Genomic DNA, 71,161 nt, shown 5'->3' with positions numbered 1-71,161 from the left:
TAGATAGATTGAAATAGGGAGAGAGGGAGGGAGTGAGGAGACAGACAGACAGATAGATATAGGGAGAGGGAGAGAGAGAAAGACAGAAGGACAGATATACATACATACATACGTACATACGTAGGTCTTTGGTTTTTCGGGTTTTCTCCCGTGTAAAATTGGAAGTGTCTTGGTGATGTTTCAACAAAGTCACATTCGTCATCTTCAGGTTGGTGTTTTCGGCTTCGTGCTTCTAGGAGCAATGTGTGATCGTAGAAGCACGAAGCCGAAAACACCAGCCTGAAGATGACGAATGGGACTTCGTCGAAACGTCGCCAAGACAAATTCCAATTTTACGCGGGAGAAAACCCGAATAACCAAAGACCTACATACAAACACCCGCAAAAACCTCAGAAAACATACAGACAGCTAGATTGGCATTTTTGTCTATTTACTGAGTCCTTTCCAAGGACCTAGGATAGGCAGCTGTTATTTTATTGGTATTAAAGGTTTCTGTGAGGTTCTTGGTGCTATCCGAGCTTGGTGGTTTTGTTGCAGACGTTTCATTACCCAAATTGGGTAACATCATCAGTGCATCCTAAGTTGGCCCCCCCTCTTCTTTGTGGCAGCCCCTCAAAAACTGGAATAGTGCTATCATGTCACCCCTAGTCCTTGTTTTCATTAAACTAGATTAAATAAATATAACAAATACTAAATAAAGTATAGGAAACAAGCACACAGATTTTTAAAGATTATATTTTGTGTGTGTGTGTGTGTGTGTGTGTGTGTGAGAGAGAGAGAGAGAGAGAGAGAGAGAGAGAGAGAGAGAGAGAGAGAGAGAGAGAGAGAGGAAGGAAACTGAGTCTATCATTTCTCCATCACACTCTGAATTAAATATACAACAGCAATCACTAGAGGTCAGAATCCTCCTGTTTTTCCTATTGTTGCAAGAGAGCTATGTTAGTGTTTGGGGCAAAAAAAAAGAGAAAAAAAATCAACAGATAGAATCTAGGAGCAACTTTTCCAAATAGTGCGTTTTATTAGAAGGCACCGTTCACTATTTACATAATTTAATTTAATAAAATGTGGTTGGTTGGGACAGATGCTCTCAGATTCCTTCTGATTTTCTGGTCGTTCCCAGGAATTGCTACAACCAGGATTTAAAGTTTTACAGGTAGTCCTCAACTTATAACAATTCATTTCGTGGCCATTCAGAGTTACAACGGCATTGAAAACAGTGACTTAGGACGCCGTTTTTCACACTTACGACCAAAATTCGGGCGCTTGGCAACTGGTTCATGTTTATGACGGTCGCAGCATCCCGAGGTCACGTGACCCCCCCCTTTTGCGACCTTCCGCCAAGCAAAGTCAATGAGGAAGCCAGATTAGTTAACAACCGAGTTCTAACTTAAAAACTGTAGTGATAGAATAATGATAAGACTGGAATAATGATTAGAATAGAATAGAATAGAATAGAATAGAATAGAATAGAATAGAATAGAATAGAATAGAATAGAATAGAACAATGACTTTATTGTCACTTTAAATGTACAGTAATCAGATTTCATTGCATTCAGCTCTCAAAGGGTATCCTCCAATATACACTGCATACACATAACAAAAATAAATAAATAAAATATGCATATACCCACATACACACACACATGTGGCCGTAAAATGAAGCAAAAGTCACTTAGCAACAGAACTTTTGGGCTCAATTGTGGTCATAAGGCAAGGACTACCTGTAATGGGTAGAGTAGAATAGAATAGAATAGAATGGAATAGAATAGAATAGAATAATGACTTTATTGTCACTTTAAATGTACAGTAATCAGCATACATTGAGATTTCATTGCATTTAGCTCTCAAAGGGTATCCTCCAATATACACTGCATAAACATAACAAAAATAAATAAATAAAATATGCATATACCCACATACACACACACATGTGGCCGTAAAATGAAGCAAAAGTCACTTAGCAAAAGAACTTTTGGACTCAATTGTAGCCATAAGGCAAGGACTACCTGTAATGGGTAGAGTAGAGTAGAATAGAATAGAATAGAATAGAATAGAATAGAATAGAATAGAATAGAATAGAATAGAATAGAATAGAATAATGATAGGATAGAATAGAATAATGATAGGATAGAATAGAATAGAATAATGATAGAATAGAATAGAATAGAATAGAATAGAATAGAGTAAAATAGAATAATGATAAAATAGAATAGAGTAGAGTAGAATAGAATAATGATAGAATAGAATAGAACAGAATAAGAACAGAACAGAACAGAGTAGAGTAGAATAATGATAAAATAGAATAGAATAGACCAGAACAATGACTTTATTGTCATTTTAAATGTACACTAATCAACGTACATTAAAATGAGATTTCATTGCATTCAGCTCTCAAAGGGTACCCACCTCCAACATACACAGCATAAATATGACAAAAATAAATAAAATAAAACATGCACATGCACATACACTCACATCTGTGGCCCAGAGAAACAACACTGTCTAGTTTGGATGTATACGTAACCATGGGAAGAAAAAACGAATCTTGCGAACCTTATGCGGCCGTGCAGACTTTGAAACAATAACTTAAGTCTAAGTAGCTATGGCTATTGCTATTCAAAGTTACAACGGCACTGACAAAAAAAGGAGTTAGGGCCATTTTTCACACTTAGGACCACTGCAGCATCCCCAGGGTTGCCTGATCAAGATTCAGATGCTTGGCAACTGACTCACATTTATGACGGATGCAGCGTCCTGGAGTCACGTGATCCGCTTTTGCGACTTTCCGACAAGGAAAGTCAGCTGAGAAACAAAATTCGTTTAACATCCCTGTTACTAGCTTAACAACTGCAGTGATTCACTTAGCCACTGTGGCAAAAAACAGGGGTAAAATGGGGCCAAACTTACTTTCCAAATTTTCATTTAGCAACATAAATTTTGGGCTCCGTTTTGGTCGTACGTTGAGGACTTACTTAGGTACTGAGTAAGTCTCCGGATGTGACAACTGCAGAAAGTCCAAACAGACCAAGGAAAGTTCATTTTAGTCTTTTGATCCCTGGAGCGTTGTTAATGCAAACTCAGCTGGATAGAGGCACATCTGTTCCAGCTTTGGGGGATGTTTGTGAGTTGGCCAAAAACCTGCGGTGTTTTTACACATCCGAAGCCAACAAGTTATCCTTGGTGGATGACGAAAGCTGGAAGAAAACTCAGCTGGCTTGTTTTGAAGATGGGACAGGCTAGCATCGAAGGCGGCGGGTTCAAAAGATATATAACAGAATCATAACTTTAGGGACGCTTTGAATGTACACCGGTCGGCCTGCCTTAAAATGAAATTTCGTTGCAAATAGCTCGCCAAGGGTCACTGCCACCTGCGATATACACTCTATGACAAAAATAAATAAAGAAAGAAATTATGCATATATCCACAAGTATTATATGGCACAGAGAAACAACAGTCTAGCTTGGGTTAGGTATACATGTGCAGGGCGAGAAAAATGAATCTTGCGAGTTTATCAGACGGGTGGCATAGGGCAAGGGGTCCCCAACCTTGGCCACTGTATGACTGGTGGACTTCAACTCCCAGAATTCCTCAGCCAGCCATGGCTGACTGAGGAATTCTGGGAGTTGAAGTCCACCAGTCATACAGTGGCCAAGGTTGGGGACCCCTGGCATAGGAAACAAAGATGTGTGTGTGTGTATACCGTGTTTCCCCGAAAGTAAGGCCTACACCAACAATAAGCCCTAGCTTGATTTTTGAGGGTGGTCCTAATATAAGCCCTACCCCAAAAATAAGCCCTAGTTTGGGGGTGAGGCACACACTTAAAAATCAAGCTAGGGCAAGGGTGGGGTGTGTGTGGATCTGCCCTATGCGCCCCGCACCCGCTTCCCTTGCAGCCAGGCCTCTCCTTGCTGGCCCACTTCTTCTTCTGAGGCGTCTTCTGCAGCCAGGCCTGCATTTCTCAGTCAGACCCGGATTTCTGGAAAGGCCACTGCAGCCGAGAGCTGAGCTATGGATTGAATCCATAGCTCGGTACTCAGCTGCAGTGTCCTTCCGGAAAGGACTGACTGCGAAATGCAGGCCCGAATGCAGATGCAGAACTTCGGCCCCAGAAGAAGTGGACTGGCTGGGTGGTGCTGTCGGTGCCAGAGGTGAGGTAAGGCCTACCCCGAAAATGAGACCTGGTGCCTCTTTTGGAGGCAAAAAAAAAAAAAAAAAAGACCCGGTCTTATTTTCAGGGAAACACGGGTATTTTGTCTGTCTGTCTGTGTGTGTGTGTGTGTGTGTGTGTGTGAAGCCAGCAAGAACTGCTTGACATAGACTTTTGGTTGGGGCTGTGTATTCCTGCATCCCACCCATTTTCCAGCCGATGTTTCCTCCCATCCCACCCCCACTCCGTTCTTTTCCCTTTCTATCTTCCCCATTTATAAAGATGCACACACAAAAAAATAAAATACAAAATAAAAATCCAGAAGGGTCTTTTTGTTTTCAGCTGTCACTGGCCCTAAGATTTGTTCTGTTCCTTGTGGAGGCCTGGAATTTGCAGCAGAGGGAGGAATAGCAAATCGTTTGTATGAGGTCCTCTCTTTCAGCAGAAATAAACGAATAAAAGGGCTCTCTGTTTTGTGTGTTTGTGTGCGTGTGTGTGTTAAGGCATAAGAAGGACAGATGAAGAAAAAAAAGCTCTCTGTATTGGCGAAAGATAGACTCTATTCCAAAAAAGGCAATAATGCACATTTTTATTACAAAGAGCAGCAATCGTGCTTATTCCGATTAACATTTTAGCGATCAGATGGCCTTAAATTAGCTTTCTCCATTCTGCTTAAAACACAGGAAGTCCTCGACTTGCGACTTGTGACCGTTTTTCAGACGTACGACCGTTGCGGCATGCCCCATGATCACACAATCAACATTCAAACGCCTGGCAACTGGTTCATGCTTACGGCTGTTGCAGTATCCCGGGGTCACGTTTATCCCCTTCTGCAAACATCTGGACAAGCAAAGTCAAGCAGGAAGCTAGAATCACTTAACAACCAGGTTGCTAACTTGTCAATTGCAGTGATTCGCTTCACAGCGGTGGCAAGAAAGGTTGTAAAACGGGGCAAAATTCACTTATTTCCCTTGCTTGGCGACACAAATGTTGGGCTCAATTAGAATAGAATAGAACAGTGGTGGCGAACCTATGGCCCGCGTGCCAGAGGTGGCACTTGGAGCCCTCTCTGTGGGCACACGCGCCATGCCCCGGAGACGGCAACCGTCCCTCTTCAACCAGCTGCCCGCTAACTTGCCGAGCTCCCACGTGGCTGGATGGATCCCAGCATGGCAGGTTTCCTTCCTTCCCCCCATCCCATCCCTCCTGGCCTCGCATGCTCTCCTTTTCCCGGGCACGACCCACTGCATCGCCTCCTCCGCTGTCGGCAGGCCATCCAGCTCAGAGGCGGCTTCTCTGAACTGCTGGCGGTGGGCTGCAGAGCGCAAGAGTGGCGCCGGTCGAAGGGCCCGCAGGCTGTGGCTGCTTACGGACACTGTCGCTCCCAATGCGCTCGCTGGTTTCTGTGTGCGGGGGCCATTGGTGTCAGGCACCAGCCGCCCCTTGCCCTGCAACAATGGTACCCCCACCGTGCCCTGCCTTGCCCAGCCTCACCCTGCAGGACGAGCTTCCTGCCCACCGCCCCACCTACCAGAGACCCCCCTGGATCTCCCACAACCTGGCCCGGCCCCCACAGGCATCCCTCCCCATAAGCAACATCAAGGTGACCACGCCCACCTTGGCCACACCCACCCAGTTTGCCATGACCACAACCATCCCCTTCAACCGGCCGCCTGCTAACTTGCTGAGGTCCCACGTGGCCGGATGCATCCCAGCACCCGTGCGCTCGCTGGCCTCTGTGTGCGGGGGCCGATGGTGTCAGACAGCAGCCACTCCGGCCCCTGCCTCGCCTTGCCCTGCGGCAATGGCACCCCCACCCTGCCTCGCCTCACCCCGCAGGACGAGCTTCCTGCCCACCACCCCACCCACCAGAGACGCCCTGGATCTCCCCCAACCCTGCCCAGCCCCCACAGGCGTCCCTCCCCACGAGCAACGTTGAGCTGGCCACGCCCACCCTGGCCACGCCCACCCATCTGCCATGACTACCGTAGCCACACCCAATGGGCCATGCCCACCCAGTGGGCCATGCCCACCCGGCACCCGGTGATACATAAGTGGGTTTTGGGTTGCAGTTTGGGCCCTCGGTCTCTCAAAGGTTCGCCATCACTGGAATAGAATATATATGAAATAGAATAGAAATAGAATAGAATAGAATAGAATAGAATAGAATAGAATAGGAATAGGAATAGGAATAGGAATAGGAATAGGAATAGAATAGAATAGAATAATGATGGAATAGAATAGAATAGAATAGAATAGAATAGAATAGAATAGAATAGGAATAGGAATAGGAATAGAATAGAATAGAATAATGATGGAATAGAATAGAATAGAATAGAATAGAATAGAATAGAATAGAATAGAATAGAATAGGAATAGGAATAGGAATAGGAATAGGAATAGGAATAGAATAGAATAGAATAATGATGGAATAGAATAGAATAGAATAGAATAGAATAGAATAGAATAGAATAGAATAGAATAGAATAGAATAGAATAGAGAATAGGGAAGAATTAGAATAGAATAGAGTAGAGTAGAGTAGAACAGAACAGAACAGAACAGAATAGAAGCTGGAAGGGACCTTGGAGGTCTTCTAGTCCATGTCCCCACTCAAGCAGGAGAACCTGTATCTCTCAGACAGGTGAATGTCCAGTCTCTTCTTTAAAACTTCCAGTGTTGGAGCATTCACCGCTTCTGGAGGCAGGTAGTTCCACTGGTCAATTGTTCTCACTGTCAGGAAGTTTCTCCTTAGTTCTAGGTTGCTTCTCTCCTTGATCAGTTTCCAACCATTGTTTCTCGTCCTGCCCTCTGGTGCTTTAGGGAACAACCTGACCCTTCTTCTTCTTTGTGGCAGCCCCTCAGATACTGGAACATTGATATCACGTCTCCCCTATTTCTTCTTTTCTTTAGAATAGCCAAACTCAAGTCCCGCAGCCGTTCTTCATATGTTTTAGTCTCCAGGCCTCGGATCCTCTTAGTTGCTCTTCTCTGGATTTTTTTCCAAACTCTCAACATCTTTTTCGTAGTACGGTGACCCAAACTGGCTGCAGTATTCCAGATGTGGTCTCACTAGGGTTTTATAAAGCGGTACGAATACTTCGCGTGATCTTGATTCTATGCCTCTGTTTATACAACCCAGGATTGTATTAGCTTTTTTTGGCTGCTCCTGTTATTGAGGACTAGCGGTCGCTGGCAATGCACGACATGACTTTATCCACAGAATTCGCTGGACTTTGAATCCTATCAGGGCCACTTGATTTACGTCTGACCCGCTTTTAGGGATCCTTGGCTAACGGCCAAAATTCGCTTGCATTTTCTGGAACAAATTGTAATTTCACGGCTCCTCCGGCGATGCGGTTTTTGGCATTTCTGGAGTGGGTGCCTTGCCAAGAATGAAACACTTCAGCTTAGGGGGAAAAAAAAAGGGGGGGGGGGAAATCAGATTTAAACAGAGATAGATATCCTGACTGTGGATCGGAAACATTCCCGCTCCGTTCCTACCACATACTTAACTGTGTTGGGAAGAGAGGTGAATGTACCGGGCAAACACTTTAACCTGGTTAAACTAAAACAACTAAGATGATTCAAGCAACACAATCGTTAAGGGATTAAAAGTCACACAAAGAGGATCCCTGCGGCCATCGTAAATATGAGTCAGTCGCCAAGCATCCCAATTTTGGTCATGTCACCCTGGGGATGCTGAAACGGTCGTATGGGTGAAAATCTAGTCACAAGTCCCCTTTTTTCCAGTGTTGTCGTAACTCTGAACCGTCAGTAAACGAACAGTTGTAAATTGAGGACTGCCTGTATTTATTTGCAAAATTTACTGGACTCTGGAAGGAAAGCAGGGCTCCTTCCAATCTCAAACCAGACAAAGACCTGGCAAAGCTTTCTCTTTCTGATGTTCTTCCAAGGGCTGCTACCTCCTTTCCCATCCTCCCCGCTGCTGCAGCGATGGGTGTTGCTGTCCAATACCTCCAGAAGGCAGTGCTTCAGAAAAGCCAGCTCAGACAACCCACGTCTTGATTTCGTGTTCGTAAAGCTGGCGAAAGGACTTCCTTAACTTGACAACGCTTGGCGGGTCACCCAAGGTCACACACACACACACACACACACACACACACACACACACACACGCAGGCACAAAAACATGCCTTCCTCTTTTTTTCACACATCCCAAAGAGGCTGAACCCGCCAACATTTTTGCTTCCTGGCTGAGAGTTTCAACAGCTGGGAGGAAAAACTGGCCAAAGTCACAACAGCTGACTTTAAAAAAAAAACCCAGATTTTTTTTTTTGCCCCCCAGCTAAGCACATTGAAGGAGTCCAAAAGAGTCGCAAAGCCAAGAGGCGTGTTTTTCTTCCTCTTGGTTCATATGCCCCATTTCCAATTCAGGGCAAGTTATGGAGAGGACCCTTGTGCTTTCCTGCATAATTCCTCCCACCCCCCCACCCCCCGTATTTGGCTAGAATCCTCTCCTGGTGATTTTTCTGTTCATTCTAAGAATAATAAATACTTTATTGGTTAGCCATTTGGGGCTATCAGAAGACAAAACATAAAATAGAGAACAATAAGAGAGCTTGGGGCTGTCTGGGGCTGGTTGTTTTCTTTCAGACATCTCATTACCCAACTATGTTATATCATCAGGGCTGCAGTAGCAATAGAGCAGTAATCGATAACATCCTTACAACCGGTGATGTTACCTAGTTGGGTAAAGAAACATCGGCAAGAAAACAGCCAAGCTCAGAGAGCACCAAGGACACCACAGTTGTCCTCCTCCTCCTCTCTACATTCTCCCTTTCCCTTCTAGCACTGATGATGTTACATAATTTGGTAATGAAACATTTGCAAGAAAGCAACCAAGCTCAGAGACCACCAGGGATCCCACAGTCCTTAATCTTCTCCCCTCCTCCTCCTCCTCCTCCTCCTCCTCCTCCTCCTCCTCCTCTCACTCCCCTGCACCCCCTCCTCCTCCCCTTCCACTCTGCAAACCCACCCTCGCTTTAGCACTGATGATATTACCTAACTTGGTATCAAAACATCTACCACAAAACCACCACGCTCAGAGAGCGTCAGAGAACCTTGATTTCAACGGTGAGCTACAAATATTCTCTTCTGTTGGTACCACAAAAGAAGGTCGCAGACGACAGCCACATGACCTTGGGACACTGCAAACCATCATAAACACTATAGGGTTTCCTGCCTGAGCAGGGGGTTGGACTAGATGACCTCCAAGGTCCCTTCCAACTTTATTATTATTATTATTACTACTAGTAGTATTACTACTACTACTACTACTACTACTACTACTACTACTAGGGGTATGATAACAGTCTTCCAATATCTGAGAGAATGCCCTAAAGAAGAGGGAGTCAAGCTATTCTCCAAAGCGCCTGAAGGCAGGAACAGAAGCAATGGATGGAAACTAACCAAGGAGAGAAGCAACCTAGAACTAAGGAGAAACTTCCTGACAGTGAGAACAATTAACCAGTGGACTGGCTTGCCACCAGAAGTTGTGAATGCTCCAAGACTGACGTTTTTAAGGAGAGATTGGACACCCATTTGTCTGAAATGGTGTAGGGTTTCCTGCCTGAGCAGGGGGTTGGACTAGAACACCTCCAAGCTCCCCTCCAACTTTATTATTATTATTATTATTATTATTAGTATTATTATTACTATTATTACTACTACTACTACTACTACTACTACTACTACTACTACTACTACTGGTATGATAACAGTCTTCCAATATCTGAGGGGATGCCCTAAAGAAGAGGGAGTCAAGCTATTCTCCAAAGCGCCTGAAGGCAGGATAAGAAGCAACGGGTGGAAAGAAGAGAAGCAAGGAGAGAAGCAACCTAGAACTAACTAATTAAGGGACTGGAGGCTAAAACCTATAAGGAACGGCGGCTGGAATTGGGGATGTCTAGTTTAATGAAGAGAAGGACGAGGGGGGGGGCATGATAGCAGTCTTCCAGTATCTCAGGGGCTGCCCCAAAGAAGAGGGAGTCAAGCTCTTCTCCAAAGCGCCTGAAGGCAGGACAAGAAGCAACGGATGGAAACTCATCAAGGAGAGAAGCAGCCTAGAACTAAGGAGAAACTTCCTGACAGTGAGAACAATTAACCAGTGGAACAACCTGCCTCCAGAAGCGGTGAATGCTCCAACACTGGAAGTTTTTAAGAAGAGACTGGACAGCCATTTGTCTGAAATGGTGCAGGGTTTCCTGCCTGAGCAGGAGGTTGGACTAGATGACCTCTAAGGTCCCTCCCAACTCTGTTATTCCAATATTCTGTTATCCCAGTTTTCTTGTTAGATTCCTTGGATGTTTTTGGATGACTGTTTTGCTGTTTCAGATGATAGAAAAACGGCCTCATGTTATGTGGAAGAATCCTCAGATCTAAAGCAGACTTTATGATCGCAATCTCCCAATAGCTGAAGGGCTGCCCGCAAAGAAGAGGGGGGGGGTCCACCTATTCTCCAAAGCCCCTGAAGGCAGGACAAGAAGCAAGGGATGGAAATTAATCAAGGAGAAGAAGCAACCTAGAACTAAGGAGAAACTTACTGGCAGATAGAACAATTAACCAGTGGAACTACCTCCCTCCAGAAGCAGTGAATGCTCCAACACTGGAAGTTTTTAAGAAGAGACTGGACAGCCATTTGTCTCAAATGGTATAGGGTTTCTTACCTGAGTGGGGGGGGTTGGACTAGATGACCTCCAAGGTCCCTTCCAACATTATTATTATTATTATTATTATTATTATTATTTGACCTCCAAGGTTCCTTCCCAATTCTGTTGTTCTCTTATTTTTTTATGCCGTCATCCAGATACTAAGATGCCCACATACCTCTCTACAATGATACTACCAACTCCCTGGTTGACGGTTGGTATGAGGAATTTAGGATATAATCTTTGGTTTCTGCCATACAAAGCACCCACATGGGAAGAAGTTTGACTCATCTGTCCGTAGAACATCCCTGCAGAAAACTGCAGATCGGCTGGTTCCTTTTTGACCTAGAAGAACACCAGTATTCTTAGTGCACAACAGTTTGTGTCTCTTCCAATTTTGCTTCTGACTGCCACAACCACGCCTTCCGCTTGCACGAGTGGAGCTTCGTACGCCAGTGCAAGCAATCTCCACTCAGGTGCCAAGCTCCATTTGTGTGAGTGGAGGGTGCGCGTGCATGCTGCTTACATAAATGGAGTTGTGTGCACCCACATGCCCAACCCCTTCACCGGGCCGGGCCGCCAAGCTGGAAATGTTTGGGACTGCTGGCATCGAGTACATGGATAAAACCAGGAAAAATACCCGTGTTTCCCTGAAAATAAGATTGGGTCTTATATTAATTGTTCCAAAAGATGCATTAGGGCTTATATTTGGGAAAATACGGTACTAAATGCGTCTTGTCTGTCTGTCTGGCGATCTTAACTGAGGCTTATCTTTGGGGTGTGACTTATATTATGAGCATCCTGAAAAAATCATGCTAGGGCTTATTTTCCAATTGGATCTTATTTTTGGGGAAACCGAGTATATGAAAGGAGCATATAATACCACGGTACATGTATGATGGAAACATGTATCAGTTTTGTAAGGTGTGAGGAAGTGAAGAAGTCATAAGCTGTAGGTTACATTTTGAAATATGTTGGTTCGTGAGTATGGAATAAACGTTATACCAGTGCTTCTCAACGTTTGTGTGACGGCGACCCCCGTCACACAAACGTTCTGCGCATGCGCGGCGCCGCCCCCATGCGCGACGCGCATGCACGACGCCCCCATGCGCGGCGGCGGCCCATGCGCGGCGCGCGTGCACGGCGCCACAAAAAATGGCGGATTGCCGCCTTTGGCGACCCCCGAAAAATGGGCGATCAACCCCAAATGGGGTCGCGACCCATAGGTTGAGAACTGCTGCGTTATACAGATTAATATCTAGGCCAGGGGTCCCCAACCTCCGGTTTGTGGACTGGTAACGGGCTGTGGCACGCCAGCAACCGTCTGCACAAACAAGCAAAGCTACATCTGTGGGATGCAGGAAGCACACAAAACCACGCACTCTCCAGTCCGTGGAAAAAAACTGTCCCCACGTAACTGGTCACTGGTGCCCAAAGGTTTGGGGATCTCTGCTTTAAGGCAGTGGTCCCCAATCCCTGGTTTGCGGACCAGTACTGGGCTGCACACCAGCAACCGGTCCACATAAAGAAGCAAAGCCCCATCTGTGGGATGTAGGCAGCACACAAAACCACACACACTCCGGTCTGCAGAAAAACCTTTCTCCAAGGAACTAGTCCCTGGTGCCCAAAAGGTTGGGGACCTCTGATCTAGGCCTTTTATCTAATTATATGGAGTATTTGTTAGTTTGAGAAAATCTGCTTTTGTTTCTGTATAAGCTGTGAAATGGCAATTAGACAATATACAAGCCAGGTCTGTTGAAATTTCGACTCGAATATCCATTCGTAAATCAAGGACTGCATACATACAGGTAAACCTTAAGTTACAATGATTCATTTAGGGACCGTTGGAAGTTACAACAGCACTGAAAAAAGCGACTCGCACTTACGACCATCGCAGCATTCCCCACAGCCGCGTGATCAGCATTCAGACGCTTGGCAACCGACTCGTATTTATGACGGTCGCAGTGTCCCGGGGACACGTGATCCTCTTTTGTGACCTTCTGACAAGCAAAGTCAAGGGCGGAGCCACTTAACGACCTAACAACTGAAGTGATTCACTTAACAGCTGTGGCAAGCAAGGTCATAAAATGGGGCAAAGCTCACTTAACAACTGTCTGGCTTAGCAATGTCAATTGTGGTCATAAGTCAAGGACCACCGGTATAATCAGAAGTCGGCTTATGGAAGAAGCTTGATGTGGACATTGGACCAGCTTTGCTATCAGACCAGGAAATGTTTCTCCTCATTTTGGTGGAGTAATTCTGAGGTAACTGAATCATATCTTCAGAGTCTAGAAGATTTTCCATCAGCTGATTTTTTTAATGTATTTTTTTTAATCAATGACCTCTAGCCTCAAATTAAGAAGCTTATTAATAGGATTGATAAGCTCCCTGTTCTGACCTTGTTCTGGAATGAGGGAACATCTTACATCGATTTGTTCTTTCTCCTATTTTCCTCACCAACATCTTATCTGAAAAACAGCCAACACATTCCTAGGTTGCATTGACAGAGAGATAGAATCAAGATCAGGTGAAGGGTTAATACCGCTTTACTAGGCCTTAGTAAGGCCACACTTGGAATACGGCATCCAGTTTTGGTCACCACAATGTAGAAAAGATGTTGAGACTCTAGAAAGAATGCAGAGAAGAGCAGCCAAGATGATTAGGGGACTGGAGGCTAAAACATACAAAAAATGACTGCTGGAATTGGATATGCCTAGTTTAATGAAGAGAAGGACGAGGGGGGACAGGACAGCAGTCTTCCAGTATCTCTTGGGCTGCCCCAAAGAAGAGGGAGTCAAGCTATTCTCCAAAGCGCCTGAAGGCAGGACAAGAAGCAACAGATGGAAACTCATCAAGGAGAGAAGCAACCTAGAACTAAGGAGAAACTTCCTGACAGTGAGAACAATTAACCAGTGGAACAACCTGCCTCCAGAAGCGGTGATGCTCCAACTGTGGAAGTTTTTAAGAAAAGACTGGACAGCCATTTGTCTGAAATGGTATAGGGTTTCCTGCCTGAGCAGGGGGTTGGACTAGATGACCTCCAAGATCTCTTCCAACTCAGCTATTCAGAGAGGGACCCCACAGATAAGGGGACATCCAAGATCCCTAACAAACCCCAAGATCCCATCTTCCCTTTGAACCCCAGATTGAAGAATTAGAGCATCTGATCTACGGTCTCTTCCCAGTTTCCATTTGCAGAGACCTGTAAGACCTGTCAGGCAAAGCACATAAAGCTACACACGCCCTAAAGAATTGTGTCTCGTCTCTGACCCTCCAGCTGTTCTCTTCCTGTCTGGACAACCCCACCCAGCTCGTTTTTTGTATATTTCAGCCACTTCTTCTCCTCTTCTGCTGAGCTTTTTACAACCTGGTTCCAGCCTAGGAGTGGCTCGTTGCCTTGAAAAAAGGGCACCTTAATTAAAGTCCTCATTAGCAAATTGATAGTTGAGCCAGACCTTTGCTCTGCCTTGCTGGAAAATTGATCGGTGTGCCCAGCTGACCTTTGGATCCCTTGCGGTCCTTTTTTTTTTGTTTTTTTTGAAACAAATTTTATTGGGTTTCTTTTTTAATTCTTTTTTTTTTATTATTGAAAAGTTTTTAAAAGTTTTACAAATAAACAACCAACCCTCCCCCATCCCTCCCAAACCCCCCCTCCCCCCTCCCCGAGCTTCCCAGAGCTTACAGGCTTATCTATAATTTTAAAAAACCTAAACAAATTTTTACAACTTATAAAATAATTAATAATAAAATATATATGACATAAGCATTAAAAAGAAAAATACTCAGGGCACATCGTAGTGCTGGGGTAATCAAACATCCTAGAACAAAACATATATACATAGTTCAATCAATACGTCAAGTGTTCCCTCTCTTTTTCCCTCAAATCTCCAATTCTAGCTTAGATTTATTCAACCTAGACCCGATTTAAGGCTTTATAAATTCACAATACCGTATTCAAATTAACTTTAAGTAAAGACATTATCAGTTCAGGTATCCCTTCCAAATCTGTTCTAGTTCCTTAATTTTATCATAAATCTTATTTATTTCTTCTTCCACTAATCTCCCCTATTTAAAATAAAATATTAATCTAACCCAGTGGTTCTCAACCTGTGGGTCGGGACCCCATTTGGGGTCGAACGACCATTTCACGGGGGTCGCCAAACAACGCAGTCCGCCATTTTTTCCCCCTTTTCCTTACCTGTGCTACTCCCTTTTATTCTATTGGCTTTTGAAAGCCAATAGAATAGACTCTCTTAAATAGAGTCTAATTCTATTGGCTTTCCAAAGCCAATAGGAATTGTCCAGGCTGTCTCTGCCCTGCTGAGCCCGCCAAAAGTCCCATTCTGCAAACGGTGCTGCACCAGTTGAGTAGTCCTCGACTTACGACCCGTTGAGTAGTCCTCAACTTACGACCGGTTGGGGGTCGCGGCATTAAAAAGGTTGAGAACCACTGATCTAACCTATACCTATCTAATCCATCAATTAATCAATCTCTTTAAGCTGACAAAATAATATCAGACCTTAAATCATTTCAATCCATTAGACGGAATTAAAATTTCATCCAGTTAATTGTCATAACTGGATAATTGTCATGGATCCCTTGCTGTGCTTGATGGAAAGACACAGAAGTCCAGGGGAAAGAAGGACTAGGGGTGACATGATAGCCGGTCTTCCAATATTTGAGGGGCTGCCACAAAGATGTGTGTGTGTGTGTCAAAATTATTTTTCAAAACACCAGAAGGCGTGACGAGAAACAACGGATGGAAACTGATCAAGGAGAGAAGCAACCTGGAATGAAGGAGAAACGTCCTTAACAGTGAGGACAATTAACCAGTGGAACAGCTTGCCACCAGAAGTTGTGGGGGCTCTATAACTGGAGATTTTCAAGAAGAGATTGAACAAAAACTTGTCTGAAATAGTATAGGGCAGGGGTCTTCAAACTTGGCCCTTTGATGACTTGTGGACTTCAACTCCCAGAATTCCTCAGCCAGCGGTACCTGGCTGAGGAATTCTGGGAGTTGAAGTCAACAAGTCATCAAAGGGCCAAGTTTGAAGACCCCTGATATAGACTTTAAGAGTGGACTTCAACTCCCAGAATTCCTCAGCCAGGCATGCTGGCTGAGGACTTCTGGGAGTTGAAGTCCACAAGTCATCAAAGGGCCAAGTTTGAAGACCTCTGGTTTAGTGTCTCCTGTTTGAGCAGGGGGCTGGACTAGAAGACCTCCAAGGTCCCTCTCAGCTCTGTTCTGATTCAAAGAAGACTTTCTAGAAATGAGGACTAATTTCATCTGATTTGTAATAACAGCTGGTCCTCGCCTTACGGCCACAGCTCAACCCACAACAGCTAGACATTTGTTAGCTGGGTCCTTTTTGCGACCTTTCTCGCCACGGTTGTTAAATGAGTCGCTGCAGTTGTTAAAGTGAGTGACCCGGTTGTTAAGTGAATCTGGCTTCCCCGTGGACTTTGCGGGTGGGAAGGTCGCAAAAAGGAGTCACACGAAACCCCCCCCCCGGGACACTGCAACGGTCATAAATGCGAGTCAAGTTGCCAAGCGTCTAAATTTTGATCACGTAACCCGGGGAAGCTGCAACGGTCCTAAATGTGAAAAACAGTCGTTAAGTCCCCTTTTTCAGTGCTGTAGTAAGTTTGGACAGTCCCTAAATGAACCTGTTGTAAGTCGAGAACTATCTGGAACGTGGATTCTCCAAGAGGAATCATGAGGGGCTTGAAACATGGGGGGGGGGGCTGAGCCACCGAACCCCTGGAATCGCGATCTCCATGGAAAAGTTCCTTATAAGGGTGACGGATGCCTGGATGGTCTCTCCAGCCTTGGGATGCGTCTTTCCGAGGATCCGCCTCGGTCACACCTGGTTGCTCCTGCCCCTGGGTGTGTTCACACACCTGCCATTTATTCCTGGAACCGCGGCTGTTTTCTCTTTTCCTCCCGCACCTTTGCACCTGGATCCATCCTTGGAGGCCGTCTTCGGAAAGGGCCTTGCGTTTCGCTTGAAGCGGTGCAGGAGATCTGTTGCAAATCCGAAAAAGGCCGTTGTTTGAGGAGGTACGTAGAGTCTTCTCCTGGGAGCGGACGGGCCTCCACACGCTCAGGCAACGGAGTAGTTACGGCTGCGATTCCCAGCTGTGCTTGGGTGGGCAGGGGGGGGGGTTCGAGCCCTGGATTGGGAGTGGTGTTGTGTAGCCGCCAGGGTTCAGCATTTATCACCCAGTGCAGGAAAAGAGGTGGGCAGCTGCATTCTCGGAGGTTGATATCCTAGCCTAGGCCAGGAGTAGGCCCCCTTTCCCGCCTATGGACTTCAACTCCCAGGAGTCCTGAGCCAGCATTCCATAAGTCCTTGGTTAGCTCCAGATGGTTCTCCTCTCTTTTATGGTGCACTATTACTGATGATGCTACCTAGTTGGGTCATGAAACGTCTAGAAGAAAACCGCCCAGCTCAGAGAGCACCAAGGACCCCACAATCCTCCTCCTCCCTGCAAACCCCACTCCCATCTAGCACTGATGATGTTACCTAGTTGGGTGATGAAATGTCTGCAAGAAAACCACCCAGCTCAGAGAGCACCAAAGACTCCACAGTCTTCCTTCTCCTTCTCTTCCTTTTTCCAGCAATTTCCCTCCCTTCTAGCACTGATGATGTTACCTAGCTGGGTGATGAAATGTCTGTAAGAAAACCACCCAGCTCAGAGAGTAGCAAGGACCCCCACAGTTCTCCTCCTCCTCCAATCCACAGCCCCCCCTCTGTTCTAGCACTGATGTTACCTAGTTGGGTCACAAAACGTCTGCAAGAAAACAAACAAGCTCAGAGAACACAATTAGCCTGTTTAGGAAAGAAAATCATTTTAATCCTGAATCCAAGTGATGGTAACATTGGAACCCATCCTGTCCCAGGGCGAGCAAGGCAGGAGCACCTGCCTCCCAATTCAGTTTTTCAGCAAGGCAAATCATTTAAAAGCATCTCATAAAGAGCCCCAAAATGCAATATTTTGCTGCAGGCCTGTCAGTTAACTTTTGTTTTGATGGCATTTCCCCCCCCCCAAAAAAAGGGGGGGGTGGGGGGAATGCTGGGCCTACACACAGCTCTGAAGTTCTTTTTCTGAAGAACTTTGTGTGGCTCCGGAGGCCACAGCGCAGGAGGAAGGTGGAAAGATTGGGGTTCAACTCTGGTTTGAGGATTCCTGCTTGAGCAGGGGGCTAGACTAGAAGACCTCCAAGGTCCCTTCCAGCTTCTATTCTATTCTATTCTATTCTATTCTGTTCTGTTCTGTTCTATTCTATTCTATTCCATTCCAATATTCTATTCTATTCTATTCTATTCTATTCCATTCCATTCCTATCTTCTATTCTATTCTATTCTATTCCATTCCATTCCTATCTTCTATTCTATTCTATTCTATTCCATTACTATCTTCTCTTCTCTTCTCTTCCCTTCTATTCTATTCTATTCCATTCCTATCTTCTATTCTATTCTATTCTATTCCTATCTTCTATTCTATTCTATTCTATTCTATTCTATTCTATTCTATTCTATTCTATTCTATTCTATTCTATTCTATTCTATTCCATTCCATTCCATTCCTATCTTCTATTCCAGTGGTTCTCAACCTTTCTAATGCCGTGACCCCATAATACAGTTCCCCATGTTGTGGTGCCCCCCAAGTGGGTGTGGCCACCAATAAGAGGGAGTAGGACAGCTAGGGAAAAGGGAAAAAAATGGCGGACAGTGTGGTTTGGCGACCCCCGTGAAATGGTCATTCGACCCCAAATGGGGTCCCGACCCACAGGTTGAGAACCACTGTTCTATTCTATTCTATTCTATTCTATTCTATTCTATTCTATTCTATTCTATTCTATTCTATTCTATTCTGTTGTTTGTTCTGTTCTTTTCTATGCTATGCTATGCTATGCTGTTCTATTCTTATTTCTACTCTACTCTACTCTATTGCATTATATATATCACTGACTTCACAAGAATGCTGGCGCTTTGTAATAACCACCATGTCAGGTTAATACAACAGATCTCATGAAAGTTAAAAAAAAAAAGTATTCATCACCTCTGGTGGCCCAATGAGAGGGTATGGTTCTCCTGCTTGAGCAGGGGCTGGACTAGAAGACCTCCAAGGTCCCTTCCAGCTCTATTCTATTCTGTTCTGTTCTGTTCTATTCCATATCCTTTTTTGGATTTGGGAGAACGGCACAGGAAAGGAAGGCAGACTCGCTTCTACCCAGGATCGGGGCACTCTGCCCATGCTCAGAGGCAAGGCCCAAAATTAACAAAGGCAGGCTTGCTTCTGCTCAGAATCCGAGCACTCTGGCCATGCCAGAGGCGATGCTCTTGGGAAGCGGTGACCACAGCAAAGATAATGAAGGCAGAGTCGCTTTTGCCCAGGATCGGGGCACTCTGCCCATGCTCAGAGGTGATGCCCCAAACTAACAAAGGAAGACTCGCTTCTGCCCAGGATAAGGCACTCTGCTCATGCTCAGAGGCGATGGCATTGGGGAGTTGCAACCACGGCAAAATTGACTTGCTTCTGACCAGGATCAGGCACTCTGCCCATGCCCAGAGCTGTTGCCCCAAATTAACCAAAGGCAGTTTTGCTTCTGCCCAGGATCGGGGCACTCTGCCCATGCTCCGAGGAAATGAAATGCCCTTGGGGAGTGACCGACCCAGCAAAGCCAAGGAAAGCAAACTCCCTTCGGCCCAGGATGGAACACTCTGCCCATGCTCAGAGGACACGCCCTTGGGGAGCGGGTGGCCACAGCAAAGTGGACTTGCTTCGGCCCAGGTGGTTGGGGCACTCTGCCCATGCCCAGAGACGATCCGTCTGCCCAGGGTCGGGGGACTCTGCTCATGCCCAGAGGCGATCCTTCTGCCCAGGGTCGGGGGACTCTGCTCATGCCCAGAGGCGATCCTTCTGCCCAGGGTCGGGGGACTCTGCTCATGCCCAGAGGCAATCCTTCTGCCCAGGGTCGGGGCACTCTGCCCATGCCCAGAGGCGATCCTTCTGCCCAGGGTCGGGGCACTCTGCCCATGCCCAGAGGCGATCCTTCTGCCCAGCGTCGGGGCACTCTGCCCATGCCCAGAGGCGATCCTTTGCCCAGGGTCGGGGCACTCTGCCCAGGCCCAGAGGCGACCCTCGGAGCGGAAGCCTCGCGCCCGCTGGGTGGCCGAGCCGAGAGACTTTGGCCGGGCCAGGCGGGCGCTCTGCACGTCCTCAGAGACCCGCCGCCGAGCCTTTGCAACTTGCAGGAAGCGGCTGGCAGCGCCCGGAGCCGGCCCTCCTCCTGCCTTCTTACTTGCCTGCCGCGAGGCGTGGCCGGAGGGGCCGCCTGCGAGGAGGAGCCGGTGCCGGTGGGCGGCCGAGGAGGAGGAGGAAGGACGGGCTGCCGTGGAGCAGGCCGCCGGTCGTCGCCAGCCCCGCCGCACAGCCGCCGCCGCCGCCGCTGCCCATCGCGGAGTCCGGAGGGCTCCAGCGCCAGCCGCCCCAGCCAGCCCGCCGGCCCGCAGCCAGCCTCCTTCCCGGCCCCCGCAGGAGAGAGGTACCGCGGCGCCCCCCCCCCCGAGGGGCAAAACACGGGCAGGGGTCCTCCTCCTCCTCCTCCTCCCCTTGGGCTGGGGAGGGGTCTCGCTTGGCACCCTCTTCCTCCTCCTTCCCCAGCGGTCCAGATCTCGGAGGGAGGGGGGGTTGTCCAGCCCCCCCCGCCCGCTTCCAGCTAATTGGGGAGGGGGTTGCAGAGAACGACCCCCCTTCTTTCCCCCTCTTCCTTCTCCTTCCTGGGGAGGGGTCTCCCTTAATCCCCCCCTCCTCCTTCCCCGCCATCCCAGATCTCGGAGGGGGGGGCTTGCTCAGCCGGAGAGGCAAAGCCCCCCCAACCCGCTTCCAGCTAATTGGGGAGGGGGTTGCAGAGAACGACCCCCCCTCTTTCCCCCCTCCTCCTCCTTCTTCCTGGGGAGGGGTCTCCCTTAATCCTCCCCTCCTCCTTCCCCACCGGCCCAGATCTCGGAGAGGGGGGGCTTGCCCAGCCGGAGAGGCAAAGCCCCCCAACCCGCTTCCAGCTAATTGGGGAGGGGGTTGCAGAGAACGACCCCCCTCTTTTTCCCCTCCTCCCTCCTGGGGAGGGGTCTCCCTTCCCTCTCCCCTTCCTCCTTCCCCACCGGCCCAGATCTCGGAGGGGGGGGGCTTGGCCAGACGGAGAGGCAAAGACCCCCCCAACCCGCTTCCAGCTAATTGGGGAGGGGGTCTCAGAGAACGACCCCCCCTTTTTTCCCCTCCTCCTCCTTCCTGGGGAGGGGGTCTCCCTTAATCCCCCCTCCTCCCTCGCTGTCCCAGAAATCGGAGAGCTTGCCCGGCTGGGGGCTAATTGGGGAGGGGGGGTTGCAGAGAATGACCCCCTCTTTTCCCCCTCATCCTCTCTCCTGGGGAGGGGTCTCCCTTCCCTCTTCCCTTCCTCCTTCCCTACCGTCCCAGATCTCGGAGGGGGGGGGGCTTGCCCAGCTGGAGAAGCAAAGACCCCCCCCCAACCCGCTTCCAGCTAATTGGGGAGGGGGTTGCAGAGAACGACCCCCCCTCTTTTCTCCTCCTCCCTCCTGGGGAGGGGGTCTCCCTTCACACACCCCCTCCCCGATCTCGGAGAGGGGAGCTCGCCCAGCCGGGAAAGCCAGCCCCCCCAAACCGCTTCTAGCTAATCGGGGAGGGGGCTGCCTAGAAGGACCCCCCCCTCTTTTTCTCGCCTTCCCTTCCCTCCTTCCTCGGCGGCTCTTTTTCCTCCGCGCCCCCCCCCTTTTTTTCTCTCCCTGGCTCAGCAGATGGCCTTGTTATTGACTCTCCAGCCGCCTTCTCCAACCGGGCGCCCTCTGCGCGCCTTGGGGCCGCGGCCCCGCTGGACTCGCGGCCGGCAGCCTGGCGCAACTGGAGAGCTGCCGGTTGGGGAGGATTTCCATTTGACCGAGTTTTTCAGCCCCCTCCCTTTGCTCAGATCCTGCAAAGGGATCGATAACCTGCTTGCCCGGGGCGCCTTAGCAATTCAGAGACCCTTCCCACGTATTTCAGGCCGCGGGTGGGTGGTATATTCACCCCCCCACCCAGCTCTCATTTTTAGGGATTAAAATTGAGGCTGGGGGGGGGGAGTGTAGAGTCGGTAATTCAGCTGGGCTGAAGCTCCCTCCCACCCACCCACCCCCAATTTGCAGGATGTGCCTTTTGGGGTGTGCTGCTCCCCCCTGACCATCATTTTAAATTGGGGAGGGGGGGATGAAGCAAGAATTCTAGTGATTAGTTCTGTTAGCAGCAGCTACCCCCCCTCCCCTTAATTGTGAGGTCAGCCTGGTGCAGGCAAGTGGTTCATTGAAAATGCACAAGGGTTGTTGGAGGCGTGAATGTTTTGCATTGTCTCCCGCTCGTTGGGTGTGTGTGTGTGTGTGTGTGTGTGTGCAAATTTAAGAAGCAGTTGATTGCAAGGAGTTACATTTGTGTGTGTGTGTGAGTGTGTAATTGCATCCGGCTACTTCCCCTCTGTTTTCCAAAGGGGCACCTCTTTTCTCTCGCTGGCCTCAGTTTCCCAACCGTAATTACAGGATTATTTCCCCTTGCACCTGTCTTGAGTGAGTTTCAGGAATGGCACCGTTCCCAGCTCTTTCCCAGAGAAGAAAAACCTATCTGATCCTTCCTATTTATGAATTGCCCCCTAATATTGATATTCCCCCACCCCCCAAATGTCACGACGAAATAAAGCTGCAACAGACAGCGTGCCTCCGAGCTGTGAAATTCTGTTGGAATTTTGAAACCCAAATCAGACGAAAATACTTTTATTTTATTTTATTTTTTTATAAAACCAGGCATCCGAGCGGCATTTTGAATGGAGACTGGCCCTGGAGGCTTCAGAGGCAAATTTTTTTTTAAAAAAAGGCAATAAGCAGAATTTTTACAACTCTCTGGGGCTACGGTGGGGGTTTTCAGCTCCTGTTTCCAGGTATATCTCAACTTGCAGCTTCCCCCCCCCCAAAAAAAAGGTAGATTGAAGCCGCCCCTGGATTAACGTGTAAAATTGCTGATTGTGCTGCCTTTCCAGCCTTCCTATAAATATTTTATTTCCAGCTATGGCCATTCGGGAGATGCCGAGCACAGTGGATGCGTGGGTGGCTTTCCACATGCCCTCCCTCTCCCTTTTTTTTTTTTGCAGTGTGGAAAGATGGATAGAAGGGAATCTGCAAACAAAGCCTTTCTCTCCTCTTTGGCTCTCCCTCCTCCCTCTCCCCTCCCTCACTTACATCAGGGGAGGGGAGGGCCTTGCTGGTTTTAGCTGCATCAGTCTGGCTGGCTGTGTGTTGAGCCAAGTGTGCTATCTGGGTCTCCTGTAGTGTTTATGTGTCAGTGGAACTGTTCCAGAAAAAGCATCTCCCTCTTTCTGCTTAAAACTGCTGATGTCCATAAAGAGCAGTTTAATTCAGTTTAAGCAGAGAGAGAGAGAGAGAGAATGGGTTGTAGAGAAAAGAAATCTATGGATTATCTATCTATCTATCTATCTATCTATCTATCTATCTATCTATCTATCTATCTGTCTATCATCTATCTATCTACCTACCTGCCTATCTACCTATGATCTGTCTGTCTATCTATCTATCTATCTATCTATCTATCTATCTATCTATCTATCTATCTATCTATCTATCTATCCATCCAGTGCTTATTTTCTAAAAAAAAAAAAAAAGGTGCTGGAATTCACACACATCATACAACCCGCCTTGCCTACCCTACAAGGTTCCATCCAAAAAAGGTGCTGGAACTCCGTTCTGGGCATTCTATGAGAAAAAAAGCCCTGTATCTATCTATCTGTCTGTCTGTCTGTCTGTCTGTCTGTCTGTCAGCTGTCTGTCTCTCTCTATCTACCTACCTTCCTACCTACCTACCTGTCTATGATCTGTTTGTCTATCTGTCTATCATCTGTCTATCTATTTGTCTATCTGTCTATCATCTACCTACCTACCTACCTACCTGTCTGTCTGTCTTATCTATCTATCTGTCTGTCTATCTACCTACCTACCTACCTACTACCTACCTACCTGTTTATGATCTGTCTCTTTGTCTATCTATCTGTCTATCATCTATCTATTTGTCTGTCTTCTATCTGTCTATCATCTACCTATCTACCTACCTACCTACCTACCTACCTACCTACCTACCTACCTATCTACCTAACTGCCTACCTATCTATGATCTGTCTGCTTGTCTATCTGTCTATCATCTGTCTGTCTATCTAGCTATTTGTCTGTCTGTCTATCTATCATCTACCTACCTACCTATCTATCATCCAGGTCATGGTTGTCCCAAAGTTGCTTTTTTTTTTCTTCCCCAAAAGGCAATTGGACATTCTTGATTTTTTTTCCCTTGAAAACATTTCATTTCTCATCCAAGAACTAAATTGTTTTGGATGAGAAGCGAAATGTTCTCAAGGAAAAAACAAACAAAAAACAAGACAGTCCAGTTGCCTTTTGGAAGGAAAAAAAAAAAAAGCACCTCCGGGATGTTCAGGAGAAGAGTTTTTGCGAGATACATTTCTTTATGCTCCGCTCTGAAGAAGCTATAAGCAAGGAGAGAAGCCACCTGGAATTAAGGAGAAACTTCCCTAACAGCGTGTTGCTAACTTAACAACTGCGGCGAAGTTCATAAACTGGGGCAAAGCTCCCTTAACAGCTGTCTCGCGTAGCAGTGGAAATTTTGGGTCGTAAACTGAGGACTATCTGTAACTTCCAAAGCAATGCCACAGAGAAATTGGCTTCGGAATCAGTGTGGGCCAGAGGGAGCCATTAAACTGTGCTGCAGTTTAAATTATGCCCTGGGTGAAGCGTGGCTGGTGATATTTATGATCTGCTAAGTGAGTTTCGGTAGATCGGCCTGACAATTGTCACAACTTGAGGACTGCCTGTATTCCAGCGATACCAACATTTATATGTTGTTTGTATGCTCAAAGCACTGTAATTGCTTGCTTTCTTTTTTCCCACTGAATTTTCTTTTCTACTTTTTCTGTTTTTTTTTTTTTTAAAAAACTATTAACTCCTGGGACAACTGTTGGCAAAGGTCATTTAGGACGGTGACCTCCTCACTATCCTGTTTTGCCCCAAACTGGATATTTTTGCCCTATTTTGACAAGTTTCTGGGCACGTGTTAGGGCTTGATGGGACTTCTTTGGTAGCTTGGGCCCTGGAGGGAAAGGCAAAGGAGAAGAGAGATGAAACAGGAGTAGACAAAAATGAGTAATTTTGATACAGGGATGGGGAACTTTTCTCTCTGGGACAGGAGTGTCAACCAGAGAGGGTCAGAAAAGTCAAGATGGCCACCATTCGCTCAAAACAACTATGTGGGGAAAGGGGCGGGGCTTTGTTTGTCTGCCATCTTGGCTTTTGTTGATGGGGCCCTATGGATATGCCTTTTTGCTGGGGCTGCTCAAGGCTGCCTGCCATTTTATCACGAGTGGACTTCGACTCCCAGAATACCCCTTGCTGCAAGGGGTATTCTGGGAATTGAAGTCCACCCATCTCAAAATGACTAAGCTTGGGAAAAACTGCTGTAGGTTTGCTGCGGAGGGAAGATACCCCTTCAAATCAAGGGGAAAAAATGGTCTGGTTTGTATATATTCACACATTTTCAAGTGCAAATGATAGGCAGTCTTTGACTTAGGACCACCATCCCTGAGCCCAAAATTTATGTTGCTAAGCAAAACATTTGTTAAGCGAGTTTTACCCATTTTTTTTTACCTTTCTTGCGACAGTTAATTCAATCATTGCCATTGTTAAGTTAATAACCCGTTTGTTAAGTGAATCTGGCTTCCCCCATTGACTTTGCTTGTCAGAAATTTGCAAAAAGTGATTACTATCACGGCAACCGTCGTAACTATGAGCCAGTGGCCAAGCACCTGAATTTGGATCAGATGACCATGGAGATGGATACTGCAGTGGTTGTTAAGTATGAAAATGGTCAGTGCCATTGTAACTTTGAACGGTCACTAAAGGAGCTGTTGTAATTCAAAGGCTATGTTTATTTTTCCTTCTTCTTCCTGGCTTTAAGATCATTTATTGCAGTTAGTTGCTAGGTATCCAACTCTATTCAGCCCCATTTTGAGGCTATTGAATTGACCTAGATTTGTAGATCTGGGGTTTGTTCAAGATATGAAACTGCAAGGAAAAAAACGATCAGCGTGTTTGCCTACTTTTTAAATGTCATTAAGATTTGGTTGTGTGGTAATAGCCAAGAAAGCACAATGCTAAAATGCTTTAGTAAGCAGTAGACAGAAGAATACTTCTGATTTTATCTGTTTTTTTTTTCAACTGGAAAATACGATTTTTTTTTTAAATTTTGCCCTCTGTACCATTTGTTATTCTCATTGTTTTAGTCCAGACTGCTTATTTTAGGTTTTTTTAAATTATCTTAACTATTCTAATATTTCTGGGTACTTTTTTTTGCAGATTTTGTATGCTGCCCAGAGTCTTTTGGAATGGGAGGCCATATCTAATCTAACAAATTCTTTTACTTCAATTCAACTAATTAAATCATGCATGAATTAATTAAAAGTCTGGCAACAGCCAATACCCGTCTGGAAAAAATATTTGTGATTTGCCCAAGAGGATTTTTTTTTTTAAAAAAAATTCCCATTTGAATCTATTGTGGTTATGATAAGAGAGGAAAACAAAACTTTTTTGTTCTCAGTTCCTTCACTGTGCTGTGTAATTTTATTTTAACTTCTGCTGTCTGCAAAAGAGGAAAAAAAGTTCAAGCCCTCTTTTCTTTATTTTGTTTTGGCTGAAAGTTGTATGTTTTGCTGATGGAATGCCCCAAGGACATTTCCTGACTAATGGTGTGCCACCACAGGTTTCAATATTTTAACCGTTAATTTTAAAAGGTTAATTGGCACCATTCGTCCATCCATCCATCCTTTGTTTGTTTGTTTGTTTCTTTTCCTTTAACACAGCACCAATGTTTTAGAAATGTTGAACTGGTCAAATGGCCCATCTAATCTTTTGTGTTGGATAATGATCCATCCTTTATGTTGGGAAGTGTTTATGTTCTGGTGCATTTTTGTCTCAACCTGATACTTCACTTGAGTGAAAGAGGTTTTGGAATCCTGATTACTGAGAAGTGAGATTGAAGTTGGTTTTTTTGGTAGATCTGCATTGGAAATGTCTTGGAGATACCTGCCATTGGAGTGCAAAGTGTTTCAAATTGAATTACACGTAGTCCTCAATTTACAACAGCTCATTTAGTGACTGTTCAGAGTTACAACGGCGTTCAAAAAAGTGACTTACGATTGTTTTTCACACTTGCAAACTTTGAAGCATCGCCTTGATCGTGTGATCAAAATTCAGATGCTTGGCAACGGGTTCATACTTACGACCGTTGCAGTGTCCTGGGGTCACGTGATCCCCTTTTGCGATCTTCCCACAAGCAAAGTCAATGGGGAAGCCAGATTCGCTTAATAACCGTGCTGCCAACTTATCAACTGCAGTGATTCACTTAACAACTGTGGCAAGAAAGGACATAAAACGGGGTAAAACTCACTGAACAGATGCCTCACTAAACAGAAATTTGGGGTTCCGTTGTAATTCTGAGTCAAGGATTTACCTGTAAATGCAATTTGCAAAATGCTTCTGGGGCTCTGTTCACTTAAGCAGGCCTGAACTTTTATAGAATACAGAATAACAGAGTTGGAAGGGACATTGAAGGTCTTCTAGTCCAACCCCTTACACCAGGGGTAGGCAACCTTGGCTCTTTTATGACTCGTGGACTTCAACTCCCAGAATTCCTGGGCCAGGCATGCTGAGGGGAAAGGGAGAGGTTTCCAAGCTGAGCCATGTTGGCTCAGGAATTCTGGGAGTTGAAGTCCACGGGTCATAAAACAGCCAAGGTTGCCTATCCCTCCCTTACACCATTATTACAAATGGGTGTCCAATCTCTTCTTAAAAACCTCCAGTGATGGAGCATCCACAAATTCTGGAGGGAAGCCTGATTAATTGTTCCCACAGTCAGAAAATTTCTCCTGAATTCTACGTTGGTTCTCTCTTTCATGAGTTTTCATCCGTTCTTGTCTTCACCTTAGGTCAGGGGTCTTCAAACTTGGCCCTTTTATGACTTGTGGACTTCAACTCCCAGAATTCCTCAGCCAGGCATACTGGCTATTCTGGGAGTTGAAGTCCACTCCTCCTAAAGTCTATATTAGGGGTCTTCAAACTTGGCCCTTTTATGACTGGTGGACTTCAACTCCCAGAATTCCTCAGCCAGGCATGCTGGCTGAGGAATTCTGGGAGTAGAAGTCCACAAGTCATAAAAGGGCCGAGTTTGAAGACCTCTGCCTTAGGTGCTGTGGAGAATAGGTTGACCCCTTCTTCTTTGCGGCAGGTCCTCAAATATTGGAAGGCTGCTATCATTCCTGCCTTAATCCTTCTCTCCTGAATTTTTACAGAATAACAGAGTTGGAAGGGACCTTGGAGGTCTTCTAGTCCAACCCCCTGCTCAAGCAGGAAACCCTATACCGTTCCGGACAAATGGCTGTCCAGCGTCTTCTTAAACTGAACTGAACTGCTATTTTTTTCTGCTATTTATTCTGAACTGAGTTGCTATTTCTTTTTTCCTATTGCATAAGGGAACACAAAAAGCTATTTTTTTCCCCCCAGAAAGAGACAGTGTCAACACAATTCATGTTGTCGGTTCTGAAACCTGGCACGTGAGATGCGATGACAAAGCAGAGGGGAAAACACCACTAAAATGCTAACTCAACATGAAAGAATGAAGAAGGCTGCTCAGGTTTCTCTTCTTCTTTTCACGGCTGAACCAAAACATCCAACGAGAAATGAGTTTTGGATTTTGGACCTGCCAGCTTTTCCACATCTGTGGCTTAAATTGGGTCTCCTGTGATGTTGAATGTCGAGAGATTGATTTATGAGGAGCATTTTGCTTTAAAAGCAATGTATCTGCCACCTCTTCCTCCATCTTGTAGCTGCAGGGGTGGGGAACTAGGGCCCCTTTATCATTGTGGACTTCAACTCCCAGAATTCCTGAGCCAGCATGGGGAACAATGGTTCCTTTATACTTTGTGTTCTTCAATTCCCAGAATTCCTGAGTCAACATGGGGAATTATGGCCCCTTCATGACTTGTGGACTTCAACTCCCAGAATTCCTGAGCCAGCATGGGGAATTATGGCCCCTTCATGACTTGTGGACTTCAACTCCCAGAATTCCTGGGCCAGCATGGGGGATCTATGGCCCCTTCATGACTTGTGGACTTCAACTCCCAGAATTCCTGAGTCAACATGGGGAATTATGGCCCCTTCATGACTTGTGGACTTCAACTCCCAGAATTCCTGAGCCAGCATGGGGAATTATGGCCCCTTCATGACTTGTGGACTTCAACTCCCAGAATTCCTGGGCCAGCATGGGGGATCTATGGCCCCTTCATGACTTGTGGACTTCAACTCCCAGAATTCCTGAGTCAACATGGGGAATTATGGCCCCTTCATGACTGGTGGACTTCAACTCCCAGAATTCCTGAGTCAGCATGGGGGATCTATGGCCCCTTTATGACTGGTGGACTTCAACTCCCAGAATTCCTGAGCCAGGATTGTCCTGGGGTCGCGTGATCTCCCTTTGTGACCTTTTGACAAGCAAAGTCAATGGGGAAGCCAGATTCATTTACCAACCTGGTTACTAACTTAACAGCTGCAGTGATTCAATTAACAACCGGGGCAGGAAAGGTCGTAAAATGAGGCAAAACTCAACACATTTTTTCAGTTAGCAACGGACATTTGGGGCTCCACTGGGTTTGTAGGTTGAGGATTATTATTAAGCTTTCTAGGGCAACACCATTTGAGGGAAATTTCAAAGACTACTGGAAGCTGGACCAAAACAGGTCTCTTTTTGAAAGGAGGCAAAAAAGACACCTCAGGACAGAAGAGAGATTTACAGAAGGAAAAAAAAAACGTGGCCTATTAAAATGCAAATGCCAAACCGCCAAAAGGGAAACAACACAATTAACGGATGGATTATATTGCCAAGTGTGATGGCTGCCGCCAAGAATTCAGCAGCCTTTGCATTGGAGATGATTACCTAATCCAGTGGTTCTCAACCTTTTTAATGACTCTATTCGAGAGAGTCTATTCTATTGGCTTTCAAAAGCCAATAGAATAAAAGGGAGTAGCCCAGCTAAGGAAAAGGGGGGAAAAAATGGCGGACTGCGTTGTTTGGCGACCCCCGTGAAATGGTCGTTCGACCCCAAATGGGGTCCCGACCCACAGGTTGAGAACCACTGACCTAATCAGATAACAGGCAGATTAATATCTTTGCAATCAGAAGAAAAAGCTGTTTTTCTCCAGGACATGAAAAGCTGCTCTTTCAGAAGACAAGGGCCTTCAAAGGAAAGAGTCTTTCAATCAGAATAGAGCTGGAAGGGGCCTTGGAGGTCTTCTAGTCCACCCCTCCACCCCTGTACCAGCAGGAGAACCCTATACTATTTCAGACAAAGGGCTGTCCAGTTTTTTTTTTTTTTTAAAAAAAGCCTCCAGTGATGAAGCACCCCCAACTTCTGGAGGCAAGTTGTTCCACTGGTTAATTGCCCTCACTGTTAGGAAGTTTCTCTTTAGTTCCCGATTGCTTCTCTCCTTGATTAGTTTCCATCCATTGTTTCTTGTCTTTGTCTTCTTGTTGCTCTGAAAGTTGACCCTCTCTTCTTTGTGGCAGCCCCTCAAATACTGGAATGCTGCTATCGTGTCCCCCCTAGACTACCCATACCCAACCTGTCTTGATATGTTTTTGTCTCCAGGCCTTTAATCATCTTAGTTGCTCTTCTCTGCTCTTTTTCCAAAGTCTCAACATCTTTGTTAAGTCTGGGGTGACCAAAACTGGATGCCGTATTCCAGGTGTGGCCTTACTAGGGCTTTATAAAGCGGTGCTAATACTTCACGTGATTTGGATTCTAGGCCTCTGTTTATACTACCCAGGATTGGATTAACTCTTTTGGCTGCCGTCACACACGGCTGGCTCAGGTTTAAGTGATCGTCCACTAGGACTCCAAGGTCCCTCTCACGGGGACTGTTTTCATGGGAAGGCATTAAACCAGGGGTCTTCGACCTTGGCCCTTTTATAACTTGTGGACTTCAACTCCCAGAATTCCTCAGCCAGCGTTAAGAGAGGCAGAGGGAAACTTTGCCCAGGAATTTGGAGAGGCCGGCTGCGGAATTCTGGGAGTTGAAGTCCGCAAGGTTGGGACGTGTCTGCGGTAAAGCATTCCAGATAATCCTCGCCTGACGACCACAGTGGAGCCCAGAATTTTTGTTGCTAAGTGAGACATTTATTCCGTGACTTTTGCTCCATTTGACGACCTTGCTTGCCATAGTTGTCAAGGGAATCACTGCCGTCGATAACTTCGTAACGCGTTTGTTAAGTGAATCGGGCTTTCCCCCCATTGCCTTTATTTGTCAGAAGGTCGCAAAAGGAGATCTCTGTCTGTCTGTCTATCATCTATTTATCTACCTACCTACTTACCTATCTATGAGATAGGTATGATCTGTCTGTCTGTCTATTTATCTTCTAACTATCTTCTCCCTCTTTTCTCATCTCTCTCTCACTCTATCTGTCTATATCTATACTCTCTTTCTCTCTCTCTCTCTTTTCCTGTCTGTCTATCTATCTTCTATCTTCTCTCTCTTTTCTCCTCTCTCTCACTCTATCTGTCTATATCTATTCTCTTTCTCTTTTCCTCTCTGTCTGTCTGTCTGTCTATCTTCTATCTTCTCTCTTTTCTCATCTCTCTCTCACTCTATCTGTCTATATCTACTCTCTCTCTCTCTCTTTTCCTCTGTCTGTCTGTCTATCTTCTATCTATCTTCTCTCTCTTTTCTCATCTCTCTCTCACTCTAGCTATCTGTCTATATCTATCTACTCTTTCTCTCTCTCTTTTCCTCTCTGTATCTATATCTATCTATCTATCTATCTATCTATCTATCTATCTATCTATCTATCTATCTATCTATGTCATCTGGCTATCTCTCTCTCTCTCTTTCTCTCCTCTACTTATCATCTATCTATCTATCTATCTATCTATCTATCTATCTATCTATCTATCTATCTATCTATCTATCTATCTATTTTCTCTAGTTATCATCTATATCTATTTTCTAGTTATCATCTATCTATCTATCTATCTATCTAACTATCTATCTATCTATCTATCTATCTATCTATCTATCTATTTTCTCTAGTTATCATCTATATCTATTTTCTAGTTATCATCTATCTATCTGTCTGTCTGTCTGTCTGTCTGTCTCTATTTTCTCTCCCTAGCTTCCAATCCATCCATCCATCCATCCATCTATCTATCTATCTATCTATCTATCTATCTATCTATCTATCTATCATCTATTTTCTCTCTCTATCATCTGTCTGTCTGTCTGTTTATCTATCTATCTATCTATCTATCTATCTATCTATGTATCTATCTATCTATCTATCTATCTATCTATCTATCTATCTATCTATCTATCTATCTATCTATGTATCTTCTCTCTCTAGCTATCTATCATCTATCATCTCTCTCTCTCTCCCTCTCTCCCCCCATCTGTCCCCCCCACCAGTGGGGCAGCTAAAGGTTGCTATCCTAGGCTGTCTTTGATACAATTTTAAAAAGGGGGCCATTAAGAATTAAGTAGCAGAGAGTCCCAACATTGCTGAACATGCTGGTCTTTGAAAGCAGTTTTCCCTTTCAGCTCTCAGTGGCCTTGAAAAGAGAAGGACTGCATGAAAAGAGCCGGGCTCCTTCCGATCTTTCTCTGTGTTGGTAGCTTTTCATTCTCCTTGAACAAAAAAGATTTTGCTTTGACCAAAAGAAAACCCTTCGGTGGATTGGGGTTACTTCCTTTCTCTCCCCCCCCCCTTCTCCTGTCCAAAGGAAGACAGGAGGCTTTATTCATTTATTCATGTGCAAATGTTTCATCCTTTTTTATTTATTTTTTGATAAAGGGAATAATAGCAACCCATTCATTTGCTGCTTCTGGAGTTGGTTCATTGGTTGTTTTCACAGGTCCAGATTTTATAGACTTTGCACCAAATTAGGAAAAGAAAGGGGAGGAAGGAAGGAAGGAAGTTAAAACAGGGAGGGAGGAAATGTAGAAGGAATGAAAACAGAAGGGAAGGGGACAAAGGGATGAAGGAAAGAAGGGAAGGAAGAAAAGGAAAGAAATTAAAACAGTAGAGAAAGGAAGGAAGGAAGGGAGGGAGGGAAAGAAGGAAGAAAAGAAGGGAAGGGGATAGAGGGATGAAGCAAGGAATGGGAAGGAAGAAAGAAGGATGTTAAAAGAGGAAAGGCAGGAAGAAAGGAAGAGAAAGGAGAATGGAAGGGGACCGATGAAGGAAAGAAAGGGAAGAAAGAAGGAAGGTAGGAAGGAAGTTAAAAGAGAAGGGAGGAAGGAAGGAAGGAGGGAGGGAGGGAAGGAAGGAAGGAAGGAAGGAAGGGAAGAAGATAGGAAAGGGACAGGGAAGAAGGAAGGAAACAGGGAAGGAAAAGGAAGTGAGTAAGGAAGTTAAAAGAGGAGGGAGGAAGAAAGGAAGGAAGGAAAAGAGAAAAGAAAGAAGACGGAAGGAAGGGCTAAGGGAAGACAAAGGAAGGAAAGAAAGAAAGATCAAGGCAGGCAGGCTAGAAGGAAGCAACAAAGGAAAGCATTTTATGGTCGCCAGCTTGGAAAGGCGAAAAGACCTGACTCTTTTCAACGAGAAAGCAACTCTCCTTTTATTTTTTTTCTGAAATATTTTCCTGTCCAGGGCAGCGTTTTGGACAAAACCCTCCTTCTCAGAATTGAGAAGCTGATGTGCATAAAGAAAATGCTCAGCTTTTGTTGTTGCTGTTTTTGTTGTTGTTCTTTCTGATGTTTTGTCTGCTCTCTCCCCATCCTCTTTGAACAAGAATTTGAGGGATCCTGGATTGTTTTCCTGTAGACTTTTCCAACTCTTACTCAACTTCTCTGGTCGGATAAAAATAGAACTTGATTCTTGCCCTTGCAATAAACTAGATCTTCTTTGTTTCTGGGCCGTCTTGGGTGTCTGGGGGGGGGAAGCATTTTTATCTCCCCAGATTTGTCCTTGACTCTTTGACTGCTAGCTTTGGACTGTGTGGGTTGAGTTTCTTGAACAACAACAAAAAAATTGCTTCCTTACTCTGGATCAGGGGTCTTCAAACTTGGCCCTTTGATGACTTGTGGACTTCAACTCCCAGAATTCCTGAGCCATGAGGAATTCTGGGAGTTGAACCCCACGAGTCATCAAAGGGCCAGGTTGGAAGACCCCTGATATAAAGTTTAAGAGGAGTGGACTTCAACTCCCAGAATTCCTCAGCCAGCATGCCTGGCTGAGGAATTCTGGGAGTTGAAGTCCACGAGTCATCAAAGGGCCAAGTTTGAAGACCCCTGATATAGACTTTAAGAGGAGTGGACTTCAACTCCCAGAATTCCTCAGCCAGCGTGCCTGGCTGAGGAATTCTGGGAGTTGAAGTCCACGAGTCATCAAAGGGCCAGGTTGGAAGACCCCTGGTATAGACTTTAAGAGGAGTGGACTTCAACTCCCAGAATTCCTCAGCCAGCATGCCTGGCTGAGGAATTCTGGGAGTTGAAGTCCACGAGTCATCGAAGGGCCAAGTTTGAAGACCCCTGATATAGACTTTAAGAGGAGTGGACTTCAACTCCCAGAATTCCTCAGCCAGCATGCCTGGCTGAGGAATTCTGGGAGTTGAAGTCCACGAGTCATCAAAGGGCCAAGTTGGAGGACCCCTGCTCTGGATGAACCTCTGCCCTGGTTTCCACTTCTTGAAGTGGTTCTTAGTTACCTACCAAGAACTCTCTGAAATCCTGAAGCATCCATTGAGGGCCACCTCCATATTTTCATGTAATAACGGAACAACAGAGTGGGAAGGGACCTTGGAGGTCTTCCAGTCCAACCCCCTGCTCAGGCAGGAAACCTTACCATACCCATTCCAGACAAATGGTTGCCAAGCTCTTCTTAAAAACTTCCAGTGTTGGAGCATTCACAGCTTCTGAAGGCAAGCCGTTCCACTGATTAACTGTTCCGCTGATTAATTTGTTTTCTGAGATCAGACTGTCTCCTCCTGATCTACAGAAAACTAAGGTTTTTACCCTTAGCCAAGAAAATTCAAATGTATAGATGCAGATTAGGTGAAACCTGGCTCTAGTGCAGTGGTTCTCAACCTTTCTAATGCCGCGACCCCATAATACAGTTCCCCATGTTGTGGTGACCCCCAACCACTTATACATCACTGGGTGCCAGGGGCGTGGCCAAAGAAAAGGGGGAAAAATGGTGGACAGCCTTGTTTGGCGACCCCCGTGAAATGGTCGTTCGACCCCAAATGGGGTCCCGACCCACAGGTTGAGAACCACTGATCTATGACATTAACTCTGAAAGGGATCTTGGAATCCCAGTGGACGATCCCTTAAACAGGAGCCAGCCGTGTGCTGCAGCTGCCAAAAAGGCCAACACAATGCTAGGCTGCATTACCAGAGGGATAGAATCAAGATCACGTGAAGTGTTAATACCCCTTTACAAGGCCTTGGCAAGGCCACACTTGAAATACTGCATCCAGTTTTGGACACAACGATGTAAAAAAGATGTTGAGACTCTAGAAAGAGTGCAGAGAAGAGCAACAAAGATGATTAAGGGACTGGAGGCTAAAACATATAAGAAACAGTTGTTGGAATTGGGTATGTCTATTTTAATGAAGAGAAGGACAAGGGGGGACAGGATGTAATCTTCCAGTATCTCAGAGGCTGCCTCAAAGAAGAGGGAGTCAAGCTATTTTCCAAAGCACCTGAAGGCAGGACAAGAAGCAATGGGTGGAAACTAACCAAAGAGACAAGCAACCTAGAACTAAGGAGAAACTTCCTGACAGCTAGAACAATTAATTAGTGGAACAACCTGCCTCCAGAAGCAGTGAATGCTCCAACACTGGAGGTTTTTAAGAAGAGACTGGACAGCCATTTGTCTGAAATGGTATAGGGTTTCCTGCCTGAGCAGGGGGTTGGACTAGATGACCTCATCATTATTATTATTACTATTGTTGAGACTCTGGAAAGAGTGCAGAGAAGAGCAACAGAGATGATTAAGGGACTGGAAGCTAAAGCATATGAAGGACGATTGCAGGAATTGTGTGTGTCTGGTCTAGTGAAAAGAAGGACTAGGAGTGACATAATAGCAGTCTTCGAATTAGTTTGACCCCCCCACAGAGAAGAGGGGATCAACCTATTTTCCAAAGTGCCTGAAGGCAGGACAAGAAACAGTGGATGGAAACGAATCAAGGAGAGATCTAACATAGGGCTAAGGAGAAATTTCCTGACAGTTAGAAAAAATTAACCCGTGGAACTGCTTGCCTCCAGAAGTTGTGGTTTCTCCATCACTGGAGGTTTTCAAGAAGAGATTGGACAGCCATTCTGAAATGGTAGAGGGTCTCCTGCCTGAGAAGGGGGTTGGACTAGATGACCTCCAAGGTCCCTTCCAGCTCTGTTTATTCTGTTACAAGAGTCCAAAGGCAGAGTCTTCTCCTAAGTTCTGATTCATGCTTTTAAGTGATCGAAGCTGCTTTGGACGTGAGTGACTGCTGGCCATATGCCAATGGGCTTTGTGGGTTTTTTAAAGAGCCCTCTGCTTCTTAATAAGTTTATTAAATTATTTTGGAGAGTGGAGTGTTAAGGAATGAAAAATAACTTCATTGTAAATCAGCTTCCCTGGCTCTGTTTTACTCCAAGGGAATGTGTAAAGTTTGGCTAAAAATATTATTTGCCACGCAAGTCTCTTTTACGGTGGGAACCTAAAGTTGTGAAGACAACCGACAAGTCTGTTATTTGGGGAGGTTTCGAGCTTTGTTACCGTTTAAAAAGCTGCTTTCTCATCATACGTTCCCAAGGTTATAAAAAGCACAGAAAAGGAGGAGGGAATAGTAATTTAACGAAATTAAAAGTATGTAATTTAAAAAAAAACAGAAATAGAAATATATCTAAATTTGGGTTACACCAAGAATACTCCCAGTCTCCTGGTGATTGGCCCAAAGTCACCCAGACGGCTTTCATGCTGAAGGCGGGACTAAAACTCCCAGTCTTCTGGTGATTGGCTCAAAGTCACCCAGATGGCTTTCATGCTGAAGGCGGAACTAAAACTCCCAGTCTTCTGGTGATTGGCTCAAAGTCATCCAGCTGGCAGTCATGCTTAAGGCGGGACTAGAACTCACCATCTCCTGGTGATTGGCCCATAGTCACTCACCTGGATGTCACGCCTAAGGCCGGAGTAGAACTCACCATCTTCTGGTGATTGGCCCAAAGTCACCCAGATGGCTTTCATGCTGAAGGCGGGACTAAAACTCCCAGTCTTCTGGTGATTGGGCCAAAGTCACCCAGACGGCTTTCATGCTGAAGGCAGGACTGAATCTCCCAGTCTTCTGGTGATTGGCTCAAAGTCATCCAGCTGGCAGTCATGCTTAAGGCGGGACTAGAACTCACCATCTCCTGGTGATTGGCCCATAGTCACTCACCTGGATGTCACGCCTAAGGCCGGAGTAGAACTCACCATCTTCTGGTGATTGGCTCAAAGTCATCCAACCAGCTTTCATGCCGAAAGCGAGACTAAAACTCCCAGTCTCCTGGTGATTGGCCCAAAGTCACTCAGCTGGCTTTCCTGCCCATGGCAGGACTAGAACTCACAGTCTCCTGGTGATTGGCCCAAAGTCATCCAACCAGCTTTCATGCCGAAAGCGAGACTAAAATTCCCAGTCTCGAGCCAGCCATGCTGAGGGGAAAGGGAGAGGTTTCCAAGCTGAGCCATGCTGGCTGAGGAATTCTGGGAGTTGAAGTCCACGAGTCATAAAGCGGCCTAGGCCTAGGCCAGAGGTAGGCAACCTTGGCTCTTTTATGACTGGTGGACTTCAACTCCCAGAATTCCTCAGCCAGCATGGCTCAGCTTGGAAACCTCTCCCTTTCCCCTCAGCATGGCTGGCTCAGGAATTCTGGGAATTGAAATCCACCAGTCATAAAAGAGCCAAGGTTGCCTACTCCTGGCCTAGGCCTTGGCCGCTTTATGACTTGTGGACTTCAACTCCCAGAATTCCTGAGCCAGCCATGCTGAGGGGAAAGGGAGAGCTTTCCAAGCTGAGCCATGCTGGCTGAGGAATTCTGGGAGTTGAAGTCCACGAGTCATAAAGGGGCCACAGTTCCCCATGCTGGCTCAGGAATTCTGGGAGTTGGTCCACAAGTCATAAGGGGGCCTTAGTTCCCCACACTGGCTTGGGAATTCTGGGAGTTGAAGTCCACAAAGCATAAAGGAACCATTGTTCCCCATGCTGGCTCAGGAATTCTGGGAGTTGAAGTCCACCAGTCATAAAAGAGCCAAGGTTGCCTACCCCTGGGCCTTAGCCTCCGAAGAGCAGGGATTGTTTCCACCCTGTTGCAGCTGTGGAAAAATTAGCCTCTGTAAAAACACCTTACACCTTATCCGTGCCGTTGTTTTTTTCCAGCTGTGGGGGGCTTGCAAAGCTCCAGCTCAGAGGAAAATCTTCCAAGGCTTTCTGAGATCTTTCCATTTCTTTCCTCCGCTGGTGAGCAAAACCGCCACGTGGCCGCAGGAAACCCGTGACTTATCTGAAGTCAGTTTTGTCCCTTCGTACTCTAAATATTGTCGTCATCCTTCTGGCCGATACTCCGTCGGAGAGCGGCAGAAGATATTTCCCAGCCTAGGAAGTCGATCCCAAATGGCAGAGCCCCAGTTTTTCTTCTTTCTGGTTGTTTAGAAAGCTTGAGAGCCAACAGCTGGATTCAATTGCAGATGTAAAGATTTTTTGTGCATCCGGCTTGTTTGAAAATCTTTTGACATGCTGCAGGGGCTTTCTAGACCGGTCAGACATCCGGGGTCTGATTTCATGGGGATGCTGGAAAAATGTCATTTTAAGGCACTGATTAGTAGTAGTAGTAGTAGTAGTAATAATAATAATAATAATAATAATAATAATAGGAAGAACTGGAGAAGAGAACAAAATACAAAGACCTATAAATAGAAATAGAAAGACTGTGGCAAAAGCAAGCAAGGGTAGTACCAATAGTAATAGGATCCTTGGGTGCAATCCCAAAACAACTGGAGCACCACTTGAACACCATTGGCATTGACAAATTTGCTATTAGTCAATTGCAAAAGGCAGCCTTATTAGGAACTGCTTCCATCCTGCGACGATACCTGTAACACCATCAAACATCCACATCTGCCTATCCCAGGTCCTGGGTAAGGACTCGATAGGTAGACAAAATGCCAAATCCAGTCTGAACATCTGTCTGACTGTGCGATGATCCATAATATAATAATAATAATAATAATAATAATAATAATAATAATAATAATAATAATAATACAGTTGGAAGGGACCTTGGAGGTCTTCTAGTCCAACCCCCTGCTCAGGCAGGAAACCCTATACCATTTCAGACAAATGGCTGTCCAGTCTCTTATTGAAAATCTCCAGTGTTGGAGCATTCACCGCTTCTGGGGGCAGGTTGTTCCACTGGTTAATTGTTCTAACTGTCAGGAAGTTTCTCCTTAGTTCTAGGTTGCTTCTCTCCTTAGTTAGTTTCCATCATTTGCTTCTCGTCCTGCCTTCAGGCGCTTTGGAGAATAGCTTGACTCCCTCTTCTTTGGGGCAGCCCCTGAGATACTGGAACACTGCTATCATGTCCCCCCTCGTCCTTCTCTTTATTAAACTGGACATGCTAGACATGATTCATAAAGGTGCTGTCAGTGCACGCAATGGGGAGGGTGGGAGTCAATTTTCTAGGGGGGTTCTTGGCCCTTTGCACCAGTAGCCCATGGCCCGCTACTTTTTTAGACATCAGTAAAGGGGTTTCACTTGTGCCTGTTGTTAATATTGAACAAAATATGCATTAGGAGCTGCAATCCACTGTTTGCAGGCCTTTTTTCTCATGCCCTGTCATGGTTCTTGCGGGGGGGGGGCTGATAGGAAAGCGTTGTGCATTCGCCCGAGAATTGTAAAATAAAGTAAAATGAGAGTGAGTTTTTCACTGGAGGAATCAGTCTTTTCTCCTTCCCAAGCTGGCTACCTTTAACTTCCTTCCTTCCTTCCTTCCTTCCTTCCTTCCTTCCTTCCTTCCTTCCTTCCTTCCTTCCTTCCTTCCTTCCTTCCTTCCTTCCTTCCATCCATCCTTCCTTTTTTTTGACCCTTCCTTCCTTCCTTCCTTCCTTCCTTTTTCCTTTGATTTCCTTTCTCTTTGTCTCCTTCCTTCCTTCCCCTTTGTCTCCTTCCTTCCTTCCTTCCTTCCTTCCTTCCTTCCTTCCTTCCTTCCTTCCTTCCTTCCTCCCTTCCTTCCTTTTTTCTTTGATTTCCTTCCTTTCTCTTTGTCTCCTTCCTTCCCCTTTGATGCCTTCCTTCCTTCCTTCTTTCCTTCCTTCTTTCCTCCCATCCTTTCTTTGACTCCTTCCTTCCTTCCTTCCTTTTTCCTTTGACTTCCTTCGTTTCTTGTCTTTTTCCTTCCTTCCCCTTTGATGCCTTCCTTCCTTCCTTCCTTCCTTCTTTCCTCCCATCCTTTCTTTGACTCCTTCCTTCCTTCCTTTTTCCTTTGACTTCCTTTCTTTTTGTCTCCTTCCTTCCTTCCCCTTTGATGTGTTCCTTCCTTCCTTTCTTTCTTCCTTCCTTCCTTTTTCCTTTGACTTCCTTCCTTTCTCTTTATCTCCTTCCTTCCCCTTTGATGCCTTCCTTCCTTCCTTCCTTCCTTCCTTCCTTCCTTCCTTCCTTCCTTCCTTCTTTCCTCCCATCCTTTCTTTGACTCCTTCCTTCCTTTTTCTTTTGACTTCCTTCGTTTCTTGTCTTTTTCCTTCCTTCCCCTTTGATGCCTTCCTTCCTTCCTTCCTCCCATCCTTTCTTTGACTCCTTCCTTCCTTCCTTTTTCCTTTGACTTCCTTTCTTTTTGTCTCCTTCCTTCCTTCCCCTGTGATGTGTTCCTTCCTTCCTTCCTTCCTTCCTTCCTTCCTTCCTTCCTTCCTTCCTTCCTTCCTTTTTCCTTTGACTTCCTTCCTTTCTCTTTGTCTTCTTCCTTCCTTCCCCTTTGATGCCTTCCTTCCTTCCTTCCTTCCTTCCTTTTTCCTTTGACTTCCTTCCTTTCTCTTTGTCTCCTTCCTTCCCCTTTGATGCCTTCCTTCCTTCCTTACTTACTTACTTACTTTCTTACTTCCTTTTTCCTTTGACTTCCTTCCTTTCTCTTTGTCTCCTTCCTTCCCCTTTGATGCCTTCCTTCCATCCTCCCTCCCTTCATCCCTCCTTCCTTCCTTCCTTCCTTCCTTCCTTCCTTCCTTCCTTCCTTCCTTCCTTCCTCTCCCTTCCGTGCTCTTCCTCTTCTCTCCCTCCCTCCCCCTCTCCCTCCACCTCTTTTTTTTTTTTTTAACAAACAATCCTTGGCTTTTCCACACAGCAAACAGAGGAAAAATCCTGTCCATCAAAATAATCTCATCTCCCCCCCCCTGCCCTTTGGGGGGAACAATGGACATTTTGAGACCTTTGTTGTAGCACAACACAACATTTCCGCTACTCCAGGATGCTTCCTGCCACCCACCGACTTAATCTCACCTTTTTTAGGGGGGGGGCAAAAGTCACACTTCCCCAAAGTCACTAGATTCTCCCTAACCCCTCCCTCCCTTTTTTTAATCTAAGAAGTGGGGCAAATAAAAGGGAGGCCTTGGCTGGTGGTCACTTTGCCATCCAAAATGAAAAGAATTTGAAACATCCGAGGGGCATTGAAGTCTCACCCGGGAGATACTACAGATATGCTCCCACCTGCTCCATGGCAGCTTCGTAGCTGTGCTCTCCAGGGTGAACTTGTGGTGAACTCTGCAACAGTTTGTGTCTTTCTGTCTGTGTGTGTGTGTGTGTGCGTGTGTGTGTGTGCAGGGGCAGGCGGGCCTGCATACATTCCTTCTCCCCTGAGTGAGCAACAAAGATGATCAGGGGACTGGAGGCTAAAGCATATAAGGAACGGTTGCTGGAATTGGGTATGTCCAGTTTAATGAAGAGAAGGACGAGGGGGGGCAGGATAGCAGTCTTCCAGTATCTCAGGGGCTGCCCCAAAGAAGAGGGAGTCAAGCTATTCTGCAAAGCACCTGAAGGCAGGACAGGAAGCAACAGATGGAAACTCATCAAGGAGAGAAGCAACCTGGAACTAAGGAGAAACTTCCTGACAGTGAGAACAATTAACCAGTGGAACAACCTGCCTCCAGAAGTGGTGAATGCTCCAAAACTGGAAGTTTTTAAGAAGAGACTGGACAGCCCTTTGTCTGAAATGGTATAGGGTTTCCTGCCTGAGCAGGGGGTTGGACTAGATGACCTCCAAGGTCCTTCCAACTTTACAATTATCTATCTATCTATCTATCTATCTATCTATCTATCTATCTATCTATCTATCTATCATCCATCTATCTATCTATCTATCTATCTATCTATCTATCTATCTATCTATCTATCTATCTATCTATCTATCTATCCATCCATCCATCCATCCATCCATCCATCCATCCATCCATCCATCCATCTATCTATCTATCTATCTATCTATCTATCTATCTATCTATCTATCTATCTATCTAGTATCCTGCCTTTATTACTTTTGCAGTAAGTAACTCAAGGTGATGAAACCTATCCCAACACTCCTTCCTCATCCCAGTTTTCCCATAACAATCACCCTGTGTGGTGGGTTGGCGTGAGAGAGAGGGAGATGGGGAGGGGATTGGTCCAAGGTCACCCAGCTAGCTTTATAGCCTAAAATGGGACTAGAACTCCTGGTCATTGGCTCAAAGTCTCCCAGCCGGCTTCCAACAGAGAGTTTTAAACTTTTCTTAATCGCAGACGTGGTCTTAATTCTCAAGAAAATCTGCTTCCGGATTCCCCCCCCCCACCCCGCCCTCCTCTTTTTCTTGCCCAAACCAGCCCAAACAATAGGATTTGAAGCCACGTAGGTGGCAAGCAGGTGGCAAGCAGCGTCCTCAGAGTTGGCTAGCTGGTTTCTCTGTTGATGAAAAGCAGGGGAGTAATTGCCAGGCTGTTGTGTTGCGCGGTGGAAATGCAATCTGGCAGAAGAACCAGTTGCCCAGAGCAGGTGGCTGGGACACGTGTCGGTTTAATCTCCTTTACCCAGGTGTTGATCTTCCAGTGTGAATAAAAGAAAGGTTTTCTTTCTCTCTCTCTTTCTCTCTTTTTTCTCTCTCCTTCCTCTCTTTTCTCTCTTTTTCTCTTCTCTCTTTCTCTTTCTCTTCTCTCTCTCTCTTTCTCTTTTTTCTCTTCTCTTTTTCTCTCTCTTTTTCTCTTTTCTTTCTCTTTCTCTCTTTTTCTCCTCTCTTTTCTCTCTATTTCTCTTTTTCTCTTTCTCTTCTCTTTTTCTTTCTCTTTTTCTCTTTCTCTTCTTTCTTTTCTCTCTCTTTTCTCTCTTTCTTTCTCTCTTCCTCTCTTTTCTCTCTTTTGTTTTCTTTTCTCTCTTTTTCTCTTTTCTCTCTCTTTTCTCTCTCTTTCTCTTTTCTCTCTCTCCTTTCTCTTCTCTCTTCTTTCTCTCTCTTTTTCTCTTTCTCTTCTCTTTCTTTTCTCTTTCTCTTTTCCCTCTCTTTTTCTCTTTCTCTCTTTTTCTCCTCTTTTTCTCTCTTTTCTCTCTTTTTCTCTTTCTCTCTCTCTCACACACACACTCTTTCTTTCCTCCCTCCCTCCCTCCCTCCCTCCCTGTCTTTCTTTCTTTCTTTTTTTCTTTCTTTCTTTCTTTCTTTCTTTCTTTCTTTCTTTCTTTCGTGTGTTTTTGCAAATGGAACACCCCCCCCCTTTTTTTGGAGAAAGGTAGAAAAATACAAACTGGATCTCGCCCCGCTGCAAAATATGTCTTGTTCTTCTGCGGATGCGAATGAAAGAAAAGGTGCGCACACAGGTGCAAGGAAGTGTTTCGCCCTTTGGGGAAAGGTGGGAAAGCACAGCTAGATTTGATCCGTAACCTCCCCCTCCTCCCCCCCCTCAAAATATTTCTGGTTCTTCCGCGAAAGGGAATCCAAGAAAACTTGTGTTTGCATGCGTGCAGTTTGGGGGGGGGGAAATGTGGAAAGAACATCTGGATTTGATCCCTCCTGGGGGAAAAAAAAACACGTTTTCTTGTTCTTCGGTGAATGTGAACCAAAGAAAACCACCGGGCTTGTGTTTGTGTGGGTGTAGCACACGCTTCATTGTTGTCTCCGTTCCGGCTCCAAGGAAGACTTTTGTGTCCAAAACGGTGGGTGGGAATTTGAAAATGGGCCACTTTCTGCCCCAACCCCACCCAGACAGGGAGAGACGTGTGTGCTGCCCCCAAATCCAGGTCTTTTGTGCGGCAAAGGCGCACGGGCTCTGGTGTGTACTTTGGCTGGTGTGCGTGTGTGTTCAGCTGCTTGAGTCGCGAAGAGAAGTGACGTCAGCTGGCCTGGTTGAAGGAGTTCTCTATCTGTGGAGATTGTCAGTCATCCAGGTCTCCCAGCTGTCCCAAAGATGCTTTTTCAAGAGGCAACTGGACTGTCCGGTTTTTCCTTTGAAGACGTTTCGCTTCTCCTCCCAGAAGCTTCTTCGGCTCTGACTGGAGGGTGGGGAATGGAAGGATTTATACTCCTGGCAGACAGCTGATCATTTGCATCCTTTTAAAGATCAAGATTGAAGTATTAATACCACTTTACAAGGCCTTGGTAAGGCCACACTTGGAATACGGCATCCAGTTTTGGTCACCACCATGTAAAAAAGATGCTGAGACTCTAGAACAGTGGTTCTCAACCTTTTTAATGCCGCGACCCCCAATCGGTCGTAAGTCGAGGACTACTCAACCAGTCGTAAGTCGAGGACTACTCAACTGGTGCAGCACCGTTTGCAGAATGGGATTTTTGGCGGGTTCAGCAGGACAGAGACAGCCTGGACAATTCCTATTGGCTTTTGAAAGCCAATAGAATTAGACTCTATTCAAGAGAGTCTATTCTATTGGCTTTCAAAAGCCAATAGAATAAAAGGGAGTAGCACAGCTAAGGAAAAGGGAAAAAAATGTCGGACTGCGTTGTTTGGCGACCCCCGTGAAATGGTCGTTCGACCCCAAATGGGGTCCGGACCCACAGGTTGAGAACCACTGCTCTAGAAAGAGGGCAGAGAAGAGCAACAAAGAGGATCAGGGGAATGGAGGCTAAAACATCTAAGGAACGGTGGTGGCTGGAATTGGGTACGTCTAGTTTAATGAAGAGAAGGACGAGGGGGGACAGGATAAATGAAAATAATTTGAAGCATCCGAGGGGCATCAAAGTCTCACCCGGGAGATACTACAGATATGCTCCCACCTGCTCCATGGCAGCTGCGTAGCTGTGCTCTCCAGGGTGAATTTGTGATGAACTCTGCAACAGTTTGTGTCTTTCTGTGTGTGTGTGTGTGTGTGTGTGCGCGCGCAGGGCCAGGCGGGCCTGCATACATTCCTTCCCCCCTGAATGAGCAACAAAAATGATCAGGTGACTCAAGGCTAAAACATATAAGGAATGGAATTGCTGGAATTGGGGATGTCTAGTTTAATGAAGAGAAGGACAAGGGGGGACAGGATAGCAGTCTTCCAGTATTTCAGGGGCTGCCCCAAAGAAGAGGGAGTCAAGCTCTTCTCCAAAGCGCCTGAAGGCAGGACAAGAAGCAACGGGTGGAAACTAATCAAGGAGAGAAGCAACCTAGAACTAAGGAGAAACTTCCTGACAGTGAGAACAATTAACCAGTGGAACAACCTGCCCTCAGAAGCGCTGAATGCTCCAACACTGGAAGTTTTTAAGAAGAGACTGGACGGCCATTTGTCTGAAATGGTACAGGGTTTCCTCCCTGAGCAGGGGGTTGGACTAGATGACCTCCAAGGTCCCTTCCTCCATTATTATTATTATTATTATTATTATTAACCGTTTGAAATTACAACAGCACTGAAAAAAGCGACAGGATCATTTTTCTCACTTAACAATCGTCGCAGCGTCCCCCTGGTCATGTGATCAAAATTCGGGCACTCGGCAATTGATTCCTACTTATGACGGTTGCGGTGTCCCAGGATCACGTGATCCCCTTTGGCGACCTTCTGACAAGCAAAGTCAATGGGGGAGAGCCAGATCCACTTAACAACCGGGTTACTGACCTAACAGCTGCAGTGATTCACTTAACAACTCTGGCGAGAAAGGTCGTAAAAGGGGGCAAAACTCACTTAACAACTGGCTCCCTTGGCAACAGAAATTACGGTTGTATGTCGAGGACTACCTAGACGAGGGGGTTTGCACGCCTAGATTGTATGTGCAAATTCATCGGGGTGCTGGCAAACTCCCAATTGATTTTTATCACCTAAGCTCCAAAGTTATTTTCCACGGGGAAAAAAAAACCCTCCCAATCATGTGAGGCCGGGACACTGCAACCGTCATAAATGCGAGTCCGTGGCCAAGCATCTGCATTTCGATCCCGTGAGCAGGGGGAGGCTGCAATGGTCACAAGAATGAGTAACGATCCTAAGTCACATTTTTCAATGCCGTTGCAACTTCGAACGGTCGCTAAACGAGTGGGTGTAAGTCGAGGATTACCTGTGGATCCGAGGTTCGTATCGGTGGTTTCATTCTGCGAGGGAAGATCTGGAGGACTGGACTGATGATGTTAGCTAGTTGGGCAATGAAACGTCTGCAAGAAAACCAGCAAGTTCAGAGAGCACCAAGTCCTCCTCCTCCTCCCCCTCCTCCTCTCTGCAAACCCCCCTCCCTTCTAGCACTGATGATGTTACCTAGTTGGGTAATGAAATGTCTGCAAGAAAACGAACAAGCTCAGAGAGCACCAAGGACCCCCACAATCCTCCTCCCCCTTCTCCTTCCCCTCCCCCTTCCCCCACCTCCTTCTCCTCCTCCCCCTTCCCCCACCTCTTTGTTCTCCCCCACCTCCTCCTCCTCCTCTGCTCAGCAAACCCCACCCCTTCTAGCACTGATGATGTTATCTAGTTGGGTAATGAAATGTCTGCAAGAAAACGAACAAGCTCAGAGCACCAAGGACACCACAGTCCTCCTCCTCCTCTTCCTCCTCCCCCCTCCCCCCTCCTCCTCTCAGCAAACCTTACCCCCTTCGAGCGCTGATGATGTTCGCTAGTTGGGTAACGAAACGTCTGCAAGAAGACAACAAAGCTCAGAGAGCACCAAGGACCCCTCCCCCCCCCGCGACTTGAAAGGTGCCTTGCAAAGCAAAGGCTGTCTGGAAAATAAACCTCAACGCTGCTAACGTTTGGCGGATGACAGGAAATTACACACATGGCATTTTGGAGACACGGATGCCGTCTGCCAGGACAGGGCCTGGTTTCCTCCTGCTGTTTATGCCATTCTTGCCAACGAGACGTAAACAAGCAGAAGGTTGCCCCCCCCCACTCACTCTCTCTCGCTCTCGCTCTTGCTCTCTTTTCTCTCCCTCTTGGATTGAAGGATTGCATTTTGAGCTGGCCTTTTCGTCTGGGATTCCAGGCGAGGCGGAGGGGACTTAAAGTTTGAGTCCCACCCCGAGAACCTAAATGTCCACGGAGACTCTTAAGTCACAGAGGTCCTGGTTGTCCCAAAGGAGCTTTTTCAGGAGGCAACTGGACTTCCTTCTTTGAAGACGTTTCGCTTCTCATCTAAGAAGCTTCTTCAGCTCTGACTGGATGGTGGGGCATGGAAGGATTTATACGCCTTGCAGTCAGCTGGTCCTTTGCCTCCGTTGAGAGAGTCGTTGAGGCCACCGGGAGGTTTATCTGTGTCCTCAAGATCAGGGCTTTTCAACCTTTTCACCCATTGTACCACTTTTAGGATAGGGCAACATCCGAGTACCACCAGTCGCCTAGCAAGGTGTCAAAAACCTGAGGACCAAAAAAAAAGTGATAAAATACAGGTAGTCCTCGACTTACAACAGTTCGCTTAGTGACTGTTCGAAGTTACAATGGCACTGAAAAAAGTGCCCCCCAAGCCACAGCCGAGCAAGACACCTGCCTGCCCGCCTGGCGGCGCTCTTCCTCCTGTCCGAGGTTTTCATTGTGAGCATTTCTGTTGAGGATTGGCAGTGGGGGTGGGGTGGGGGGGTGTTTGGATTTTATTCCCCCCATCTGCTGGGTGGATGCAGCAGGTTTTGGTCACTTCACATGACCCTGGGGCACTGTGACCGTCATAAATATGAATCGGTTGCCAAGCATCTGAATGTAAATCATAAGACCTTGGAGAGGCTGCAACATTCCAGCTGATCGGCGCCTCTTCTGGGCTCAGCAGAAGCACCAGGATCAGCGCCAAGTTCCAGCTGAAGCCTGGCACTGATCCTGGCACTTCCACTGAACCCTGACAGCCCCAAAGAAGTGCTGATCCTGGCGCTTCGGCTGAGCCCTGACAGCCCTGCAGCTCCAGCCGTCTTTCGCTCAGGCTTGTGCGGTGCTGCCACCGGTTCAGCTCATTCCCCTCCCCTGCTACCACTTTTCTAGGATGGTCGCATACCACCTGCCAGGTGCCAATGTACCACAGGTGGTACCCGTACCACTGGTTAAAAAGCCCTGCTATAGTATACCTGAGCAGTGCAAATGGGTGGAGAGCCTTCCTGGCTGCGCAAGCTTTTCTGCCCTGCCCTGGGATAAATGACCAAGCTCCAAGGGCCACATTTGGGGCACATTTTGCCAAATCCATAAAGTCTTCATACGGTACATCCAATGCTTTGTGTTGCTAGTCCTGAAGATATTCCAGGCCTCCAAATCCATAACTTTCACACAGAGGAAGCCTTGGGTCTACGGCCCACAATTCAGCCCAAAATCTCCGTTGCTAAACGAGACCGTCTTAAGTGAGTTTGGCTCCATTTTACCACCCTTCCTGCCACTGTCGGTAAGCGAATCGCCACAGTTGTTAAGTTAACAACATGGCTGTTAAGCGAATCTGTCGACTTGACTGGCCAGAAGGGGATCACGTGACCCCGGGACACTGCAAACCGTCATGAATACGAACCAGTTGCCAAAGCCTCCAAATTTTTTTTTTATTGTAATATTTTATTAATTTTCCAATTTTCCGTTTGAATATTTAAAAAGCAGCATGGTGACTGGGTTAATCAATACTTCAGCAACAAAGCCTTACTGCAAATCTCAGGTCACAACATCAAATAATTCTTCTCTTTTTTCCCTTAACATTTACTGTCTCATATTCAGATTAGTACGTTTCTAATTATATCAACTCAATCAGAACATCATTATTACATTTATCAATAAACTTTTAGCTTATACACATCTTAATTACATTCAATCTTCATAAACAAGCCATATCCTGTTGTTGATTTTTACTCAATTTTTAATTTCTTACCAATATTCCAATTTAAATGTTTATCATTTTCAGATTTGGGGTAACCACCAAAATTTCTTTATCTCACTTCATAACAAACTATAATATCCAAAATACACATTTTATCTATTTGACTATAACCTTGTTCTATTTCCTAAGAGTTATCTGTTTCCCACCATATTTAATCATCTACTTAATAATACAATATCCATTTTGATAAATCAAAACCATTATATATATATTGCCTGGGTTAATCAACAAATCAAACATATTTATAATATTTAATTTTCTTTTCCCTTTTCAGTGTAATTTTTCCAATATTAAGGCCTCTGAATTTTGAACACTACAATTTTGAATGCTGCAACGGTCTTGAAACTTCAAACGGTCATTAAACGGATGGTTATAAGTCAAGGACTACCTGTGTGATCTCTAAGTGTGGTCTTCTGCTCAGAACTTTTAAAGCAGGCATCAAAAAGTTTTATCAAACCCAGATGCTTCCACGCCAGATGCCCCCACTTCCCAAGAACCAGATAAGACCCCTGTTTGGATGCCAACATGAACACTTATTTTATTTTATTTTATTTTATTCCAGAGGACAATAGTGAGAACGTACATAGGCTATGTTGATCTTTTCCTGCCAGTTGTATAAATCAAGCCTTATCTGCAGGAGATGCCCACAAAATTCCTTCCTTAATGGTTTTAGATAGTTTTGAGGTTTGTAATGGCTTCAGATTCTTTAGAAAAAAAAAGAAGAAGAAAAAACTTGTTAAGTGACAGTTTCCTAACTAAGATATTATCGCCTTTGTCAGATTAGGCCTATTATCTCCAGAGAGCAGAGAAATCTATGGCGGAGTGTCTGTATTTGTGTATTGGTGTGTGTTTGGGCATGGGTGTGAATGCATACGTGTAAACATGCATACATCAAAATCCGGCAAGTAAGGAATTTGATGGCATTGGCCTAAAGCAGTGTTTTTCAACCTTGGCAAACTTTAAGATGGGTGGGCTTCAACTCCCAGAATTCCGCAGTCAGTGTGTGTGGACCAGCTCCCAGAATTTCTGTTCTGTTCTGTTCCGTTCCGTTTCCAGTCCAATCCATTCCATTCCATTCTATTCTATTCTGCATTCTGTTCTATTCTGCATTCTGTTCTATTCTATTAGGTCGATACTGTACATTTGGAGCCAGATGCAACAAAAAACAAATATGAAGTGATGTTTTAGTTTAATATATCACCATTTTCAAGCCAAAATTCCCCTTGCAGTAAATCAAAGAGTTTAAAAAAATGGTTTGCAATAAACTCATCTAAAGTATCAGTGGCCTTCCATGACTGTCTGTCTGTCCTATCTGTCTTTGTCTGCTCTGTCTGTATATCCATCCATCCATCATTTATCCATCATCTATCCATCATCTATCTCTACTGTGTAGATAGACAGATGATATTCTATTCTATTCTATTCTATTCTATTCTATTCTATTCTATTCTATTCTAATTCTTTTCCATATTCCAATATCTATTCTATTCTATTCTATTCTATTCTATTCTATTCTATTCTATTCTATTCTATTCTATTCTATTCTATTCTATTCTTTGTTGTTGTTGTTGTTGTTAATTGCGAAGTCGTGTCCGACCCATCGCGACCCCATGGACAACGTTCCTCCAGGTCTTCCTGTCCTATTCTATTCTATTCTATTCTATTCTATTCTATTCTATTCTATTCTATTCTATTCTATTCTATTCTATTCTATTCTATTCTAATTCTTTTCCATATTCCAATATCTATTCTATTCTATTCTGTTCTGTTCTGTTCTGTTCTATTCTATCCTAATTCTTTTCCATATTCCAATATCTATTCTATTCTATTCTATTCTATTCTATTCTATTCTATTCTATTCTATTCTATTCTATTCTATTCTATTCTATTCTATTCTATTCTAAACCCTCCTTTTTCACTACAATTCTCTACTGTACTATTCACTGCAGCGTTATCGTATTCCTTCTCCTGACCTCTTTTTTCAATTTTGGGGTGGGGCCAGCTTTCTCGTGGCTCTGCAGCCAGCCTTCTAGAGGGTCCCCCAACCCCTCCACTTCAAAGGCTCAGTGGGGTGCTTGACTCCCCCAAAGTGGGCAGCTTGTATCTTCTAACGTGTTGCTGTGAGTCTCAAGAAGCAAAACCAGCTGACGTGCTCAGCTGCAGCCACGGGGCAGCGTCTGGTTTGACCACAAAATTGCCCCTCCGGTAGATCGGGCCCGTCTATAAAAAGAAACACCCGGTCTTAAAAATGGGTGCAGGCTCTAAAAATGCTGCTTTTGATCACTGGGTAGTTTCTGAAGCTGTTCATCCTCCAAGTCAGAGGCATTTTTTTAAAAATTCCAGGCTGGGTCTTCATTGCTTCTTGCTGCAGGATTTTAGGGCAGCTTATCCTGCAGCTCGGACGATTCTCCAAAGTCTCAGGGGCTGAACGGGATCTTAAAGGACAGGAGGGAGAGCCTGGCCATAGTGGATCCACTGAAGGGTTGGAGGTTTATTTATATTTTTTGGGTTTATTTTTTTAAAATTTTTTTATTTGGATCTCTTGGCAGGTTCTTTAGGAAGAGAGTTTGGACGGCATGCAAAGTGGTGATACATCGGAAGAGAGTACGGATGACCCCCTTAGTAGTAGGCCACGAGGAGCACGACAGCCGCGAATAGTAGTGATCGGGGCGGGCCTTGCTGGCCTCTCGGCAGCCAAAACTCTCCTAGCAAACGGCTTCACGGATGTGACGGTCCTTGAAGCGTCGGATCGAATCGGAGGCAGAGTCCAAAGCGTGAGACTCGGTAAGGGTGACGGCACTGACATGGCGTAGAGTTTCCTTCCTGAGCAGGGGGTTGGACTAGATGACCTCCAAGGTCCCTTCCAGCTCTGTTATTCTGTTATTCAGTTATTAAATGGCATAGGGTTTCCTGCCTGAGCAGGGGGTTGGACTAGATGACCTCCAAGGTCCCTTCCAGCTCTGTTATTCTGATATTCAGTTATAAAATGGCGTGGGGTGTCCTTCCTGAGCAGGGGGTTGGACTAGATGACCTCCAAGATCCTTTCCAGCTCTGTTATTCTGTTATTCAGTTATAAAATGGCGTAGGGTTTCCTGCCTGAGCAGGGGGTTGGACTAGATGACCTCCAAGGTCCTTTCCAGCTCTGTTATTCTGTTATTCAGTTATAAAATGGCGTAGGGTTTCCTGCCTGAGCAGGGGGTTGGACTAGATGACCTCCAAGGTCCCTTCCAGCTCTGTTATTCTGTTATTCAGTTATAAAATGGCGTGGGGTGTCCTGCCTGAGCAGGGGGTTGGACTAGATGACCTCCAAGGTCTCTTCCAGCTCTGTTATTCTGTTATTCAGTTATAAAATGGCATGGGGTTTCCTGCTTGAGCAGGGGGTTGGACTAGATGACCTCCAAGGTCCTTTCCAGCTCTGTTATTCTTTTATTCAGTTATAAAATGGCGTAGGGTTTCCTGCCTGAGCAGGGGGTTGGACTAGATGACCTCCAAGGTCCCTTCCAGCTCTGTTATTCTGTTATTCAGTTATAAAATGGCGTGGGGTGTCCTGCCTGAGCAGGGGGTTGGACTAGATGACCTCCAAGGTCTCTTCCAGCTCTGTTATTCTGTTATTCAGTTATAAAATGGCATGGGGTTTCCTGCTTGAGCAGGGGGTTGGACTAGATGACCTCCAAGGTCCTTTCCAGCTCTGTTATTCTCAAGGATGGAGATGGGATCCTGAAGTTGCAGAGGGACCCCCAGCATACCGGTTCTGGTCTCAGAGTATGCAGGATTGATGTTTTAAAGATTTATTAATTTATTAAATTTGTATCCCGCCTTTATTAATTTATAAAGTAACCCAAGTTGGTGACCATATTTAATACTCTTTCCTCTTCTTACTTTCCTCACAACAACCCTGTGAAGTGGGCTGGGCTGAGAGAGAATGACTGGCCCAAAGTCACCCAGCCGGCTTTTATGCCTAAGGCGGAACTAGAACTCACAGCTTCCTGGTGATTAGCCCAAAGTCACCCAGTTGACTTTCATGACCAAGGCAAGACTAGAACTCACCGTCTCGTGGTGATTGGCCCAAAGTCACCCAGTCAGCTTTCATGTCTAAGGCGGGATTAGAACTCACAGTCTACTAGTGATTGGCTCAAAGTCACCCAGTGGGCTTCCATGCCTAAGGTGGGACTACAATTCACAATCGCCTGGCGATTGGCCCAAAGTCACCCAATGGGCTTTCATGCCTAAGGGGGGACTAGAACTCGCCGTCTCCTGGTGATTGGCTCATGCTTAAGGCAGAACTAGAACTCGCCGTCTCCTGATTTCTAGGCCAGTGCCTTCACCATTGGCTCTTTTGTATGTGTGTGTGTGTATGTGTATATGTGCGCGTGCGCAAATTGGAGAAATGGGTACATGGTAGAGAACTCCTAGTATCCTTAAAGTCGATCGTAATTTTTTCAGGGTGTGGGAATCAAAGGGTGAAATAGACGCCTTAGGGCAGTGGTTCTCAACCTTTTAATGCCGTGACCCCAACCGGTCGTAAGTCGAGGACTATTCAACGGGTCGTAAGTCGAGGACTACTCAACTGGTGCAGCACCATTTGCAGAATGGGACTTTTGGCGGGCTCAGCAGGGCAGAGACAGCCTGGACAATTCCTATTGGCTTTGGAAAGCCAATAGAATTAGACTCTATTCAAGAGAGTCTATTCTATTGGCTTCCAAAAGCTAATAGAATAAAAGGGAGTAGCACAGCTAAGGAAAAGGGGGGAAAAAATGGCGGACTGCGTTGTTTGGCGACCCCCGTGAAATGGTCGTTCGACTCCAAATGGGATCCCGACCCACAGGTTGAGAACCACTGCCTTAGGGCCATATACATTCAAATTCGCACTCAAATTCTCTGAAAAGACCCAAATCTGGGTTCCCCCTTGATGCTGACTGTCGGAAAGTGGCAAAAACCAGGGTCACGTGACCCAAGGACACCACAACCCTCATATAAATATCACCAAGCGTCCCGAATTCGGATGACGTGACCGTGAGGACGCTGCAAACGGTCGTGGGTGTGAAAAACAGTCACTAGGACCCTCCTTTTCGCTGCCGTTGTAACTTTGAAACCGTCACTAAACGAATAATTGTAAGTCCGGGACTATCTCTACTTGGAATTTCTGTTCTGAGCTTCTGATGGTCTTGAAAATTCCTGGCCGAAGTCTCCTCTTTCAAACTGGTAAATGGGAAAAGCCGGTGTTAAAAAAAGCTGCCGTTCCCCCCCCCCCGTTCTGTCCCTGGGCTAGCCTTGCCTCAGTTTACCTTTCCTCTGATTTTTCGGGTCACAATTCTGCTACTGTTTCCTGGGGTCCAAAGGTCCTTCCGCTTTCGCAGTGAATGTTGAGTGAGAAGTTTTTTTTTTTCTCCCAGCCTTTCGTCGGCCTCGGATACATGCCGGGTCTGCTGGTCCGCATTATAAATACCTTGTCTTCCACCTTCGGGCGCCTATAAATAGCACCCCCCCCTGGAGCATTTTTGGCAAAAACAAAACAAATCCTTGCCGACAAACAGAGCAATTAATTGTGTCTTACATCCTGGAAGTGTTTCTTCCTGGGATCCTGTCCTCAGTTGACACATGCTTCCTTTCGTGAATGCCAGTACAGAAGTTTTTATTAAAAAAAAGAAAAAGTGAAAAATAATCAGGGCCAAAAGCCACAAACCCACATGCCTAAGAATTCTCTATTTCCCACTGTATTAAGTCATCTGCTTAATAACACAATATCCCCTTTAATAAATCAAGAACCATTAGATATATATTGCCTGGGTTAATCAGTAAGTCAAACGTATTCATAGTATTTAATTTTCTTTTCCCTTTTGGATCTAATTTTTAAATCCTGAACCGATAAAACCCTTGTTTTCGACTGATTTCCAAATGTTTTAAATCTGATAATCGGAATTCCCCTTGTCTCAACATCTCCCGAAAGAGCTTGTATTTATTAACTGGGAGAATTGTAGCTTAATCTTCCTTTTCTCTGACCTCACACCCTTCCATTGGGTTGATCAACACCCAGCAGTAAATTAAACCAGGAGGCATCTGAAGAGCTTCTGGGAGGGAAGCAGACCAGAAAGGAAACTTAACGAGTCCAACATCCGTCTTTTCAGCCAAGAACTATGAGCGTCGTGCGGCCCTTGGCGACAAATCTGGAAGGGGAAGTGGGGTCCTCGGCTGCCAAAAAGGCCGGGGTCCCAAAATAGACCCCGGTCTGGGCGTTCTGCCAGACAGGACGGAAGTTCTTCACTGTCCCAACTCCTTAGAGGACCATCGCGTCTGTCAACACACCTGTGCGATGTTTCCTGGTTTCGGCTCTTGGGGTAGGGACGTCAGCGGGGCCGGCTGGGATGAGGCTTGAGAAATGGCACGATCCGTCCAGCGTTCTCACGAGAAAGACGGGTCCCGTTGACCCGCCAGGGTGCGATTCGAAAAATTTAGGGGGCAAGTCAACCTACTGTAGCTTGCACCCAGCACTGGCAGAGACAGGGCTGTTCCTGCGCGGGCTTCCATCAACCCAACACTGGAAGTTTTCAAGAGGAGACTGGACAGCCATATTTGTCTGAAATGATTTAGGGTTTCCTGCCTGAGCAGGGGTTTGGACTAGATGACCTCTAAGGTCCCTTCCAACTCTATTATTCTATTCCATTCCATTGTCTTATTCTATTCTATTCTTCTTATTTAATCCTATCATATCCTATCCTGTCCTGTCCTATTCCTATTCCTATTCTATTCTATTCTATTCTATTCTATTCTATTCTATTCTATTCTATTCTATTCTATTCTATTCTATTCTTCTTATTTAATCCTATCCTGTCCTGTCCTATTCTATTCTATTCCTATTCTATTCTATTCTATTCTATTCTATTCTATTCTATTCTATTCCTATCTATCCTATCCTATCCTATTCCTATCCTATCCTATCCTATCCTATCCTATCCTATCCTATCCTATCCTATCCTATCCTATCCTATCCTATCCTATCCTATCCTATCCTATCCTATTATCATTATTCTATTCTATCCTATTCTATTCATCAATGAGAATAGAGCTGGAAGGGACCTTGGAGGTCTTCTAGTCCAGCCCCCCACTCAGCAGGAGAACCTATACCATTTCAGACCAGTGACTGTCTAGCCTCGTCTTAAAAACCTCCAGTGATGAAGCGCCCACAACTTCTGGTGGCAAGCTGTTCCACTGGTTAATTGTCCTCACTGTGGGGAAGTTTCTCCTTAATTCCAGGTTGCTTCTCTCCTTGATCCGTTTCCACCCATTGTTTCTTGTTCTGCCCTCTGGTGCTTTGGAAAATAAGTTGACCCCCTCTTCTTTGGGGCAGCCCCTGAGATACTGGAATTCTGCTCTCGTGGACCCCGTGCCCAATTCCTGCAGCCGTTCTTCATATATTTCCATTTCCAGTGAGCCCCGGGGGACACTGCAACCGGTCATAAATATGAGTCAGTTGCCAAGCATCTGGATTATGATCACGTGACCAGGGGGAGGCTGCAATGGTCATAAATGTGAAAAATGGTCATAAGTTCCTTTTTTCGGTGCTGTTGGACTGAAGTACTATACTGTACTTTGAATCGTCACTAAACAAACAGTTGTAAGTCAAGGACTGTCTGTATTGATGAAGAGAGCATTGTGACACATTTGCTTGTCCCCCAAATTATTGGCAGGACACGTCTTTCCACGAGGTCCTTTAATCTGCTTCCCCTTTATGCTTCTTGCATAAATTAAGGGTTGATTCAGTGAGTGCAGAGACTCTTCTCCTGTCCTTCATAAGGAGCCAGTTGGCCTACTGGTTAAAGAAGTGGTTCTCAACCTTTTTAATGCCGCGACCCCCAACCGGTCGTAAGTCGAGAACTACTCAACCGGTCGTAAGTCGAGGACTACTCAACTGGTGCAGCACCGTTTCCAGACTGGGGCTTTTGGCGGGCTCAGCAGGGCAGAGACAGCCTGGACAATTCCTATTGGCTTTTGAAAGCCAGTAGAATTAGACTCTATTCAAGAGAGTCTATTCTATTGGCTTTCAAAAGCCAATAGAATAAAAGGGAGTTTCACAGCTAAGGAAAAGGGGGAAAAAAATGGCAGACTGTGTTGTTTGGCGACCCCTGTGAAATGGTCGTTCGACCCCAAATGGGGTCCCGACCCACAGGTTGAGAACCACTGGGTTAAAGGAATCAGGCTAGAAAGCACGAGGTCATGAGTTCAACTCTTACCTTAGCTGGGCAACTTTACGCCAGTCACTGGGAGACGGTGAGTTTAGTCCTGCCTTAGGCATCGAAGCCAGTTGAGTGACTTTGGGCCAATCAACCAGAAGGCGGTGAGTTCTAGACCCGCCTTAGGCATCAATGCCAGCTGGGTGACTTTGGGCCAATCAACAGTACTGGTCCCGCCTTAGGCATCGAAGTCAGCTGGGTGACTTTCGGCCAATCAACCAGGAGATGGTGAGTTCTAGTCCCGCCTTAGGCATTGAAGGCAGCTGAGTGGGCCAATCAACCAGGAGATGGTGAGTTCTAGTCCCGCCTTAGGGCATTGAAGACAGGTGGGTGACTTTGGGCCAGCCCCTCTCTCTCAACCCAACTCACCTCACAGGGTTGTTGTGAGGAAAATAGGAGGAGGAGGAAGTTGTGTTGGATTTGTTTGCTGCCTTGAGTTATTTATAAAAAAAAACAATAAAGGTGGGATAGATGGATGGATGGATGGATGGATATAGATAGATACAGATAGATACAGATAGATAGATGGATATAGAGATAGAGATAGATTGATGATAGATAGATAGGTAGATAGATAGATAGATAGATAGATAGGTAGACAGATAGGTAGGTAGATAGATAGATAGATACATAGGTAGGTAGGTAGGTAGGTAGGTAGATAGATAGATAGATAGATAGATAGATAGATAGATAGATAGATAGATAGATAGATAGATAATAAATAATCATTCAGACAATTCCTCTGATTGAGGGTGGTCAGTAGCCTCCATGTTGGCCCTGGCGTTATAGATTCCTGGATCTGATGATCTTGCTTTGATTCTCCATTGGTTTGGATAAGGCAGATCTCTTTCTCGGATCCACCTTGGTTTCCCTCTCTAACCCTCCCTCCCTCCCTCCCTTCCCGTCGCAGCGAACGCAACTTTTGAACTGGGAGCGACGTGGATCCACGGTTCGAATGGAAATCCCGTCTATCATCTAGCAGAAGATAATGGCTTACTCGAAGAGACAACCGACGATGAGCGGAGCGTGGGTCGCATCAGCCTCTACTCCAGGAATGGGGTGGCCTATCACCTCACCAGCAGCGGGCAGAGGATCCCGAAAGACGTGGTTGAAGAATTCAGTGATTTATACAACGAGGTTTGTAGATCGAGGCTCTGGGAAAGCCCTTGCTGATCTCTGAAGGTCATTTCTCCTTCCTTCCCTCCCTCCTTCCTTCCTTCCTTCCTTCCTTTCTTTCTTCCTTCCTTCCTTTCTTTCTTTCTTTCTTTCTCTTTCTCTCTTTTTCTTTTTGTCTTTTCTCTCTTCCTTCCTTCCTTCCTTCCTTCCTTCCTTCCTTCCTTCCTTCCTTCCTTCCTTCCTTCCTTCCTTCTCTTTCTTTCTTTCTTTCTTTCTTTCTTTCTTTCTTTCTTTTCTTTTCTCTTTTTCTTTTTGTCTTCCTTCCTCCCCCTCTCTCTCCTTCCTTCCTTCCTTCCTTCCTTCCTCTTTCTTTCTTTCTTTCTTTCTTTCTTTCTTTCTTTCTTTCTTTCTTTCTTTCTTTCTTTCTTCTTTGTATCTTTCTCTCTCTTTATCTTTCTTTCTCCCTCCTTCCCTCCTTCCCTCTCTTTCTCTTTCCCTCCCTACCTCCTTCCTCTTTCTTTCTTTCTTTCTTTCTTTCTTTCTTTCTTTCTTTCTTTCTTTCTTTCTTTCTTCTTTGTATCTTTCTCTCTTTCTCTTTCTCTTTCTCCTTTCTTTCTTTCTTTCTTTCGTTCTTTCTTCTTTGTATCTTTCTCTCTTTCTCTTTTTCTCTTTCTCCTTTCTTCTTTCTTTCTTTCTTTCTTTCTTTCTTCTCCTCCCTCCCTCCCTCCTCCTCTCTCTCTCTCTCTCTCTCTCTCTCTCTCTTTCTTTCTTTCTTTCTTTCTTTCTTTCTTTCTTTCTTTCTTTCTTCTGTCTCTATTTTTCTCCCTCCCTCTCTCCCTCTCATTCTCTCTTTCTCTTTCTGTCTCCTTCCCTTCCTTTCTGAAGAAACCAAGTTTTCCTTCTCTGACAAATCTAGACCAGTCTTTAAGGTTAAATTTAGGAAAGGAGAAAAAAAAACAAACAAACCCAACTTCCTTATGTAACGTCATCCAGTTGTTTTACTTATTTTATTTCAATTTCATTTATTGCCGATGAATGGGAAAAATAACCACTTTAGATAGCTTTGCAAGAAGGCTGGATCAGTTATCTGGCCTGGATTATCTGTGGCTTCCGGTAACAATGACTGTTTATCGTGGCTGGAGTGATAGAACCATTTCTTAAAGTCTGGCTGTGGGGAAGGAGCAATCGTTGCCCAGTTAATAAGATTGGTGACCTCTTTGTTGCCATATAGAAGATTACATGGGCCTCCTTATGTTTGGTGTTTGGGAGTAAATCACATGCAACATTTTTTTTTGCTCCTAAGGACCTTCATGGGGGATTCCCAGACTCCTTAGAGACTGTCAGCATTGTGTTGGCTTGTTCATTAGCGAGCTACATTCATTAATATCCTCTTACTCAGAGCATTCCTAGCATCATTTAAAAAGCTGGGAATTAGGATCAAGGTATTAATCAATGGTCTACAGTCCCTTCTCTGCTTTTGGGACGCTATGCCCGGCCTTTCAGACCGGTGTTTGAAAATCAGGGCTTTTGGTTTGCTCCAGACACCGGAAACCCAAAGGAAGTAAAACACCGGATTTATTTTATTTTGCTTGTCTTGCAAAAGTGGGATCTGCTTTCTTTCGGCAAGCTGCTTAGGAAGGCTTAAGCAACCTGGTGCTGAACAGAAGATTATATCAGATTTTTGCCATAATCAAAAGAGTGACTATTATTTTACAGAGGCTGGCAGGTGGGCAGGTAGTCCTCGACTTAACAATAGTAATAGTAGTAATAGTAATAATAGTGGACGTGGCAGTGCCTGGAGACAGCAGAATAGACAAGAAAGAACTGGAGAAGATCACAAAATACAAAGACCCACAAATAGAAATAGAAAGACTGTGGCAAAAGCAAGCAAGGGTAGTACCAATAGTTATAGGCGCCTTGGGTGCAATCCCAAAACAACGGGAGCACCATTGAACACCATTGGCATTGACAAATTCGCTATTAGTCAATTGCAAAAGGCGGCCTTACTAGGCACTGCTTCCATCCTGCGATGATACCTGTAATACCATCAAACATCCACATCTGCCTATCCCAGGTCCTTGGGAAGGGCTCGATAGGTAGACAAAAATGCCAAATCCAGTCTGAACATCTGGCTGACTGTGCGATGATCAATAATAATAATAATAATAATAATAAAAGTTGGAAGGGATCTTGGAGGTCATCTAGTCCAACCCCCTACTCAGGCAGGAAACTCTATACCATTTCAGACAAATGGCTGTCCAGTCTCTTCTTAAAAACTTCCAGTGTTGGAGCATTCACCACTTCTGGAGGCAGGTTGTTCCACTGGTTAATTGTTCTCACCGTCAGGTTCATTTAGTTCCTTTAGTGTCCGTTCAAAGTCACAATGGCCCTGAAAAAAAAAAGTGACTTAGGGCCATTTTTCACACAACTGTGGCGGCGTTCCCACGGTCGCATGATCGAACTTAGCGAATGGCAGGCGTTTATGAGGATTGCCGTGCCTCAGGGTCACGTGATCACCAGCAAAATCAACAGGGAAGACAGATCCACGTCACAATTCTGTGACCCACTTCACAGCTGCAGGGATTCATTTTAAGAACCTTGGCGAGAAATAGCATAAGATGGCTGCAAACTCAGCACCCCAAACTTTCAGTCACAATCCCAAAGGTGCTTCCCCCCCCCCCAGGGGGCAACTGGACTTCTTTGTTTTTCATTGAAGATGTTTCGCTTCTCAGCCAAGAAGCTTCTTCAGCTCTGACTGGATGGTGGGGTCCTGCCCTCAGGTGCTCTGGAGAATAGGTTGACTCTTTGCTTAAGTACTGGAAGATGCTACCATATCACCCCTAGTCTTTCTCTTTGTTAGACTAGACCAGGGGTCTTCAAACTTGGCCCCTTTATGACTTGTGGACTTCAACTCCCAGAATTCCTCAGCCAGGCACGCATGCCTGGCTGAGGAATTCTGGGAGTTGAAGTCCAAAAGTCATAAAAGGGCCAAGTTTGAAGACCCCAGGACTAGACTTACTGAGTTCCTTCAGTTGTTCCTCCTGTGGTTTAGCATCCAGACCCCTGATCTTCTTTGTTGCTTTTCTCTGGAGAGTGAATAAGATTGGCTTGAGATGGCAAAATTGCTATCTTCTTCAGTCTGGTCCCTTCTAGATTTGTGAAAACCAGCTGGAAGATCAAGAGACCAGACTGAGGAAGGTTGGTTCTCTCTTAGATGAGTTTCCATCCATTACTTCTTGTCTTCACCTTAGGTCAGGGGTCTTCACACTTGGCCCTTTTATGACTTGTGGACTTCAACTCCCAGAATTCCTCAGCCAGGCACACTGGCTGAGGCATTCTGGGAGTTGAAGTCCACTCCTCTTAAAGTCTATATCAGGGGGTCTTCAAACTTGGCTCTTTTATGACTGGTGGACTTCAACTCCCAGAATTCCTCAGCCAGGCACACTGGCTGAGGCATTCTGGAAGTTGAAATCCACTCCTCTTAAAGTCTATATCAGTGGTCTTCAAACTTGCCCCTTTTATGAGTGGTGCACTTCAACTCCCAGAATTCCTCAGCCAGGCACGCTGGCTGAGGAATTCTGGGAGTTGAAGTCCACCAGTCATAAAAGGGCCACGTTTGAAGATCCCTGCGCTAAATACATCAAGAGGATGTAATGTATGTGAAAGATAAGAGTGTTCTCTAACATTCTCTAACCTTCACCGCTTCCAGATAAGTGGAATTCCCCAGCTAGCAGACCCACAGCTGAGAATTCTGGGAACTGGTCTCAACATTTGGAAGTTGAATTTATAGGGTCAACATGGGCCTAATATATACCGGACGATTGTCAGGTTGGGAAGGAACGGCTTCCATCCGTGTTCTCTCATCAGGAGAAGAACATCCTAAATGAAATCTTGTCTTCTGATTCTTCTGGAGCAGGTGGAAAGTGGTGAGAGCTGCTTGGGTTCTTGACGCTCTCTGCTCTTATGCACCTTCTCTCCGTCTCGAAACAGGTCTATAACCTGACTCAGGAGTTTTTCCAGAATGGTAAACCAGTCAATGCCGACAGCCAAAATAGCGTGGGGATCTTCACGCGAGATGTCGTGCGCAAACGCATCAAGGCCGATCCAGACGAGTCGGAGACGGTCAAGAAGCTGAAGCTTGCCATGATCCAACAATACCTGAAAGTAAGGAGGGGATGGGAGCCAATGGGGTTTCGCGGTTGAGGCGCCAGGCTGAAAACAGAATGACACGAGTTGGAAGGGACCTTGGAGGTCTTCTAGTCCAACCCCCTGCTCAAGCAGGAGACCCGATACCAAGGGTCTTCAAACTTGGCTCTTTTATGACTTGTAGACTTCAACTCCCAGAATTCCTCAGCCAGGCACGCTGGCTGAGGAATTCTGGGAGTTGAAGTCCACAAGTCACAAAAGGGCCAAGTTTGAAGACCGCTGCCCTATACTGTTTCAGACAGATTTTTGCCCAATCTCTTCTTGAAAACCCCCAGTTATAGAGCACCCACAACTTCTGGAGGCAAGCTGTTCCACTGGTTAATTGTTCTCCTTATTTCTAGGTTGCTTCTTCTCCTTGATTAATTTCCATCCGTTGCTTCTTGTCCTGCCTTCAGGTGCTTTGGAGAATAGCTTGACTCCCTCTTCTTTGTGGAAGCCCCTTATATATTGGGACACTGCTATCACGACACCTGCTAGTCCTTCTTTTCACTAAACTAGACATTCCCTGAAACCGATGCGACTACAGCTCCCAGAATTCCCTCATATTTTATGATTGACAGCAGTTGTCTTGAGAGGGGTGCAGTTTGCAGTCCAAACTTAAGTTCTCACGTTGGTGAATGCTGTAGTATATATGATGTGGAGCTCAAAACTTGGTGGCCCACCGTACATTCCTCATGCTTCAGGTTAGAAATATGGGCCATAACATCTCATAGAAGCATTGTGTCTGATGCCAACCCCTGGGCAGATGGTCAACTGTATTAGGTTGTTAAGAGGTAGTCTGGAATAGTGAATAAAGGCATGGAATCAGAAGTTGGGAGATGGTGAGGTCTGGTCTTGTTTCCACCATGAAGCCAGCTGGGTGGCCTTGGACCCTATCTCAACCCTACAAGAAGAAGACCAGGGAAAACCACTTCCAAATATGCTTCCAACAAAATGCAAGACTTGTCCAGGCAGTCACCAAGAGTCCAAACTGACCTGAAGCCATCACCACCCAAAAAAAAAATATGGTGCTGGTGGACAATGAATAGGATTGGCTTAAAATTTCGATCTTCTTCAATCTGGTCCCTTCTAGATCTGTTGAGATGAAAACCAGCTGGAAACTCGAGAAATCAGACTGAGGAGGGTCTGTGGTCAGGGTAAACCACTAAGTACATCAACAGGACGTAACGTATGTGAAAGATAAGAGTGTCCTCTAACGTTCTCTAACCTTCACAGCTGCCAGATGTGTGGACTTCAACTCCCAGAATTCCCCAGCTAGCAGACCCACAGCTGAGAATTCTGGGAACTGGCCTCAACATTTGGAAGTTGAACTTGTAGGGTTAACATTGGCCTAATATATACCGGACGATTGTCAGGTTGGGAAGGAACGGCTTCCATCCGTGTTCTCCCATCCGGAGAAGAACATCCTAACGGAAATCTTGTCTTCTGATTCTTCTGGAGCAGGTGGAAAGTTGTGAGAGTAGTTCTCACAGCATGGATGAAGTTTCTCTCAGTGAATTTGGGGAGTGGACCGAGATCCCCGGAGCCCACCACATCATCCCTTGCGGCTTTATGAAAATCGTGGAGATCCTGTCCCGGTCTATCCCGGAGTCGGTCATCCATCTGAACAAGCCGGTCAAGTGTATCCACTGGAACCAGTCCATCAGCAAGGAGATCGAGCAAGTGGCCGACCACAACGAAGACCGCCTGGAAGACAACGCAGGGTACAGCGTCCTGCTGGAGTGCGAAGACTGTGAGTTCATCTTGGCCGACCACGTCATCGTGACGGTGTCTTTGGGGGTCCTGAAAAAGCGCCACGAAGACATGTTCTACCCGCCGTTGCCTGACGAGAAGGTGCTGGCTATCCAGAAGCTGGGCATTAGCACCACCGATAAGATCTTCCTGGAATTTGAGGCGCCCTTCTGGAGCCCGGAATGCAACAGCTTTCAGTTCGTCTGGGAAGACGAGGCCGAAGCTGAGAGCCTCACCTACCCGGAGGAGCTGTGGTACAAGAAGATCTGCAGCTTTGACGTCCTCTACCCGCCAGAGCGTTACGGCCACGTCCTGAGCGGCTGGATCTGTGGCGAGGAGGCCCTCATCATGGAGAAGTACGACGACGAAACCGTCGCGGAGATCTGCACCGAGATGCTTCGCAAGTTTACAGGTCTGCGCTTCTTCCCGTTGGGGTGGAGAAGGTGGGAAGGACCAGGTGGTGGGGTGGAGAGCGATGCAGGGATGGGTTCTGCAGGTCCCCGTTGTGGCTCTCCCTGAACTTAATCACGGTGCGGAGCCGTGATTAGTCATGGGGCCAAGGCTTAGCTAGGTAGTTCCAAGGAGTCCCATGAGGAACTTCATCATTGTGGGAGGAGCCACATCCCATTTATGGTGGGAGCAAGGCAGAGGTAGGTGCTTCCAAGGAGACTCATAAGGAACATCATTGTGGGAGGAGCCATGTCCCATTTATGGTGGGACCAAGGCAGATGTAGATGCTTCCAAGAAATCCCATGAGGAACTTCCTCATTGTGGGAGGAGCCACGTCTCATTGATGGACCAAGGCAGATGTAGATGCTTCCACCTACATCTTCCTTGGTCAAGGAATGGGATGTCCTTCTACCTACATTGGCCTACATCAGGGGTCCTCAAACCTGGCCACTTTATGACTTGTGGACTTCAACTCCCAGAATTCCCCAGCCAGCCATGTTGGGAGTTGAAGTCCACAAGTCTTAAAGTGGCCAAGTCTGAGGACCCCTGGCCTACATCTCATGTTGAACTTCATTAGAAAAGGAACACTGAAGGGGACACTTCCTTCGAATTAAGCTTGAATTTTGGTAACTAGATGGAAAAATCAAGGACCTTTTCTTGGAATCACTATGGAAGGGATTGGTGATCCCTGTCGCCTTCCGTTGTGTTGCTTGAACTTCGTAGTCTAGTCAACAACTAGATTTTTGACCAACGTTTGGTCTACACCAGGGGTAGGCAACCTTGGCTCTTTTATGTCTCTGGACTTCAACTCCCAGAATTCCTGAGCCAGCCATGCTGAGGGGAAAGGGAGTGGTTTCTAAGCTGAGCCAGGCTGGCTCAGGAATTCTGGGAGTTGAAGTCCACGAGTCTTAAAAGAGCTAAGGTGGCCTTCCTCTGGTCTACACATTTCAAAAGAAATCAAAAATGTACTCCTTGGTCATCTGTCCCACTCTCATCTCCTCCTCCAGTCATTTCTTAACGTGGTTTGAGGATGTCCAAACCACGTGAAGCTTTCAAGTTATTTACCAAAATTACAGACGATACGTGGCTTTGCAGAATAGACATATGGGCGAATCATATGTTACACCTCAGTCGTGTTGCTGAGGTGTATTTTCTGCTGATCCGTCTGTTTGCTTTTTAATTTGAAGATGCTGCCAGCAACTTTTCCCAAAGCAGAAAAACCAGTTTTAAGGAGAATTGTTTTGACTGGTTTCAGCTTGTGGTTTTTTGTTTTTGTTTTCATTCTTCCACCTGGGCCTGACCGTAAATAAATGGTCAGGTAACTCTGCAACCGTCATCAGAACGAGCCGGATGCAAACTTTTTAATAATATTTATTTAACGGTGGACCCAAATTCCCCTTGATTTTTTTTTTAAACTCCTGTCTGTTAAACCGGCTCTCCGCAACCAAAACGTCATACTTGCTAGAATAATCTCTTTTTAATCAATACAGATAGTCCTCGGCTTAACGGCCGGACTTGAGCCCCAAATTTCTGTTGTTAAGTGAGGCATTTGTTTTGCCCCACTTTACAACCTTTGCTGCCACGGTTGTTAAATGAATCGCTGCAGTTGTTAAGTCAGTAACCTGGTTGTTAAGTGAATCTGGCTTACTCATGGGCTTGGCTGGTCGGAAGGGCGCAAAACCGGGATCACGTGACTCAGGGACGCTACGACTGTCGTAAATGCGAGTCGTTTGCCAAGCCTTTAAATTAGGGTCACGTGACCACAATCTCCTTTTTTTTTTTCACTTTAGGGAATCCAGACATTCCGAAACCTCGGCGGATCCTTCGATCCTCTTGGGGCAGCAACCCCTATATCCGCGGCTCTTACTCCTACACGCAGGTAGGGTCGAGCGGAGCAGATGTGGAGAAACTTGCGAAACCCTTGCCTTACACAGAGAGTTCCAAAACAGTGGTAGGTATTAGTCCTGCTAGCACTGATGACGTTAGCTAGTTGGGTCATGAAACGTCCGCAGGAAAAGTACCAGGCTCAGAGAGCACCAAGGACCCCACAGTCGTCGTCGCCCTCCTCCTCCTCCTCCTCCTCCTCCTCCTCCTCCTCCTCCTCCTCCTCCTCTCAGCAAACCTTACTCTTCTAGCATTGATGCTATTAGCTAGTTGGGTAATGAAATGTCTGCAAGAGAAGGGTAAACATAACAAGTATAAACATAAAAATATTAACAAAACAATAACATAGCTGAATATATCAGGCGCTATATAGAATATCATAATTTTTATATATCTGTTTATTTATATCCTGCGTTTATTACTTTATACATAATTCAAGACAGCAAACGTACCTACGGTAATACTGCTTCCTCCCCCTATTTTCTTCACCACAACAACAACAACCCTGGGAGGTAGTTTGGGCTGCAAGAATAGCCCAAAGTCACCCAGCTGGCTTTTATGCCTAAGGCGGGACTAGAACTCACCGTCTCCTGGTGATTGGCCCAGAGTCATCCAGCTGTCTTTCGTGACTAAGGCGGGACTAGAACTCACCGTCTCCTGGTGATTGGCCCAAAGTCACCCGGCTGGCTTTCGTGCCTAAGGCGGGACTAGAACTCACAGTCTCCTGGTGATTGGCCCAAAGTCACCCAGCCGGTTTTCATGCCTAAGCCGGGACTAGAACTCACCGTCTCCTGGTGATTGGCCCAAAGTCACCCGGCTGGCTTTCGTGCCTAAGGCGGGACTAGAACTCACCGTCTCCTGGTGATTGGCCCAAAGTCATCCAGCTGTCTTTCGTGCCTAAGGCGGGACTAGAACTCACCGTCTCCTGGTGATTGGCCCAAAGTCACCTGGCTGGCTTTCGTGCCTAAGGCGGGACTAGAACTCACTGTCTCCTGGTGATTGGCCCAGCCAGTCCACCCAGCCAGCTTTTATGCCTAAGGCAGCACTAGAACTTTCCATCCTGTTGCCTTCACTGGTAAACCAGACTAGATCTTCCGACATCTCTTTTGACTCTGGAGGAATCTAGAATATGTAAATATTTTCTGAAGTTATTCCTGGTGTCCTCTTGGTTCCTGAAAGGCCGTGTGATAGAATTGCTTTGTGATGTGAAGTAATGTGATAGGAGGCAGGTAGTCCTTGGCTTACGACCACAACGGACCCCAAAATTTCTACGGCTGAGTGAGACACTTGTTAAGTGAGTCCTGCCCCATTTTACGACCTCCCTTGCCACCGTTGTTAAGCCCTGCAGTTGTGAAGTTAGTAAAATGTTAAGTGGCGTTGTCCAAAGGTCGCAAAAGCGGATCATGTGACTCCAGGATATTGCGACCGTCGTAAGTGCGAGTCAGTCGCCAAGCCTCTGAATTTGGATCCCGCGGCCACGGGGAGGCTGCCACGGTCTTGAGTGTGAAAAAGTGTCCTAAGTTTCCCTTTTTTTCAGTGCCTTTAAATCAGACATGTCAAACACAAGGCCCGGGGGCTGGATGCGGCCTGCGACATGGTTTCATGCGGCCCATGAAGCCATCCTGGAAACAGTGAGGGAACGGCCCCCGCTGCCTTGGCCCTAGCCCAGGCCGGCCGGGAGCCAATGTACAATTTTGTGGTGGCCATCTATGCTGAAACGCATTCAGTCTTAGCTCCACAAGGCCGTCTGGAAACAGCGAGGAACCAGCCCCTGCCACGTCACCCGTGCCGCCTAGGTGCATGCTGGGGAGGGGTCACCCTTTGTGAGGAATGAAGAAATGCACCATCGCCTGGAAGTGGCCAGCAAATGGCCCTCGCCTGCTTCACCTATCCGGCTTGATGGGCTCTGCCCTGGTCCCCCCCCCCTTCTGCCAGAGACCCTCAGATCTGTCCCACTCCTGCCCAGGCCCCCACAGGCACCCTTGATACGAACGATGTAGAGCTGGCCACGCCCACCCAGCAGGCCACACCCACTCCATCCACACCCACCCAATAGGCCACACCCACCTTGGCCACACACACCCCCCCAGGGCAACCGCAATGCTGATGCAGCCCTCAGTGAAATTGAGTTGGACACCCCTACTTTAAATGGACCGTCGTAATTCGATCCGTAGTGTTGTTAATTTGTGAAAAACGTTTCTTAAGTTCCTTCCCTCTTTCTTCTTTCTCCTCCGGCGGTCTCCCTCACCTGGGTCTCCAGCCTCTGCAGGTGATGTTTTCGGGCGAGGCGACGCACAGGAAGTACTACTCCACTACCCATGGTGCTTTGCTGTCAGGCCAGAGAGAGGCGACCCGTCTGACCGAAATGTACCAAGATCTTCTCTCCTGCAAGAATTGAGACGGTCGGGGGACTGGCAGAAGACCTTTTCCACTCTGAATTCCTTTTTACTGTTGGGCATCTTAAACCAAAACTTTTTCTTTCTTTCTTTCTTTCTTTCTTTCTTTCTTTCTTTCTTTCTTTCTTTCTTTCTTTCTTTCTTTCTTTCTTTCTTTCTTTCTTTCTTTCTTTCTTTCTTTCTTTTCTTTTCTTTCTTTTTTTAAAAAAAACAACATGCTGATCCTAGAAACATTTTTATCTTTTTTATATTAAAAAAAAATAGTCTTCGCTATTTTAATCCCTAGTTGGTGGACTGTAAAGTTTCTTTTCACCTTCTTTGTATCGTTAACAGGAAAGGGCGTGCCCCCTTCTGCCTGGGCAAACGTTTAATTCCTCGTGTCCGAGCTTTTTCTGACTTTATTTCTGGAGAGATTCTTTCTTTCTTTCTTTCTTTCTTTCTTTCTTTCTTTCTTTCTTTCTTTCTTTCTTTCTTTCTTTCTTTTTCTTTCCTTCCTTCCTTCCTTCCTTCCTTCCTTCCTTCCTTCCTTCCTTCCTTCCTTCCTTCCTTCCTTCCTTCCTTCCTTCCCTTCCTCCCTCCCTCCCTCCCCCCCTCTCTCTCCCAGTATTGTAAGTGCCTTCTATAGTTCAATAAATGTTGCAATGGTTACCCTTTTCTGGTGTGTGGGCAGCGTTCATTGCCAGAAGCATGGCGACATTTCCCCCCCCCCTCCTCCTCCTCCTCCTCCTTTTTCTGTTTCCTCTTCCTCCTTCCCCATCCCACCTTCTTCTTCTCTATCTCTTCCTTCTATTTTCCTCCTCCTTTTTCTATTTCCTCTTCCTCCTTCCTCATCCCACTTTCTTCTTCTCCTCACTGTCTCCTGGTGATTAGCCCAAAAGTTCTTCCCTAAAGCAGGACTAGAACTCACCACCTCCTGGTGATTGGCCCAAAGGTTCTTGCCTAAAGCAGGACTGGAACTCACCATCTCCTATGATTGGCCCAAAGTTACCCATCCAGCTTTCCTGCCTAAGACAGGACTAGAACTCACCCACTCCGGGTGATTGGCCCAAACGTTCTTGCCTAAAGCAGAACTAGAACTCACCACCTCCGGGTGATTGGCCGAAACTTTCTTGCCTAAAGCAGCATTAGGATTCACCGTCTCCTGATGATTGGGCCAAAGTCACCCATTCAGCTTTCATGCCTAAGACAGGACTAGAACTCACCGTCTCCTGGTGATTGGCCCAAAGTCACCCAGCGGGCTGTCATGGCTGAGGTGTGGGACTAGAAATTGCTAGAAACTACAGAGTTTTGTTAGTCTGATAGTGGAACACTTGTTTAGTCTGGGTTGTTTTTCTGTAGATGTGTTTCTAATTTTCCGTCATTTCCTCGGCTGAGGAGGATATCCAGGAAGGGTGGTGTGGTGTTGTTTTCTTCTTCCCTTGTGTATTTTATTCCTTTGAAGATGTTGTTGGTTTTGTCATGTGTCTTCCTTAGTTGTTTCTTTTTTTCTTTTTTTAATCATGACAAAGGTCAGAGCTGGGAAAACTAAGGCCCTTTTATGACTTGTGGACTTCAACTCCCAGAATTCCTGAGCCGCATGGCTGGCTGAGGAATTCTGGGAGTTGAAGTCCACAAGTCATAAAGGGGTCTTAGTTCCCCATGCTGGCTCAGGAATTCTGGGAATTGAAGTCCACAAGTCATAAGGGGGTCTTAGTTCCCATTCTGGCTGAGGAATTCTGGGAGTTGAAGTCCACACAAGTCATAAGGGGGGCCTTAGTTTCCCATGCTGGCTGAGGAATTCTGGGAGTTGAAGTCCAGAAGTCATAAGGGGGTCTTAGTTCCCCATGCTGGCTGAGGAATTATGGGAGTTGAAGTTCACAAGTCATAAAGGGGCCATAGTTCCCCATGCTGGCTGAGGAATTCTGGGAGTTGAAGTCC

At 46.0% G+C, this 71,161-nt stretch overlaps 1 protein-coding gene across 4 annotated transcripts; it reads left to right on the top strand.

Annotated features, from left to right (window-relative positions):
* The first annotated feature begins 16,745 nt into the window (after nt 1-16,745).
* Nucleotides 16,746-69,433, top strand: SMOX (spermine oxidase). 4 transcript variants are annotated; one of them, XM_039368403.1, is made up of 7 exons: nt 16,746-16,879; nt 51,783-52,017; nt 58,372-58,598; nt 62,568-62,741; nt 64,227-64,926; nt 66,755-66,915; nt 69,109-69,433. In XM_039368403.1, the coding sequence occupies exons 2-7, from the start codon at nt 51,810-51,812 to the stop codon at nt 69,244-69,246; spliced, it is 1,608 nt and encodes a 535-aa protein (XP_039224337.1). In that variant the 5' UTR covers nt 16,746-16,879; nt 51,783-51,809; the 3' UTR covers nt 69,247-69,433. The 4 variants fall into 4 exon arrangements, with proteins under 4 accessions (XP_039224337.1, XP_039224338.1, XP_039224335.1 ...); XM_039368404.1 differs by having other exon boundaries at nt 64,224-64,926; nt 66,755-66,843; XM_039368401.1 differs by having other exon boundaries at nt 64,224-64,926.
* The last annotated feature ends 1,728 nt before the right edge of the window (nt 69,434-71,161 follow it).

The sequence above is a fragment of the Crotalus tigris genome, unplaced genomic scaffold (assembly GCF_016545835.1).
Source record: "Crotalus tigris isolate CLP2741 ecotype Arizona unplaced genomic scaffold, ASM1654583v1 scf7180000020772.518028, whole genome shotgun sequence".
NCBI classification, from domain to species: Eukaryota; Metazoa; Chordata; class Lepidosauria; order Squamata; family Viperidae; genus Crotalus; species Crotalus tigris.
Note: the sequence above shows the minus strand (reverse complement) of the source record. Positions and strands in the feature narration are given on the sequence as shown.

What these genes read in the sequence shown, in the direction of transcription:
- SMOX (XM_039368401.1), top strand. Translation starts at nt 51,810, where the DNA reads ATGCAAAGTGGTGATACATCGGAAGAGAGTACGGATGACCCCCTTAGT. An exon ending in AGTCCAAAGCGTGAGACTCG is followed by an intron (nt 52,018 to 58,371) that starts GTAAGGGTGACG and finishes TTCCCGTCGCAG; the next exon opens with CGAACGCAACTTTTGAACTG. An exon ending in CAGAGAGTTCCAAAACAGTG is followed by an intron (nt 66,916 to 69,108) that starts GTAGGTATTAGT and finishes CTGGGTCTCCAG; the next exon opens with CCTCTGCAGGTGATGTTTTC.